This window comes from Equus quagga, chromosome 3, assembly GCF_021613505.1.
Source record: "Equus quagga isolate Etosha38 chromosome 3, UCLA_HA_Equagga_1.0, whole genome shotgun sequence".
NCBI classification, from domain to species: domain Eukaryota; kingdom Metazoa; phylum Chordata; class Mammalia; order Perissodactyla; family Equidae; genus Equus; species Equus quagga.
The window spans coordinates 148,006,754-148,078,842 of NC_060269.1; the positions used below are offsets into that span (position 1 = coordinate 148,006,754).

The 72,089-nt window shown below is 42.3% G+C and overlaps 1 long non-coding RNA gene across 1 annotated transcript; it reads right to left on the reverse strand.

The window, feature by feature from the left end:
* Window positions 1-5,958: 5,958 nt before the first annotated feature.
* On the reverse strand, window positions 5,959-22,635 carry LOC124237632 (uncharacterized). The gene is made up of 3 exons (XR_006888050.1): window positions 22,503-22,635; window positions 20,403-20,473; window positions 5,959-6,403 (listed from the first exon to the last, which is right to left on the reverse strand). It is a non-coding gene; the product is annotated as an uncharacterized LOC124237632 (long non-coding RNA).
* Window positions 22,636-72,089: the final 49,454 nt, after the last annotated feature.

A 72,089-nucleotide genomic window follows, 5' to 3' on the forward strand; every position in this document is an offset into this window, starting at 1 on the left:
GTCAGGCCTCAAGGAGCTCAGATGAGAAGGTGAGTCTGATGATATAGCACAGTAAGAGCAACGATAGACACGGTCCCAGGTAACTCAGAAGCAGCCTTGCCCGGACCCCCCAGCCCAGGGGTCTTGGAGAGCCTTCTGAAAGAGATGTTATCTGAGCTGAACCAAAGATTGAGCAGGAGTGAGCCAAGCAAAGGGAGTAATGGGACAAACTCAGCACTGAGAAAATTCTAGACAGAGGAAATAGTGTCTAACACCTGCCAAATCTTATTGCCTTCCAGTGCCATCTACCTGCTTTTCACAAAATCTCTTTGAACTCTGTGATCTTGTGATTTATAATAAATATGTATTTGGTCTTCATCCTGTCTCCCGCACAGAGCTCCTAAAATACTTGGAATGTCCTAAGGGATGAGAGCAATCAAGGTTTTTGTTGTTTTGTTATGTTCTTAAGGTGACTTTGGACCTCACCTAAAGATGAGGGCTAGTTGCCAGTGGAATTAATCATGTGATTAGATGGTTAGAACTTTCAGTCCCACCCTTGACCTCTGGGGAAGGGAGAGCGGTTGGAGATTGAGTTCAACTGCCAATCAATCATGCCTAGGTAATGAAATCTCCATAAAAACCCAAAAGGATGGGGTTCAGAAAGCTTCCGAGTTGGTGAACACACGGAGATTTGGGGAGAGTGGTTCACCTGGAGAGAGCATGGAAGCTCCACATCCTTTCCTCAAGTCTTGCCCTAGGCATCTCCTCCATCTGCCTATTCCTGAGTTATACCTTTTTATAATAAACCAATAGTCTAGTAAGTAAAATGTTTCTCTGAGTTCTGTGAGCCATCTAGCAAATTAATTGAACCCGAGGAAGGAGTCATTGGAACCTCAAATCTATAGCTGGTCAGTCAGAAGCATGATTGACAACCTGGGCTTGCAACTGGTATGTGAGGTGGGACTTGTCTTGTAGGACTGAGCCCGTAACCTGTGGAATCTGATGCTTTCTCCGGGTAGATAGTGTCAGAATCGAGACACCCAGCTGGAGTCCGGAGACATTGTTGGTGTGGAAACAATCCCCCTCCCACCACACACACATGTTGGAATTGGGTCCAGAACCTTTAAATTCTTATGGCAACGTGCTCATGAAACAGCTAATATTAGCATCCTTATTTTTCAAATGAGACAACTGAGGTTAGAGAATATAAGTATCTTGCCCAAGTAGTAGTCAATACACACCATACAAGGATTCAAACTCAGGTCAGTATCATTCCAGAGCCTAATTTTTAATGGAGACAAACTATACTGCCTTTGCAACGTGATGAGCAAAGGCAAAGAGGTGGGTTACAGCATACTGTCCACGGGTAACTACAAAGAGTACTGTTTCTGGATGGTAACATGGGACACAGAGAACAGTTAAACATTACATGGACAATTTTATGTACCATGAGAAGTGGATGTTATCCTGGGGTAAATGATCTCAAAGGGTTTTAAGCAGAGAAATGCCGCAGTAAGATGTGATTTACATAAATACATTTTACTTGGTCCCACCACAGTAATGTGAAAAAAACAGAGAAAAAGACTAGTTAGGAAACTCTAATGGTAATCCAGAGAGAACGTGGTGGGTCTCTAAAGTAGGTGGTGGAGTGGAGATGGAGAAAAGTGGGATGATTGGAGAAATAGTGGAGAGGTAAGTACAACAGGACTGGTTGATCTAATGGCCATAATGATGATGAAGCAGGAGTAGTCAAGATGACTCCAGGTCTCGGGTTGGAATGACTGGGTGGATGTTGGTGTCTCCAACTGAAACAAGAGCACAGGGAGAAGAACTGTTTGGGAGGAGGAGCCAACATGTTGGGTCTCTATGGCTTGAGACTATGAGTCTAGTCTAATGCAATGGAATCCTAATTACATAAGCTATTTCCCATTTTTACGTAAGCTAGTTTGAATTGGTTTTGAAATGTCTCATGGTTATACCTGCTACAGCTGGATTCAGGGATTCAACCAAAGTTACAAGTAATCTTTCTTTTGGTCTCTCAGATCAAATTTCCTCTGTCAGCTCACTCTTGGGCTCATTCTTTATGGTGGTGATAATGTTGACAACTCCAGGCTGTAATGTCCACTTATCATCAGGGCTGAAGGTGCCCCTTGTTTTTTAACAACCATGTCAGCTCCTGGAAAGGAACTCTAAACAGCTCTCACTGGGGTCACATGTCTGCTCCTGGAAAATCACTGAGCGGAGGGGAGGAGAAACTTTGAACAGTGATTGGTGGATTACATGTCCTTTCCTCTGGTGGGAGGAAGTAGGGTCAGGGAAATCTCTCAAAGGAAAAGGAGTCCCATTACCAAAAGAGGAGCTTTGTCTCATGGACAGGCCGAAGCAACAGAAATCCATGCCATGGGAAAATATCCATGCCGGGGTTGGTTATGTGACTGTGGAATACGGAGGGAGAGGTCAAGGTTGGGGTAGACGTGGAAGTCATCAGCAACACATGTAGTTAAAACCCAAGGAAAGCATAGGTATTAAGACAACTATTAGGTAAAGGATGAAAGAAGCCAGGGCACATCACCCCTTAGGATAGGAAGGGGAGGAGGAGCGCAAACTAGAGATAACACAGAGGAGGGGGATTACGTGCTGAGGAACGGATGAGCATCGTCTCACTGAGTTTAATTCTCACTACAATGCTCTAAGGAAGGTAGAAGGATTTTTTCCACTTTAGGAGAGGAAGAATTTAAATCTTATCTATTTGTCTTGCCCATGGCCCAACACAAGCCTGACAAGTTGTGGAGCTGGAACTGGAAGCTTCGGTTATGAGGCTCCAAACTCTGTTCTACTAGAAGGCGTCCTGAGAGTCCCCACTGAGGACCAGGCATGTACACTGTTCCAGATGTTTTCTCCTCCCATCTGGGAGGATTAAACTTTTAAACACATGCTTTCTTCTTGGTGGTAAATAATGCCTTTGCTCCACAAACAAAAAAACAAATTAAAAACAGTTTTGACCACTCTTGCTTCAGAAGTCATACTTACACAAACATTCACAATCTGTCCTTGATTAAATGGGTCTGTTACAGACTCCAGGAAACCTAGAAATGTAGAATATGTGAGCTAAGAAGATCATTAGAGGGGCTCGCCCAGTGGCCATGTGGTTAAGTCGGCGTCTCCACTTTAGTGGCCCAGGGTGTCGCCGGTTCAGATCTTGGGCGTGGACACGGCACCGCTCATCAAGCCAAGTGAGGCAGCATCCCACACAGCACAACCAGAGGCACTCACAACCAGAATATACAGCTATGTACTGGGGGGCTTTGGGGAGAAGAAGAAGAAGAAAAAAAAGAAAAGATTGGCAACAGATGTTAGCTCAGGTGCCAATCTGGAAAAAAAAATTTTTTAAAAAAAGATCATTAGAAATTACCCTGCAAGGGAACCAGTGATGGATTCCAGTGGGATCTAGAAACACTTGGAATTGAATACAGAATTATGTTTGTACATAATGGGCTTCTCTTCTGGGAAGAGGATCGCTAACTTCCTTTGGATTTTCAAATAAGTATAAGAACCCAAATATCCTAAATTTGCAGACGTGGAAATTGGTCAAGACCCTATGAGTCTCAATGTCACACCATGAGGCTTCAGTAGAATCAGGCCTCTTGATTTCCAAAGCATGACACCTTCATGAAACCTCTGCCTGTAAGAATACTGTCAGTGTCTGAAAGAAAGGCCCTGGCCCTGACATCACCTATAGATTTTGTGGCCATCAAGGGTTTCTCTTGCAAAGTCATTCTTTGAAAAAAGAAATTTTTACTAAACTGTCATGTATAAGCACAGGGAGAGTTAGGTGTGGGCTTGACTATTTCAAGGATGGGGACTGCACAGAAAGGCCGGCACTGTTGCCTTTCCAGCTCCTACCCCTTGAGCATGAGGAGGAGGGGGTGGGGGAGGCCTTCACATGGGAAGCCATGTCAGCTGAGGCATGAAGGGGAGAATGAGTGCAGGAAGAGCCTTGGTTCATGCTATGGTCTGAATATCTGTGTCCCCTCTGAATTCCTATGTTGAAATTCTAATCCCCAAGGTGATGGTATTAAGAGGTGGGGCCTTTGGCAGGTGCTTAGGTCATGAGGGTGGAGCCCCATGATGGGATCAGTGCCCTGAGTGAAGGACCCCACAGAGCTACCTCACCTCTTCCACTACATGAGGACACAGCAAGAAGTCTGCTCTCCAGAAGAGAGCCCTCACCCGACCATGCTGCCATCCTGACCTCAGACTTCCTGCCTCCAGGGCTCTGACACATTTATGCTGTACCAGGTACCTTTGTTTTCTTTTCCTCTTTTTCCCCCATTTAGAAATGGCCCCTGAATACAGAGTTCAGAAGGAAGATTATTTTGTATTTCTCTCAGTTAACGTTTGATCCAGGACAGAAATAATTCACCGTGGCAGCACGGATATTTGGGGACTCCATTTTGACATTTGTGTAGTTAAACTTGAGCTTCTGTGCTATAGTTGAGAAGCTGAGCAATAATCATTACTTTCACAGAATGAAACCAATACCCAGTGTCATGAAATATATTACTAATAGTTCTGCTAATTTAACAGCAAACGTTTATCATGCACTTACCACGTTCCAGGAACAGATCTAAGGCAGATGTACTCACTGGCTCTTGCTATCGAACCTCTAAAGTAGGGACCAATAACACACCCACTGCACAGGTGAGGACACCGAAGCAGAGAGCAGATGAATATCTTGTACGAGAGCACATAAATAGTAAGAGATGGTGCCGGTCCTCCAATCTAGCCAGGCTGTCTCTGGAGCCTGTGCACGCTCTTAACTTCTGCACTGTACGCTTGAGTATTACAGACTGGGAGTTAGAGACCGTGACACGTGCTCCAACACCAGCTGTGCGTTTACTGTATGACTTTGAGTAGGCAAGTCTTGAGCAAATTGAAAATGTAAGTTTTCATCATTCTCTTTTGAGGATGAGAACGTTCTAGTATCTGGGCACAGACCTGTCTTTCCTGTATGAAGATGAGGCTACTGGAACACCATCGCAACAAGCCTGAATTGTTTTTTCTGTCACGTTCACTAAACCTTCCTGAAAAAGCACTCATAATGCATTCAAATCACCTCTTATATGTTTTCAGGACAATGACATCCAAACCACTTTATGTACGTCTCTTGGGGAAAATGGTCTCCTTTTTCATGTTTGACATCATTTGTTCCTTCAGATTCTTCTGATGGCAAGGGAAGGCACCTTTGGAAGTGGAATGCTTGTGACTTTCAGCCAAATTTACTAGGTTGTAAAACATATCTTGACTAGTCTAGTGAAGTTGCTGCAGTTTCCGTATACACCTAGGTCAAGTTCAGTCGAGCTTAGATTTGGGAAAGCTCTGGATAAGCATTTAACAGTTTCTGGAATAACAGCGTTAAGGGGTCCTTACGCATTCATCTGACTTGTATTCCCTTAAAGTCACTACCATAAACCTTTTACCTTAGAAGTTTGCTTACCACCCAGCACTGAATAAGCCACCTCTTTACTCTCTTGACGTTGGCAAATAGACGAGTATGGATTAGTCAAGGAGCACTGGGTGTGCTTTTCCTCACCTCAGCCTTTCAGGAATAGGACGACACTATTAGGGGTCATGCTGAGAAGTGCTGACGCTTGCTCAGGTTAGGGTCCATCACTTGGTCCCTGGGCTGTCTCAGAAGCCTGCTGTTGATACCGTTATTGTTTCAAACTGTTCCTGCCTCCAGTCTTCCTCCTCCTTCTCTGTACTGTGGTCAAAATCATCTCTCTAAAGTGCCCCTCCCACAGTCCACTGCTGGGTCCCACTGGGTCAAGTCCTGGCTCCTGAGTGTGACCCACCAGATCCTTGTGTCATGGCCTTGCATCCTCACAAAATCTCACCTTTTAGCAATTTTTTAGAGCTCTTTATTTTGATATAACTTCAAAATTGCAGAAACATTGCAGTAGTATAAAGGATTCCATATAGCTTTTACCCAGATTTACAAATTGTTTACATTTTTACTGTTTTCTCTGTAAGTATATATATTTATGTACACACATACATATATAAACACATGGGGGTACACACATACACATTTTTCCTAAACTATTGGAGAATAAGTTGGAGACATCAAAGTCCTTTAGCCCTAAGCATGCCCATATGTATTTCCTAAGAACAGGAACATTCTCTTACATAACAGTACAGTGATCAAATTCAGAAAATTTAATACTGACATTATCTAATTCATAGCCCACACTCAAAGTTCCATCAATTTTCTTCATATCTATTATAGCTCCACCCCCCATCCCAGCGCAGGATCCAATACAGGCCACATGTTGCATGTTGTCATATTTTTAATCTGGAATAGCTCCTCATCGTTCCTTTGATGTTTTTGAAGAATAATAGTCTCTTTTTCTTGGTAGAATATCTGTCAAAGTTAAAAAAAAAAAAAAAAGTTAAGTCTGTCTGAGGTTTTTTCATGGTTCAGGTTATGCAGAGCAGGAATGCCCAAAAGTGTTGTCATGTCCTCCTCAGTGCCTCTCACCAGAAGCACGTGATACTGGGAATGTTAACTCTGAGCAATTGGTTAGAAGGGGCCTGTCAGATTTTAGAGTTACTATTTTTCCTTTTGGAAGCAATAGGCAATTTGTGGGGAGGCACTTTGAGACTCTGTAAATGTCTCATCAGACTTCCATCCACTCGTGCTAGTAGCCATTGCTGATTTAACGCCATTGTTTCTTCTATATTACTTGTTATTCTATCATAAACAAGAGCTTTCCCTATTTATATATTTACTCAATATTTGTATATGTATAGATTCATGGAATCCTTTTTTAATGTTTATAATTCATTCCTGTTATCATTTATCTTGCCATTCACATTTTCCCAGAGTTGGCTAGACAGAACTTCTTCTTTAAGCTGGCCTATGTATCCTTTTGATATGTCCCTATCATTCTTTGAGCACTTTGTTACTTTCTGGCACAAGATGTTCCAGGTTCATCATGTACTTTCCTTGTCCTGATCCTTAAATCAGCCTTTTCTCCAAGACAACTTTTAGTTGAGAATGATATATATAGGCACTAGGTGTACTCAGTGCTACCCGTGGGTCATTAGTTGTAGGCCCTCGGAGCAGATAGAGCAAATACACACACACACACATATAGATACATACACAAAGAGAACCATTGTCCTAGAACAGAGGGAGCAAACTTCTTAAAGGGCCAGCTTGGTGGCCATAAGTTCTCCGCCATTGTGGCACAAAGCAACGATGGACAATACATAAACAATCATAACTAAGTTCAAATAAAACTTTAGAAAAACAGGCCACAGGTCATAATTTGCTGACCCTTGCTCTAGAACCATAATATATCCCAGCCATGTGGCCTGTGTGGCCACTGTGGCAGCAGCTTAATCTGCTGCAGATTGCTTTCTTGTTCTTGGCCCCACTCAAAACTGGTAGCCTGGAGTCAACCCAGTAGTGGGTTGGAGCAATATTCCCAAGCATGGTGTATGGTCTTTTCAAATCCAGAAGACCTACCTAGCACTGGCCCTTTTGATTCATGGAAGAAAGTGTGTACAAGATGCAATAACCCCTATGACTCTAAAAACTTCACCAATATAGTGGGGATTTCTCTCACTCACTGGTGCAAATATGCCTTAGCAGGGCTTCCACGGGGCTGGCCGTTTTCTCCTTTCCAGGTCAGATTACCACAATGTCATCAATATAGTGGATTGGCATGCTTTATTATTCCCTTCCTTCTACTAACATTGGGCTTAGTCTGTTCTTTTTCAGTTCCCTGAGGTGTAAACCGGTTTGAGATCTTTCACTTTCCTTAATGTAGACATTTATCATGTAAACTTCCCTCTTAGAACTGCTTTTGCTGCATCCCATAAGTTTTGGTATGTTGTTTCTATTTTCACTTGTCACTAGATACTTTTTAAAAATTTGGCTCATTGGTTATTCAGGAGTGTGTTGTTTAATTTCCACATGTTTGTGAATTTTCCAATTTTCCTTCTGTTATTGATTTCTAGTTTCATACCATGTGGTTAGAAAAGATACTTGGTATAGTTCAATTTTCTTAAATTTGATAAGACTTGTTTCATAGCCCAACATATGATTTATCCTGGGGAATGTTCCATGTGTGCTTAAGTATATCTATTCCGCTGTTGGATGGAATACTCTGTATATGTCTGTTGTGTGGATTTGATCTAGAGCGTTATTTAAGTCTGCTGTTTCCTTATTGATTTTTTGTCTGGATGACCTATCCATTGTTGAAAGTGGGCTATTGAAATCCCCTGGTATTGTATTTTATTGTCTATTTCTCCTTCAGTTCTGTTAATATTGGCTTAATATATTTAGGTACTCCACTATTGGGTGCATAAATATTCACAATTATTAAATCCTCTTGAATTGACCCCTTTACCTTTATATAATGACCTTCTTTATCTCTTGTCTAAGTACAGCCATCCCTGCTCTCTTTTGGTTACCATTTGCATGGAAAATCTTTTTCTATCCCCTCACTTTCAGCTTGTATGTGTCCTTAAGGTGAATCTTTTATAGACAGCATATTGTTGGATCCTGTTTAATCCGTTTTTTAAGCCACTCATTGTGTTGGAGAATTTAATCCATTTACATTGATAGTAATTATTGATAGGTAAGGACTTAGTATTGCCATTTTGTTGTTTTCTTACTGTTCTGTAATTCCTTTCTTCCTCTGTGATTTCTTGAATTTTTTTGCCATGATGTGCTTTGACCCCTTTTTCTTAATCTTTTGTATATTTATTAGATGTTTCCATTTAATCTTTATATCAACTCCATAAGGTGGGAACTATTAGTATTCCCATGTTATATATGAAGAAATAGGCATAGAAGCTAAGTATGTTCAAGTTTACAAGGCTAACGAATGACAGAACTAGAATATAAATCCGTGGGATCTTGCCCCAGGTTTTAAGTGCTACATAAACTACTGGAAACTAAACCTACCTGGTGGGGAGAGGTAGCTATTACTATAATTACTGAGTCCTCTCCATGTTAAATTCTATGCAAATGTGGAGGAATCTAGCAACACAGTCGCTTGTTATCTTTGGCTTCTTTGCCTCAAAACTGTGTCTTCATGGAATATGCACCTTAGGATTCCTAGATTTAGCAAATAAAAATTAAAATGCCCAGTTAAACTTGAATTTCAGGTAAACAATGACTACTTTTTTGGTATAAATATATCCCATACCCTATTTCGAACATATGCTACAAAAAAATAGTTGTTCATCTGAAATTCAAATTTAACCGGACATCCTGTATTTTATCTGGCAACCCTACCTTAGCTCTACCCAGTAGGTATACCACAAAAGGTTACTTGATGGTTTTCCTACTGAACATAACCATATATCTGATAAGGAGTGAATACTCAAAATATATAAGGAACTCATACAATTCAACATCAAAAAAAACACCCAATCTAATTAAAAATGGACAGAGAAACTAAATAGAAATTTTTCCAAGGAAGACATCACTAGTCATCAGGGAAACGCAAATCAAAGCCACAATGAGTTATCACTCATACCTGTTGGAATGGCTATCATCAAAAAGACAAGAAATGTCGGCAAGGATGTGGAGAAAAGGAAACTCCTGTGCACTGTCGGGGGGAATGTAAATTGGTACAGCCACTATGGAAAACAGTAGGGAGGTTCCTCAAAAAATTAAAAATACAACTATCATATCATCCAGCAATCCTACATTTGGGAATAAATACAAGGGAAATAAAATCAGTAACTTGAAGAGATATCTGCATCCCCATGTTCATCGCAGCGCCATTTACAATAGTCAAGATAAAGAAACAACCTAAGTATATATCGAGATGAATGGATAAATAAAATGTAGTGCATATATGTACATTTGAATATTACTTAGCCATAAAAAGGAAGTCCTGCTGTTTGCAACAACATGGATGAACCTGGAGAACATTATGTTACGTGAAATAAGACTGAGTAGCATACACCATATAATACTATATTCTTGAAACTTGCTAAGAAAGTATATCTTAAGAGTTCTCATCACAAACAGAAAAGGTAACTGTGAGGTAATGTGTTAATTCACTTGATCACAGTAATCATTTCACAATATACAGGTCTATTACATCATGTCGTTTACCTTAAAAAACCCATTACATTGTACAACCTAAATATATAGAATTTTTATTTGTCAATCATACCTCAATAAAGCCGGGGAATTTTTTAAATATGGAATGAGTTAATACATGTGACACATGTAGATCGATGCCTGGTGCATAGTAAAGTCTCAAAAAATGGTAGCTATTACTATTATTACTGTGGTTCTCACTGTGTTTACACTCTTTCACTTGACTTATTTCACTTCCTTGCCTCAAGTCTCTCTGGGAGAATGGGACTAATGTGGAGTTCATTCTAAAGGTGCTGGTGAGTTTTTAATTAACTTCTTTTATTTCTCCCCAGTCTGAACTGTAAAAGTACAACAGCTAATATTTGCTAAATGCTTACTGTGACAGGTGCTGTGCTAAAAACAGTCCATGAGTTGTTGGATTAGTGAAATAACCTAAAAGGTTAGTACCTTTATTATCCCAACCTTATACATGAGGGACCCCAGACTCAGCACACGGCTGGGGAGTGGCCAAGCTCAGGAGCAACCCCAGCCCAGTCTTTCCCCCAAGGTTGAGCCGCTAACTACTGTCCTGCTTTCCCAGGGCTTCTCATTGCTTCTCCTCGCGTCATCCCTCCCTTTCACCTTAAAGTCTATTCAAATCCTACCTGCCCTCTACCGTTTACTTCTACCCTTTCAAATAAGTCTTAGCGGCCTATGCAAAGCTATTTTGACCTCTTCTTTGATATCCTGAGAAATGAGGTTAGAGAGACAAGAAATGAAGAAAACTGTTTTGTTATTTTAAAGGACTTTCCTTCCTGGAATTCAATCCCTGCTATTTCCTGCACTTACACACCAGATGGCAGTGTTCAATTAGTAAAAGAAAAATCCTTGGCTACAGACCTGTCGTAAGGGATAAAGGCATTAAACTAATTCTCATTTGCTCTTGGAGCCCTCAGAGCTTGCTGGAGGGACTTTGTAAACTATCAACATTTGTAAGTCGTGCTGCTGCTATATGGTGATAGCAATTCTGAGAGCTAGTGGAAATGTGGACCAATGCTCCATTAGTGACAAGGAAACACATCCAGGGCAAGTACAGATGGAAAGTCATGGAGTCTACAAGTGGCTGGCCCAGGTCTTCTGCCTCACTCTTCATCATTCATAGCATTGTATTTTTGTGAACTGAAAGAATATTAAAGAATTTTTTCTTTCCAATCTTCCTCTCAGACAAGAAACCTTTCTTGCCCATTGACCCACATTCCTGGCTCAGCCTCCCCCACTCCCACTATCTGTTGTGTTGTTATAGTGTCTCAAAATAACTGTTCTGAAGGCTGTCTGATGACCATAGGTAGACTCAAGGAGAAGGGACAAACCAAGCAAAACTAGACAGAAGTCAAGTCCTATGATACTAGTTTTTTTTCAAGAGTTATTTTTGAGAGTCTGATGGCTTCCTTTATGCAATGGGTTCTATTTTATCTATTGGCCTGTTAGCTGTTTTTTTGCAGTTTTAAATTGTTGCTCCAGGAGTTACAATATTCACCCTTGATTTTTCACACTCTACTTAGATTTGATATTGTGCCACTTCACAAAATGTGTAAAAATCTTGTAAACGTGTATGTCCGTTTATCCAGCATCATCCTTTTTGCTACATTTGTATGTACTACCATCAACATATATCTAAGACGAAGGTGTAATTTTTGCCTTAAACAGTCCTATGTAATTTAAGGCAATTAAGAAGAAAAATAGTCTTGAATGTTTACCCAAGTATTTACCATTTCCGGTGATACTCATCATTCCTTCCTGAAGATTCCAGTTTTCCTCTGGCTTTGTCTTCAACTTGAAGAATTTACTTTAGCATTCTTGTACTGTGTGAATACTGACAAATTCTCTTAATTTTCTTTTACCCAACAATGTCTTTATTTCATTTTCATCCTTGAAGGACAATTTTGCTTGATACGGCATTTTAGGGGGATAGTTGTTTCTTTCAAGTATCTAACAAGTCGGTTGATAGCTAGACTTTTGGAGAGCAGTGAAAGCTTTCCCCTGTCTCTTGGTCTCTATAGTTTCTGATGAGAAGTTGGTGATAATTTGAATCATTGTTCCTATATGTATTGAACATTTTTCTCTGTATGCTTGTAAAGTTCTTTTTATCTTTGGGGTTCAGTAGTCTGAGAAGCTCATCATGGTTTTCACGTGTTTATCCTACTGAGGGTTTGATCTTCTTAGAGCTGTACTTTCATGTCTTTCCTCAAATTTGAAGATTTTTTTAAAGATTGGCACCTGAGATAACAACTGTTACCAATATTGGGTTTTTTTTCTGCTTTTTCTCCCCGAATCCCCCCAGTACATAGTTGTATATTTTAGTTGTGGGTCCTTCTAGTTGTAGCATGCAGGATGCTGCCTCAGAATGGCCTGACGAGCAGTGCCATGTCCACGCCCAGGATCCAAACCAGCAAAACCCTGGGCCACCGAAGCAGAGTGCGCAAACTTAACCACTCAGCCATGGGGCCGGCCCCTAAATTTGAAGAGTTTTTGACCATTATTTCTTCAAATATTTTTCTGCCAAGTTCTCTCTTCTTTGCTTCTAGGATTACAGTTACCTGTATGTTGTCTCTTTTGATATTGTCCCACAAGTTCCTAAGGCTCTTCATTTTCTCCAATATTTTTTTCCCTGTTTTTCAAACTGCGTAACTTCTATTGCTCTTTCTTAGAACCTAAGTTATCAACTCTTGTTGTTTATACTGAGTTGTCTTTTCTCTGGAAGCTTTACAATGGATTTGGTCCAAAGTTAAAAACCGTGACCCCCTGACCCTAGGCCATTATTCCGCTGACGATAGCCGTTTCCACAGACCTCAGTGACTAATCTCAGAAGAAAACTGAAACAAACAAAAAAAACCCAAACAAAATCAATACATGCCAGCAGCTATTCACAAACTTACAGATGCATTCTCAAGGAGACCACAATCTACAGCAGATTCCAAATTACTGATTCTCTCAAGTGTTCCCTTCTCCACTGAGCAGTGAAGGGGGAAATTTGGATTCAATAAAATCTAGTATACTAACCCTCAATTTCAATTGTCTCTTTCCCTAACTCACTTTCTGCTTTCATAACGCAGGTGAAAACTCTCTTTTAAAGTTTGTCCTCTTCCTGCAACTCTACAAAAGAGAATTAGAAGTATAGACTAAGTTCCATGAAGACCCGGTGATGGAGGTGAGAGAGACAAGATCTTTGTACTCCACAGTATCTTTGGCTTCTCTGTTAACATCAGAGTGGTGGGTCTGGACTGCTCCCTGGACTGATGACCTCAGAGGAGCGACTGGTTGTATTAGTCAGGGTTCTCCAGAGAAACAGAACCAATAGGATATATGTAGATACATATGAGAGGAGACTTTTATTATAGGAATTGGCTCACATGGTTATAGAGGCCAAGAGGTGCCACTATCTGCCATCTGTATGCTGGAGAATCAGGAAAGCGGGTGGAGTAATTCAGCCCGAGTCTGAAAGCCTGAGAACTAGGAGAGCTGAGAGTGTAAGTCCCAGGCTGAGTCAAAAGGCCCCCAAACCAAGGGTGCTGGTGTCCAAGGACAGGAGAAGATGGATGTCCCAGCTCATGCAAAAAGCAAATTAGCCCTTCCTCCACCTTTTTGTTCTATTCAGGCCTTCCATGGATTGGGTGACGCCCACCCATGTTAGCGAGGGTGCTCTTCTTTACTCAGTCTGCTAATTCAAATGCGAATCTCTTTCAGAGACACCTTCACAGACAAACCCAGGAATAATGTTTGACTAGCCTCAGCCCAGTCAAGATGACACATAAAATTAACCATCACATTGGTCCTTTCTGGATTTTTGGAAGTTTTGTTTCTAGAATGTATGGTTCCAGAAATCTTCCTTTTGTTTGAAAGCCCCTCTTACTAGGGATGCTCTACTTCTTATCAAGCCTCAATCAGTCTGCTTTCCCTTCCAGAATGTCTGTACCCCATTATAGCAGCTCACAGTCATGGAAAGAGAGCATTTTCTAAGGTCATCAATTTGCTGCCTCTATCTAGCCATCATTCAAAATTATATTCGAATTGGCTGCATGAGGTGTTTCTTCCAGGGTTTATAGCCTTTTCTAGATCTCTCATGAAAGTGAGTCACTTCCAATAATGCTACTTCTACGTCCCTGATCAACCCAGATCAGTGACCCTACCCTGCCTGTGAGTCCACGCATAGCTTTACTTCAGGCCACTTCTCTCTTTCAAGTCATTGACCAGGTACACAACCTAAATCTCTGCCCACTGTCCTGCAGGGGCCACCTCTGAGTGAGGCTGCAGTGCAGCAACGGTCCATTTTCCATTTGCACCCACATACCATACCAACCTTTCTAAACCTGAACTTTTCTTCCTCCATTAGCTAGTCATAGGGAACTCCCCTAAATCAGGCAATAGGTCTAAACTGAGGGAGCTTACTTGTACCCTCTGGACCTGTTTGAGACCAATTCCATGTGTGTCACTTTATTTGCTGTTGGATAGGCCTGCCCAATCTTTTGACTTAGTGAGTCTGATGGTGCCCATTATGGTCAATTTGGACCATGTGGTTGGGACTAACAAGACTCTTGCCCTTTCTGCATGAGCATTTGGTTAAATCTCTAGCTTGATAAGGTTAATACTCTGCTAAAGTGATATATCAATGATGTTACTAGGCAACATTGCTTATGGTAAAAATAACCCGATTGGTAAATCAAATCTGGACTTTGAGATACGATAAATTCCTGATGGAGACACCATATTTTGGGTTTCCCTGCCTACAGGGGCTCTTGTAACTGCATGTCCTTTGTGGGAACTCTGGAAACTCTACCAGTGGTGTTATTACAAAAGATCTGGGCTCCTGCGTAGAATAAGGCTTTTTCAATGCTTATTCAATCTGGATCCAGCTCCTTGAACCTGATTTGTTCCAGGAGGCTACATGGGCGGCTCTGCAGACTATTAGAAGGAATTATACTGGAAATGGAACTCCTGATGCTGCCCTACTGGCAAGCTGTGATTTCTGTCCCATAGCCTTCTGGGTCAATGCGAGTCTTATGAGTCTGAACATTTGGTCAAATCAGACCCCCTGGTGGATGTGGCAAGTCATATGGTCACTTCACCCTCTGATCTATATAATTGGAAGAATAACACTGTCTTACCAAGATGATCCTAAAAAGATGGAAAATCTTTTCACCTCTGTTTTTGCTACTCATCATCCTAACTGGGCTGACATACAGGCCCTTATGAATACCTTCCTCACTGTGGAGGAACATAGGCTGGTATTAGCGAAGGCCCGCCAAGAAGCCAAAAGTCTCCATGAATTATAACCAAACAATCCAATTGGGACCCTAGCAGCACAGGCCATCCTTGGAACAGAACCAGGATGGGTTCCCAATGACCCGAGACCTGCAAAGTTAAAGCATTACAAAGAATGTTTAATAATGGGACTTCACAAAGGGATCCCAAAGCTGAAAAGTTTAAATAAGATCCAGGGAGTATAGCAAGGACCAAAAGAAATCCATCTACTTTCCTTGAAAGGATTTTTGAGGCCTTCAGACAATATCCTGATATTGATCTGGAACACCCAGATAACACGAGATTGGTCAATATGACCTTTATTACTCAGAGTGCCCCAGATATAAGAAAAAAAAGCTACAAAGATTGGAAGGGGGACTGGGGATTCCAGTGTCTCACTTGGTCAGGATTGCCTTTAAAGTGTTCAACAGCCCGGATCAAATTCAGGAAAAGCAGAAGCAACAGGTCATGAGGTAATAAGCTTCTCTGCTCACCACAGGCTCAGCTATGACCAGTCAAGACCCAACAAGATGTCTGCAGGAAAAAACAAACGACCGTGGGTAAGACCCCCAGGATGCCCACAACCCAGACGAAAAGGCCATCCATCTGTTGGGCCACAACAATGTGCCTTTTATAGACGGGAAGGACACTAGAAATGGGAGTGCCCTAACCTTCCTCAGCAAGGAAGAAAAGGGACTTACCTCAAAGCCTCCGCCAGATGCCGCAACTCACTGCTAGCGACCATTAGCTCCATTGACATTTCCCGCAAGGAACCCTGGGTAATAGTAACGCTGGGGAAAAATGTAGACTTCCTAATTAACACCGGAGATACTTACTCTGTACACCAGGCAGGATCCCCTCTCCCCCAAGACCACATTCATTACTGGCGTATCTGGGGAAGGCTCTCATAAACATTTTCTACACCCGCTTGAATGTCACAGAAGAAAAACAAGTTTAAAGCACCACTTTCTGTATATGGCTAAGGGCCCTATTCCCTTGTTGGGGTGAGATCTACTAACAAAGTTAAATGCCTGAGAGACTTTCTCAGCAGAAAAAGGAGACATTGAAGTCCTCCCAGATCAAACCTGCGCCCTCCAAGCTGTGCTATTACAACTGGGAGACAAACCTCAACCAGAAGTCCCTAAAGAAGTTCTACGAAAGGTAAGAGCGGATCTTGGGGCTGACCAGAGGCCAGGAAGAGCCAAGGTGGCTGACCAGTAACAGTAAAACTTCGTCCAGATGCCAAACTCCCAATTTAAGGCAATATCCTTTAAAGAGACATATAAAGGTAGGAATAAAGCCTCTGATAACCACTTTTCTTAAACACGAATTAATCCGACCTTGTCAGTCTCCACATAACACTCCCATCCTGCAGGTACAAAAACCCAGGACTGGAGAGTATCATTTTGTACAAGACTGGAGAGTCATCGACCAAATTGTAGAGGATATACATTCGGTGGTGCCAAATCCTTACACTTTGCTTACAACTCTATCTGGAGACTTCTGCTGGTTTACAGTTCTGGGCTTAAAAGATGACTTTTACTACATACTCCTAAGTCCAGAGTCTCGAAACTGTTTGCCTTCGAATGGCACATTCCAGAGACTAACATAAGACAACAATATTGCTGAATGATACTTCCACGAGGATTGAAGAATGCCGCTACCACCTTCAGGGAAGCCTTAGCCAAGGACTTCAGGGACCTCCAATTAAATAAGGGAGTTTCCCTCCAATATGTGGATGGCATACTAATTACTAATAAAAGTAAGGAACCTTCAGACCAAAATACCAGCCTCACTTTAAACTTTCTGGCAGACTGGGAATATAAAGTCTCCAAGAAAAAGGCACAAATTTCCCACCCAACCGCAAAATATCTAGAATTTGAGTTATCAAAAGGACAAGGAAACTTATCGCCAGATGGAAGGAAAACATTAGCTAGGGTTCACCTGAAGACAATCGCCAAAATATATCACAAAACCAACTTAACTTGGGATAAGGTCTTGCCAGCTGCCCTGCTTAGGGTGAGAGTAGCCCCTAGAAGCAGGCTCCAATTGAGCCCTTATGAAACATTACACGGGAGACCCTTCCTTAAGACTAAGTATTATTACAGTCTTAATAATGATCATATTGTAAGAAGAAATTTGACACTATAAAACGTGCGCAGTCTCTAGGTGTTACTCTGTCTACTGTACATAAATACGCTCTAGTCAGTTAATGCTTCCCACAGATGTTCCCCTCACTGCATAAGCCCAGGAGGCTGGGTCCTCCCCAAAACTAAGAAAAATCAACACCTGAGGATCGACTGCACCTAAGAGGAATAGACCCTCTCAAGTCCTTCTGGTTACTCATTCTTCAGTTCAGCTAAGGGAGGTAAACCTTGGAGACACCACTCACGAGTAAAGATAGTACCCATTTCTAGCCAGGACTCCCCTTGTCCTCTTTATAATCCCCAAACAGGTCACGCCCTTCACAGACAAGAAACAGAGGGATCAAATTGTCCAAACACTAGGTGGTTATGGAGGACCATGGCTGACTTCTCCACCCAAACATATTCTTGTGAACCTCTGATTGATCTTAAGTTACTTTTCAGAAAAAGCAAAAAACTGAAAAGGCTCCGGGTTCTCCAGATGAATGAAAAACTGTTCCTGTCTCTAAGACCAGCCTCTGCTGATCAGACTGGGAGGCCAGAAGCAGAGGACAACCAAAGGAGACAGCTTATCTGAGATAGCGGACCAGGCCTGTATTGACGCCACCTAATCTTTGCCTTGTTCTGCATTACTTAATTAACCATGCCTGCCTCCTTGATTCAATCCCAGAAGAGATTATTCAGGAACTTTGGCTCCTTTCTTGGGTATGATTCCTTAATGACTCGTTCCCTCACTGGGGGGACCCCTCTCACTGACACGTCGATGCCTGACTCCTTTTGGGACATTGTCTCCCATCTTCTCCTCCCTGCAATTGCTCTAACTTCTTATTCCTACAAGTCAGTTGCCTCCTCCCAAAAGGACAGAGCCTGTTAGTTCGAGTCCAGACTACAAGATGTTCCCTGTTTTTCTTTGCTGTGTTCTTTTGTTTGCCCTACGTTGCAGAGATAATTCCTTAATAAGAATTTCAAAGGATCTTTCAAAACAAGGAAACTTAACTGACCATTGGATTTGCCACCCAATGCCCTACTAGGCACATGATCTAGTGACCCGTTAGCACATCCAGTGACAATTTTCTCAGACGTTCCTTTCTGCTCATATAATAAAACCAAAAAACAAGAAATAGGATACTGGGTCCAGCTAACACACACTGATGCTAGAGTTCCTTGTTTTAACTTAACCTATACGGTCAAGTTTAACAGGACTATATCAGAAGTACTTCACAAGGTCACAGAGGAAGGGGCATTCTAGCTTCCTTCAGAAGCTCAAAGGAGAAAAAAGGACCCCACTTGGACTTAAGTGATGACAGTTTATCTGACCCCTGGCTAAATGACAGCAGACAACTAATTGTCAGCAATACTTATAACAACACGTGTGCCTGTGCTGGCTTTGGTTTGCTTGTGGAGGAGATCCATGGGCATGTGGTTGTTCACACAGATGGCTTATGGACAGACAATGTTTGCTAGCTTACCTAGTCACCCCTGTCTCGATCCAAAAGTCCACTGACACTCAACACTGGACTAGTTTCGCAAAGCTTTTCTCCAGGACTACAAAGTCCATATTAGATAGTGATTCAGTCTGGAGAGTTCTAGACAAGTATTTGCCCAGCAGACTACCAGACTCCACCAGGTATTTCTGTGGATGAACCTTTATACCTTGGTGTGGAGTTGTTGCCCGTGAACGCACGATTAGAAGTCTCTTACCTTAAGAATGAGAGTGAGGCAGGTCAAGCCGTAGCTGCCCATCAGATAGCACTAGATTCTTTAGCCAAAGTAAGTAGTGTTAGACAACAGAATTGCTCTAGACTACATTCTAGCTGAAGAAAGAGGTGTTTGTAGCTAACATATCACATGGTGTCTACATTAACACTTCCTTAGAAGTAGAGACTCATCTAGATAGAATTAGACAACAGGCAACTTGGCTTTAACAAGTGTCACCACAAGAATTTGGGTTCAATCTCTTAATATTTTCTCATGGATCCCATTGGGAATAAGGTTCATATCTGAGGGACTAGTTAAACTAGGTATCATTTTGTGCTTATGATTTATATTCCTTTTTGTCAAACTCTGTTTTTGCTGTATGTCTCGTATTCTTAAACCCACACCCCCAACGAATATGATGACCATTCAACATAAAGGCCCAGACCCCGGGACGCTGAATATTTGCAATTAAATGCAGAACAATTTCATTCCGCAAACCCAGATCTGCACCCCTAATCAGCAGGAAGCAGTTAGAGCAGTTGTCACCATATTCCCCTCAAGACTGAGGGATATACAACACAAATGGGGGGGATTTGTAACTGCAGGAGACCAGTTTAACCTGGCCCTACTTGGGCATAACAGGATGTCTAGCTGTTTTGCAGATACAGCAGAACCACAGTTACAGGTCATGTCACCTGGGCCTGCATAGAGAAAGAAAACCTTAACTTAACCTCAAGTAGTCAGGACCAACGTTCCCTCCCCATGGAACCAGGAAGACCGGAACGTGACCAGAACCTGAACGGCAGAGGCTTTTCAGAAGTGAGGGGTCCATCGTCCAGGAAGATCCAGCGCTGAACTCCATCTTTCCATATCTTACCGTAAATGGCCAAGTTTAAAGCCCTCCAATCAAAACCTGCTCCACCAGCATTTCTGCATACCAGCCTGTACCCCCTGACCCTGGAAATTTCATGTCAAATCTTGGATCAGGGAGACAGATTTGAGCCTTGCTGCCTGTCTCCCTGCTGGTTGACCTCACAATAGCGCTTTTTCTTTTCTCAAAAGCCGGTACTATGGTATTGGCTTCTATGCAACAGGGCCATATTTGCAATTCTGTTCTGTTATTTTAAAAAAGAGAGGGAGGCATGGTTTGGGAAACAGAGGTGCTATAGTACCTGAGGGGCTGTTAACCATTTCCTTTTCCAGCGATGAAGAGAGTCTTCCAGAGGCTTAGGGGTCCGTCCACCTGTGGGAAAAGCACAGTGCTTAGACACGAGTGGAAATTCTCATTAAAATTTTTTAAGACTGTTTCAAAATACAGAAATATAGAGGAAGTTAATATAACAGACTACCATGCACTCATCACTCATTTAATAATTGGATATTTTGCTATCTTTAAATTTTTGTAAGCTATAAGATATATTTGTAAGGTATTCCCTTCCCTTATCTGTGTGCCCCACCCCAGTCAGGGTTAAACACTATTGTGAAGTTATGTTAAGAATAAAATTTACGGGGCTGGCCCCGTGGCCGAGTGGTTAAGTTCGCGCGCTCCGCTGCAGGCGGCCCAGTGTTTCGACGGTTCGAATCCTGGGCGCGGACATGGCACTGCTCGTCAAACCACGCTGAGGCAGCGTCCCACATGCCACAACTAGAGGAACCCACAACGAAGAATACACAACTATGTACTGGGGGGCTTTGGGGAGAAAAAGGAAAAAATAAAATCTTTAAAAAAAAAAAAAAAATTTACGCGACCGCTGTTCCATTTCATAATACTACTTTAAATTTCAAGCTTCTCAGATCCCTTTTTGCCCTCTTGGTGTGAGTTAATGGAATTATTTAGAAATTCCCTAAACCCCTTCTCTTTCTGAAGTTTCTGTGTGAGAAAAAGGAAGATCTAATCTAGGCTTACCCTCCTTAGCTCCCCTGCTGAGCTACCAAATAAAGAACAAAGATATGCAAACGGTCATTAGACCCAGTGTTAGTGATCCTGAAAGACTTGTAAGGAACTCTTCTACTCATGATTTAGAGACTTTTAAGATTTAGAGGCAAAAGGAATCAAAATAACATTTTAATTCAAGTTCACATAACATAGAACCCATTAAAACCATTTGATCATTGAAATTGTTCTGCAAATTTGGGGTTTGACAGCTTTCTCCTGATTCTATCACAGTGTGAAATGACAAACATTGTGTTTGAATTTCGATTTTATTCCACATAAAACTTTGAGTTTTTTTAAACAAAAGACTACTACACTAAGTGGAATGCTTATAAATCTTAATACTTGCTTCATAAGTCAGGTAATTATTACTTCTATTAACATTTTAAATTATAGAGATGTTCAATTTAGTGTAATTAACTAGTATAAACATACTATAGAACATACAGCAAGGAAAGTTCATACTATATTGCAAACTGATGCGGGCTCGGTGAGCCGAGGAGTTACTCCAAGTCTGGCAGTAGTGCTCCTTTATTCAGAGAATAGCATACAGTAGCATGGTGACAGGACCCCTGGGCAGTGAAGAGCTGCAAACGTGGGCTGAGGCTAGGGCTAAATTTAAGGTATAGGTATGAGTTCTCTCTTTACAAGACAAAGGAAAGATTTTGTAAAAAAAAAAAAAAGTCATTAAAATGGTATCAGTGCGCGTGGGGTCTGGTTATTGGGTGGTCCTATAACTTTGGATAGGAATCAGATCGAATCAGGTCAGGACGTCCTGTGCTTCCTGGAGGATATCAGTATGTAGGGCAGGACACCTTGGGCTTCTCTCCCTGGGGCAGCCTTGATCCGCATAACAAACTATATTCCATGTATCTCAAAACTTTGATAGGATAGTGTTATACTTCCCTGACAAATTCTTGACATGAACGGAGATATTAACATTTACTAAAATGCCTAATTGACTTTGGTAATGCAGACTACTACAATACTCGAGTTATTAAATTTGTTTTCTGGAGTTTTCTAAAGACATAATTCAGAGAAAGAGGAAATAATGTTCATAGCCACTGTACTATTTTCATGTGCTTTTGCGTATCTTATCCACATATCTGTTCATGACACAAGATGATTAAAATCAGTGTATTATAAACACTGACTTACGACTACATGCACGCATGTGTGTGTGTTCACATTACATCAAGGTACGTTAAAGTTAACAGTTAAGGAAAATGGTCCTCTCCAATGGAGAGCACAGGGCTGGTAAATCAGAGAAGAGCAATTAGGCTTGGTAAATATCCTCCCCTGGAACAGTGGAGGCTTTGGCATTCTCTCTCACACATACCGAGTTTTTCTTTTGGAGGCTAAATCACGAACTAAGAAACCAACGGGGTACCAAGAGGAAAGGCAGCACTCAGATTCAGCAAGCAGTGCCTGATTTACCTGCATCGGAGAAGGAAAGGAATTCAGTTGAGCTGGTAGCAAACCCATCCCTGAGAGGAGCGGAGGGGTGGGAGTGAGCCTTCAGCCACATGTACCACCACTATAGGGAAGATGTGGTGGAAACAGATGCTGCCCAAAGCCTGGAACCGTCAGAGGCAGAATTAACACACACGACTGTGTGACAAAAATATCGCAGGATCTGGTAGAACTCGGGGGAGGGAGACTTATGGGCCATAGAAGCCCAGAGAAAATGAGGGGGTAGGATCCTGCTTGCCCGATCTACTCCTGTTAAAGGAGCATGTAGCAAACACCCAAAGTATAAGAACCCAAGCAAAACCTACTCTAGGATAATGTGGAAGAAAGCTTTAAAAAAATTTTATCCAACGGGGCCTGGGATGGAAGCAGCGTCACGGCGGAGCTGGCTGTGGCTGCTCGTGATCTGGGTGTGTACATCTCTTTGTACTCAGCATTCAGCGATATCACGTGGGTAGCTTTAAATCAGCCAGAGGGGGAGAACTCACACCATGGAAACTGGCAAATGCTACAAATCAGAACTTTTCTTCCCTGGACAACTGCATTTATCAGCACACCAGTGGGTGAAAAGTCTTGGGATTTTTATAAATTTCTGATATAAGCCAGAATTTTTCTTAGGAAGCAAAGTGCTCTATCAATTTGATAACTTGACAATTTAAAAAAAAGAATATTTTCATGAAAGTAGGATTACATAAATTATTTAATTTGGGGGGGGGGGGGGGGGCTCCAAAACCTGGGAGTAAATGATTTTTAAAGAGATCCAATAAAAGAGAATCAGATAATACAGATATTTGGCAGTGTAACATCATGAATATTGAGTACAGGATTATGACTTTCTATGGGCCCAATGTTGGGACTGGAATCTCTCAATTAGTATCTTTAAGTCAATGACACTAAGATGACTTCTGTCAAAGACCCATTTACTAGAATGCTGTCACTGTGTTCTAACAAATTGCCCCTAGCCATGACCCACTGAAGCGGACTTTTCATGAACAATTGTTTAAACCTGCACATCTGCTGTCTACAGCAACCTATGAGATTGTATATATGCAAGAGCCAAGCCTCTCCATTTCCTTCTGCTTTAGATGACCCAGTGCAGAGTGACTGACAGCATCTTGGAAAAGACGTGACTTCCTTAATGGTCAGTGTTGAGAAGGCAATGCCCCTGGACTTGTTTGCCTTGCTGTTTTCTCACTAATTGTCATGCATCACTTAACAGGGCTACATTCTGATCAGGTGCTTTTGTCATTGTGCAAACATCGTAAAAAGTGTACCTTCACAAACCTAGATGGTATAGCCTATTGCCGCCAGCCTACAAACCTGTACAGCATACTGTACTGAATACTGCAGGCAACTGTGACAATGCTATTTGCGTGTCTAAGCATATCTAAACACAGAAAAGCTACAGTAGAAACATGGGCTATGTCGACAAAAATAATCCATATCCAATCTATAAATGAAAATTTGGGTGAGTTTATTCTGAGCTTAAATCTGAGGATTATAACCCCGGAGAGTCTTTCCACAAAGGAACAGAGCACTCCAAAGAGGTGGGGGGGTGGGGTATACAGGGTCGTTATATACCCTCAAAGAGGATGTCTCACATATGATTGGAATGTCCCTTTTACAATAGTCGCGAGACTACTCTGTCGGCACAGTGATTGATGGAAATAGCAGGTAGGTCTTCTGTCTCGGTGAACACAGCAGGGTGGCAGTCTGTTGTCTCCAGCTGAGTGGTCACAGGTGAGCTGGGAGGTGAGTGCAGCAATCAGTTCCTAGCCTAAGGAAAAATGCTAATGTCGGGGGGAAGTTGCATCTTTAGCTCAAGGGCCTTTGTTCTGGCCACAGGAAATGTCTAAGCAGATATACAATGCGTGCTCAATAGCCAGTCAGGCCCTTTTGGAGGAAAAAAAAGAAGTCAGGCCGAATTAGGTTTATACCAAATGGCTTCCTCATATACTCCAATATATCCTATTGCTTGCCATTTTTATTTGTCAGGCTAAGAGGTAAAAAGTGGAACACCTGTATAGGGCACCTACCCTGAATGGAGCTCGCAGAACTGGAAGTTGCCCTGGGTAGGGAGTGAGTGAGTGGTGACTGAAGGCCTGGGACATTATTGTACAATACTGTGGGCTTTATACTACCTTAGGCTTTAGAACACTGGACAATTAGGCTACACTAAATTGATCAAAAATATTTAATAAATCTACAGCTTACCATAACTTTATAAATTTAACTTTTGGACTCTTGTAATAACACAGCTTAAAACACAGACACGTTGTACAGTTGTACAAATACACTTTATATCCTTATTTCATAAGCTTTCTGGTTTTAAGATTCTTCTTACTTTTTAAACTTTTTTTGTTAAAAACTAAGACACGAACATACACATTAGCCTACACATGGCCAGGATCATCAGTTTCACTGTCTTCTACCTCCATATTTGTCCCACTGGAAGGTCTTCAGGGGCAATCACATGCATGGAGCTGTCACATCCTGTGACAACGCCTTCTTCTAGAATACCTCCTGAGGGACTTCCCCGAGGCTCTTCTTGAGGAGGTGTCACTCTTTTCAGAAATATGTCCGTGGTGGTTTTCTTGGTTTCTTTTTTTCACCATAGATTTGCTTATCAGCAGATAAAGGAGATTTTAAAGTCTACAAAAGCTACTGCTAGACCCTTCACTGTGAATTTTCTTAGGCCTTCTTTTTCCTTTTCCTGCAGCTTCCTTTTCTCTTGCCTCTTCAGCTATGCGTTCTTGTTCCAGTTCCAATAACTCTTCATTAGTCAGATCCTCAGGAACCACCTGTAGGGGCTCCTCAGTGTTATCCTCATCCACACCCGGGTTAAAGCTGTTTGCCATCTCAACCACAGCCTTTTTTGCACCCTCCTCATCCTTGGCAAATCCTTTGAGAATCTCTTGAGTGTCTTATTCCAGATGCATTCAGGCACTCCTTGGTGACATCACCTCAAGCCCAAGCAAGGTTCTTGATGCAGTCATAGCTGTGGTAATCCTTCCAGAACTGCATCAGTGTCTTCTCAGTGTTTTCCTCAGTTTCAGCAATAGACTGGGCAAAGGTCCTCCTGAGGTCGTAGGCCTTAAAAGCCGCTATAACTCCTTGATCCAGGCATTGGGTCAAAAGGTGGTATTTGGAGGGAGAAACATCACTTTGATATTGGGATGAAGATCACCAATAAAAGGATGTCTTGGAGCTTTATCAGCAATAAGCAAAATCTTGAAACGTATGTTACTCTCCAAACAGTACTTTTCCATTCCCCTGGCGTAGCAATTCAGAAGGTCATCTTGTAAGAAGAGCTGAGTCATCCATGACTTCTTAACTGCTCCTATAGTCCACTGGCAGTGTATGCTTGCTGATATGCTTGAAGGCCTTGGGGTTCTCACTGTGCCAAATTACAAAGGGTTCCAAATTGTAGCCTGCAACATTGCCCTCAAGCAAAACCATTATCCTGTCCTTAAAAGGCTTGAAACATGGCGTTGACTTGGCCTCCTTATGGATGAAAGTCCTTTGAGTCATCCGTTTCCAGAACAGGGAGGTTTTATTCATACTGAATATTTGCTCTGGCAAGTAATTTTCCTCCATAATCAGCTTTTGTAGAGTTTCCAAAAATTCTTCAGCTGCCTTCACATCAGCACTCGCAGACTCACCACTCACTTTCACATTAGGTAATGAATAACGATTTTTGAATTATTTAAATGATGACAGCCAGCAGTAAATTCAACATCACAGTTGGGTCCAGCCTTTTCTTTTAACAGCACAAACTTTGTGCTTTGCCATGACTGTCATGGTGCTGAGGGACATTTTTCTGTGTCTGGTCTTCAATCCAGATCATTAGAATTTTCTCCATGTCTGATATAGGCCCTTCTTGAATTTATTAGTCTCGTTGCCTTCAATGAAGCAGATCCCTTGACAGCTTCTGTCACTTTGTTCCTGTTCTTCAAGATTGTAGCTATGGTGGAATGGGACATGCCTGACAGGCAAACAACAACCATCACTGATTTTCCACCTTCATAGTCCTTAATCACTTTTAATTTCATTTCCTGGTCAGTCACTGGATGTGGCCTCTTACTTGCAATGTTGGCAGTGAATTTTGTATGCTTAGGGGCTATGAAGAACTAAACAAGATTAACTCAAGCACAGGAGAAAATGATACCAGTAAGAGATGCAGTAAACATGAGCTGTATGAGGCTGCTGCCGGCGTTAACACAGCATATTGTTTAAAACACTCTAAAACAATAATAAATACTATAGTACATCAAACACATAAGTCAGTAAAAGTCCTTTATTATCATTATCAAGTGTTATGTACTCTACATAATTGTATGTGATGTACTTTAATACAACTGGAAGTGCAGTAGGCTTGTTCACACCAGCAGCACCAGAAACATGTGAGTAATGCATTGTGCTACGACGTTGCTATGGCTATGATGTCATTAGGTAATAGAAATTGTTCAGCTCCATAATAATCTGATGGGACCACCACCATATATGTGGTTTGTTGTTGACCAAAGCATTGTTACGTGGCACGGGATTGTACCTAAGTCAGGCCAAACTAGGATAATCTCCCTATTGGTTTAAACTCACCTGATATGGGAACTTAAATACATTTGAAAAATCCATCACCTTTGCTAAACAAGGTAATCTAATTATGATCATGACATCAGGGAGCAGAGATCCTGGGGCCGTCTTAGAATTTTGCATACAACACCAACTGTTCCCTGACAATATCATCTTTACTTAGCCATGACAGTGGTGAATATCACACCTCGTGCTACCTAGGGGAAAAAGAACTGGGGCAATATATGGGGTATAAGAAGATGGTAAATAAGAAGGCCACCTGAGACAGTACATTGAGGCAGACAGAGACTTGGAAATGACCCGACTGATTGAACCACCACACTCCCAAAGAAATCCTGTCAGCAGAGCCAAAGTGTGCCATCTGCACTGCACATCTTTAGGTCCTGGAATTTTTGATGCTTATGACCCCAATATGCCCAAGTCTTCTGGTATCTGGAGGGGCTGATGCCTCTATTTGGAATTCATCGATTCTCCACCTCACGATGGCCAGCAAACTGGGGATCTCTGGACCTTGCTGGGTTCTCCATTTTCTGAGACATAGATAGGTTCGTGCAACCCTACACCTTCCCCAGGAAAGATAATCCCAGCATCCTAGGGAGGATCTCTTCCCCAGTGCACACCTGAGAGGAGCAAGCACTAATCTTCAGTATGGCTTCTGATCCAGCTCTGCAAATCCCGACAATGTCTGTGATTAACAGAATGACATACCCAAACAACTTTAATGGGTAGATTTTAATGTAAACAGACTAGAGCCCGGGGATTTATCTTTTCTTATTAGAAAAAAAGTTTTCCCTTCTTTATTCAATGCCCGCATTTTGCCTTCTCTTAGAATGCCTCTACACACTAATTTCTCTATCAGACAACCATCAGGTGATTTGGGATCAACTGCAGAAACCAGACATTTTTCCCTGGCTCCCACCTTGCCTTCAGGCTGAGCTTAGGTCAATAAAAGCACCAGAACCAAAGTCAATACAACTTAAGATTTCCTGTTTCCCATGTTTCTCTTTCAATACTCATGCAGATTATCTACTGTGACATTTCTGTGGGTTCCTAGCCTCTAGATGGCCCTAAGTATCATGAGAACGTCATCAAGCAGAGAATTTTCCTGCTTCACACTCCCTTATTTCTCCTTTACCCACTTACCTGAACAAGCAGAGTCAGGGCTGGTTCCATTCAAGGAGACACACCTGTATCAATATCTTGAGATAATCATATTAGTAGCTTAACATAAGACCCTCAGGGCAGGGGGGAGAATGCGTTCTTTGTCAAAGGTAGGATCTACCAGTGGGTCAGTCCATATCACATGGACATCCTGGGTCCTGAATCTTAGCTCTTTACCATCCCAAAGAGATCCCATGGCAGAGAAGGCTTAACACCTGTGACCCAGTAGCCATGGGTGTGCATGTCTTGGGAAGAAGATCTATTTGACCCAGACCCACAAAAATACTGCCCACGTAATCAACATTCACTGAGAATTGTCTACGTTGGAGCATGCATCTCTTCCAGGGTAGCTGTGTAAGTAAGACAACTCTCCTGGACCATCCCAAACATGCAGAGAAGGATGGACTCCACTTTTGAAATGTATGAACAAGAATATTAGGTAGACAAAAGATCAAAATTTTATCCAGCAAGTGCTCAGGTGGTGAGCATCTATCCCTACTTCCCACCCCCCACCACCACCCACACACACACACACAGACCTGTGGACAGAAGTCAAAGCTTTAGAAGGACACCTCTTTGAACATCAGCGCAGGGTTAGTCAGGCCATGCCCCTAGGTCAGGCTCTGCCAAGATTTGCAAATAAGTAGTGGAAAAACATCTCAGTCTCCCTTCTGAGGCAAACATGGGACTTTCAAAAGGGAAAACAAGATGATGTCATTTCATATAATGGGAGCTGAAGGCGAAGGTGGAATGTCAGAGAACAGATTATGATATTTTGAAAAGATTGTAAATTGTTCAAAGACAATGTTTTCCAGCAAGCAAATAGGCAATGCAACCTCCATTCCCTGTATGGGCAAGACAAAAGTCTCTCCCAGATACAGCTGTTTCTTTCCTAACCCTGAGCTGCCTTCAATTCCAGCTTACAACTGGTGTCTGAAAGCCACACAATTGGAATACGTGATCACGAGTAGGTGTTTTGGAAGGACCAACATGGACATAATACGGTACATGTTTTTCCACTCTGTAGGTTACAAACACCCTACTCCACACCTCCAGGACCATTCTCTCCCATCAAATGTAGCTCAGGGCTGTGAATAGGACGCACCTCTTTGCTACGATGGCCCAGCCCAGTGGACACCTCTTAGAAGATGCACCAGCAAGAACCCTCAAGGACAATCTTCCGCTTTTGCTCTGCCCATTCCTACAGGGGTTGAGTCTCATCTTCAGTGAGTAATAGGGATAATGGGGCAGGATGGGAGGCCACTTCCTTTAAAAGGGCATGATCCCAGTTGACTCATGAAGAACTCAGGTGCTCCAGTAAGATACGTTACAGGAATACAAGCTCCTCTGTGGCCCCTCCATCAGAGCAGCTATGATACTTCCATGAAAGTAAGTTGGTGGGAGGGGAGGTGTCAAAAATCTATAGACAAGGGAGAACTCTAGGGACAAACAACTTTCAGCAAGCAAGGACAATCTAAAGTCTTAGAATTCCCCAGGTCCTATTCAGTGGAAATTCCTAACCAGAGAGGAGAAACATTGCAAAGGACCTTGCATAACAAAGAACAGGAAGGATGCAAAAATAAAGAGCAGGAGAGGTGAGGAAGGGCAGCTACATCAAAACAACAAGGATAAATTCGGGGAGCGCTAGTGCCAACTGCTCCTTGTATGAGCAGTTCAGGGTGAGATGGGTCTTCCTGCAACTGTCCAATGAGGGAAAGAGGAAACTCTCACTGCCTGAAAGATGGTGCTTTGAATTGTTGGTAAGTAGAAAACACAAGGACATCCTATGTCACACTCCACACAAGAAGAAAACCTCTATCTGATGGCACATCCCACGTAGTCTAAGGGGATAAAATCCTGAGGGCCAACGGATGGGCCCAGGGGTTTCTCCAGCACAAGTGATATCATCTCACTGCTCCAACAGACACACTCCCCCTGGGCACATGGTCCCCAGATGCTCAGTTCTGGAGAAACAGTCAACACCAGCCCTGTCTTCTCAATAGCTAACAGGAAGGGGCTCCCCAACACTGAACTCCCCCCCGGATCATGATGATCAGGACTGTGTGCTGTGCAGAGATGACTCAAAACTGCTCTTATCTATGTTAAGTTTTATCATCTTTAAATGATGCAGCCATTTCTTCTATTTCTTCTGGGTGGTTCCCATGGTCATTCACAGACTTCTTTGTGTCAGGTCATAGAGCCTCAGTTGCCCAGCAGAAGCATTTCAGGAGACCATCCCTAGGGATGTGGCTTCATGATGACTCGAGGGTCTGGAAGTGAGCCCCTGCTCTTACCTTCCTGCTGTCACCTGCAGCCTCCATGCCAGCTTTGCACAGAGGAGTAGGACTCCTGTCTTCCACTGCCAGAGATTTCAGAGACACAAAGGTGATTATGCATTGTATTAATTTTGACTCTACCACCTCCTTCAGCCTATGCAAAGGAAGAATCAACTTCCGTTCTGACAGTGCACTGGTCTAAACATCACAGTGACCAGTCACCAGCAACAGAATCCAGGAACTAGGGATTAGTCATGAGGAAGATGAACTAGCCTGAGTAAACCTAGACTTGACAAGCATCCATCCTTGGACATTGAAGTTTGAGATGCAAGGAAAGGTCAGCAAATAAATGACAAAAACATCACCTGGAACCAGTTGATGGCAATGATAGGAGCATACCCAGATGAGACATTATCATAAAAGCCCCTAAGAAAAAAGACACTCTTTATTAAATTCTATACTCTCAGGAAGGAAGAGAAATTCAGAACAGATATGAGGAGCCAATTTTAAATCCAGATATTTTCATGGTGCAAGTCAAATACCCCCAGAGGAGCCCTGTCCAGGACAAAAAAAAAAAAAAAACCCTCTTCAGGTGTGGTCTGGACACAGAGTTCCCCAGGCTCACATAAGTCTCATCCCTGAGGACCAAGTGGACTTTTAAATACACTGGGGGCTCCTCAAACTTTACTGCCAGAGATGTGATGGGAGTGATTCTGCTCAGAGACAGCCAGTGAAAGCATGCTTCACACTAGCTTGTGGGTCAGCAGAGCGGCCCAGAGAAATGGAACCCTTGTCACCATGCACCATCAAAGCAAGTCTGCCTGACAGTCTGAAAATTATCTATTTCCTCCCATGGCACCCATCCTCCAGGAACTCAGAAGCATATCACCAAGCACAACCAGGCGGGAAGGCACAAGCATAGCACAAATGCCAACCCTACGCAAAGGAAGAATCAATTTCCATTCTGACAGTGCACTGGTATAACGTGACACTCACTTTTACTTCACAGAGGGTGGCACCATGGTGACTGGAACAGTTATAGAATTCTGCTCCGTGTTTCCAGACTGAGCCCTGGCTGCCTAGAGCAGAAAGTGCTGCTGCTGACCAAGATCAGCACTGCCTTCACAATGCCTGAGTCAATCACGTTGCTGACGGTGCCAAAGGCATCAAGAAAAACTTAGGGGTGTCTGGCTGCAGCCTTCCTGCATTCGACCTGCACTTCCTGTGTGTACTGTCCAGCAGGCACACACGACACATTGCAGACAGCATTCCATCCACTTAGCATATTGATTTACATTCTATTAATAGATTAATTAAAGGAACAATTAATAGAATAGATCTCCATTCTATGGGTGGACCACACTTCAACAGGGTGGAGATCTGATACATGTTTGGGGATAATCTTGTCCCCCCAAAATATATTTTTGGATAGAATAACCAAAACCAATGGAAACAAGCCCACAGATGAGAGAAGGCTGTCACCCTGAAGGTACCACCACATTAAGATACTGAAACCATGGCCCACGAAGGCATTGGGGGATGATCTCCTGGGCAGTGTGAAGGGCCAGAGATCTGAGAGTTCAAGGTGTGCAAACCTTGGGGGAAGACCTGAGTGACCCAAGCTGCAGTAAGGAAAATCTGGCATATGAGGTACATCTAATTTATGTCCTGAAATGATCCATTCTCATCTGGGTTTTTTTGGCATAAAATAACAATTTTCAGAGAGGCAAATCATCCTTTAAATACAACGAAGTTAATGATTGTTATCTTTGCCACCCAAAACGTATACAGGCAGGCTTTGCAGAAGGCAGAGGTAGGGATAAGTCTGGATGGGATCTAGGGGCTGCGTAAAGACACGCTTCCCAGGAGAGGGAAAAAGTCTCCATCACAGGAAGATGCATGCGGCTGCACTACTTCAGCAGGAAGTGAACCTGTCCCTCTTCTGCTAAAAGGGGAATCCAGGAGGTTCGCCTTCCTTCTGGAAAGACAGGCTGCTTTACGCCACACCCTCACCTTCCTGGCCCCCTTGTTCCACAGGGGTTCCTTTGAGGACAGAGGTAACTATAAACAACGTGGCAGACAGTGGATAAATGACCAGACTCTTGTCACTCAGCAGAGTGAATTCTGAGATACATTCCACATGGATCCTCAGAGGGTCCCCAGGGGGACTGAGCCCCATCACCTCTATAGGTGACCAGCTCAACAATACCCAATTCAGTGGGGCTGTTCCCAACACCTCATCTCTGGTTCACCACTCCCTTCCCTGAGCTCCCTGGGATCACTGCCAAATCAAGTACCAAAAAAATAGACAGTTAAAGGGACCAGGGAAGTAGTTCATGTCCAAATCCTCAGACTCTTGAACATGTCTTGTTAAATGGCAAGAGGGAATTAAGGTGGATGGAATTAAGGTTGCTAATCAGCTGACCTTAAATTAAGGAGATTATCTACGTAGGCACCATGTAGTAACAAGGGTGATTAAAGTGACAAAGTAGAAGAGGGATTCAGAAGTGGAGGTGAGAGTCAAAGAGATTTCAGGATGCAAGGTCACCGTTGAAAGGATAAAGAATTCCTGACTCTGAAGACCAAGAAAAAGCCCAAGACAGGGAATGCAGGAGGCCTCCAGAAGGTGGATAGGGCAGGAAAGCTGTCTTCTAGAAAACCAGAAGGAACAACTCTGTAAACACCTGATTTTATCCAAGTGACACCCATTTCAAACTCTGCCCCCCAAAACTGAAAGCTAAAATAAATTCTGATTTAAGCAGAAACTTGGTGGTCATCTGCTACAGCAGCAGTAAGAAATACATACAGTATTCACGGGCATCCATACTAACTCACTGAGGTTTTATATTTCAAAACATAAGATTCATAAGTATTCTTTCCCTGGCAGCAATGATCAAGAACATAGTGACAAAAAGAATATGTCTTCTTAGTATCTCAACCTGTCATATTGAAAGAATATTATAACCAGTGTTCATTTAATTTAAACTTCAAAGGTAGAGCCGTAAATGACTCCGAACACTTATATTACTAAAACTACCCCAGAAACAATAGAAGTTATCTAGATTTCCTATGAAAGGAACTAAATATATATTTGTAATCTTCCCACAAAGTATTCTCTGGGCTCAAGACTTCCTTCGTGGATTCTACCATGGGTTCAGAGAAATGTACTAACCATACACAAATTATTCCCTTGAAATGAAAATGCCTGAAAATTTTCCAAAAGGGTGCTCTCCCTTGATGACCAAGGGGAGTGACTAAGATGCTGGTCACGTTCTCAACTTCTCCAGCAAGTCTTCTGAGAACCAGCTCTGCACCTTGTCTGTCATCCCCCAGGACAGCCATTCTAAAGGCTCCCTGGATCACTGCCCCCAAAACATCAGCAAATACAAACCCGAAGGGACTAAGCCCAGGAAAGCAAGACCAGCAGTTGTTTGCACATCGCAGAAGGTAGCGCTGCCTCACACTTTGTCCCATAAGCCTGGCAGGCCCAGGATTTCGACTCCCAGGTGATGAGATTGACTTAGAATCCCACTCCTTGGGTGGAAGAAACTGAGCCCTTCCTGCCCAGAGGAGAAGTGGTGGTGTTGATCACGGTCAGCACTGGTGTTGATACAATTGACACTGATGACACATCAGCTCCCAGGAACCAGAGAGGATGCCTTCTCCTCTCTGGAGTCTACAAGGTAGAAAGAGAAAACATTTCTTAGGTTCTCAAACTTGGATCCTGCACATAAGGGTTGGAGTCTCATACCAGCCCCTCTAAACCTGACAAGGCAGCTGTTCTCTGTCTAACCATAAGAGAAGGGTTTGGTTTTAGGTCTCGCTACATATAGGTTCCCCAGTCCTGAGGGAAGTGAATGTCAGAGGCGGGTTGGGGAATGGCATCACAGTGCCTGTCAGGAGTGGCCTTCAGTTCACCATGGACTCACGTCTGCCACTGGGCTGCTGAGAAGTTTGTGGCTCCAGGCTGTGGAATTCTCCCGCATGCTGGGGCAACTAGAATGAATGATAATGTTAATGTGAAACTTGAAGCGCCTCTCAGGACAGAGCTGCTCTGTGGAAGCTGAGCGGTGACCAGCTCAAGATCCCACAGGATGCTCCATCAGCCACGTGGCTGCAAGGAGTCACCTGGCTCTTATGAGATTCAACCTGTGTTACCAGTTACAAAAGAAACAGGGTATTTTAGTCCATATTACTGAAGTATCTTTTATATCTACAATGATGTATCTGATTCTGTTGGGAATTCCTCAATATATCGGATCATATTTACTGGCCTGTTTTCAGGACCTGGACAATAGGCCCTCAGCCCAACTGGACAGTCACAAACCAAAGACATCACACAGTGGGCTACTGTCCAGGCAGACTCACTGCTTATGCAGATGTACAGCCACAGCAACCAGAATCACAGCTGAAAGTGCCCATCCCTCTGGGGACATAACTTTATGCCCTGAATGCAGTACATATGGGAGAAACTCGGATCTGGCTACATATATCCTCTGGAGTGAGGGAGACCCCAGTGGGCTTGGCTCCATGACAGTCTTGACTCAGCCAATCTAGGAGGAACCCTGAGTCTGAAATGAGGCCCCCAGCCCTTGAACATCAGAGGAAAAGAATGCCTATATTCCACGTTATTAAGAACAGTTTTAATAATCTCTTATGTTTCCACACTCTGTGTAATTACAGGGGAAAAAATAGAGGGTAGTAAGGAAAAGGAACAGAATATTTTCAATTCAGTCCCTCAGACACCCCTTTCTCAGTGTCCCCACCCCACCCCGCCAGAGCATAGAGGAGGAGATAGACTTTGAGGCTTTGGGGTTCAGGTTTCCTCCATGGTTCTTGACTAGTGTTCAAACACCTATGGACCTACATTCTCAGAGTACCACCCCCAGTGGAAAAAGGATCCCACGTGTCAAAGAGGCCATCACTTGAAGCTTCCACCCCTTTAAGATACTGAACTTAGAAGCATGAAAGTGAACACTGGAGGCGGGATTGCATGGCAGTGCAATGAAGCCCAGAGATCTGAGACCCCAGTGTGCCAGCCTTGGGGGCAAGCCCAGAGTGGCCCATCCCCCAGTACACACTGCCTATGTAATCAACACCCTGTGTCTGGGGATAATTGAGAACTAAAATCTTGTTCACAGTGTTCAGAAGTTGAGAAACCTCACACGAATCATGTCAAATGACATGGAGGGAAGGACCCCAGTCCTGACACACAAGAAAAAAGTATCAGGCACACAATTAAAGGACATCTTAGGCTGTGACACGGGGGGATTGGCAGGAGAAGTTCACACAAAACCTTCGTAGACACCAGTGGGAAAGTCCAAGCCAAGTAAGCTTGGGAGGGTTTGACTTGGTCCATCAGCACAGCCTCAAAACCACTGTGACCAGGGGTTCAACATCGAAATGCTTGTCCTTCTGACTTCACTGCATATACACTTCACTCTTGCTTCTGATTCAGTCCTGGAGTTTCAGAGGAGAAGGCAGCATTTCGCAGGCCCTCAGGCCAGGCTTCATTAGAAATCATGGGACTAAATAAAGATAAATGGCAGAGGATGAAATTTAAATTCTTCCCTCCACAGAAAGAGCATAAATTGATCATATTCAAGAGAGAAGGAGATAGTCCTTAGAATCTTAAGAACTGAAAAGGATCACTTACCAAACTAAAAGGTAATAAGAGAGTATTTGTCAGATCACGTTCTTCCCTAAGTGACAGGAATATAATGAATCGTGTACCATTCAAATGCAGTAACTGACGTTAAATTATTCATAAAGGAATGGAGATCTAAAGCCTCAGTGTCTGTTCCGTTGCAACGTAGGAAAGGAACATTGCAGATTTCTCCCACAGAATCTTTCTTCAAAACTCATTACATTCATGTCAGATTGAATTTTAGATAACACAACACAGTGTTATATTCTTGATAGAAAGAATTATATTTGGAAAGACAAAGTAAAACCACTCAGATTCCAAGGAAAGCAAATTCATCTCCAGTAATCAGAATTCTAAGGAATGATTCCGGCAGACATTACTGAGAGGCAGTGATGGGACAAGGCACTAAATGGGATTAGGGGCCTATAAATTTTTCTTGAGAGGAAAAAGACACCATCACAAGAAGATGAATGTCAGAGACACAAACTATGGAATAGTTACAACCCTGCTGCAGTGGGACTGGTCTGACCCTTTCCTGCTGAATGGTACCCAGGCAGTTTGGCATTTTTCTGGAATGAGTGGCAAGTGTGGTAGAGGCTGGTGTGCTCCATGACACATCCTCTGGCTTCTTGTTTCAGCACAAAACAGCAGTGAGGGTATTTTAGTTGAAAGGAGACAGTAAAACTTAATCACAGGAAAGAAACAAGACAAATCTCTCTTGCCTTTCTTGGCAAGCATGGAGTCCTCACTCCTGGATGTGTCAGGCAAACTCTGAGCCACTTCCCATTCCACCTGCATGGGTAGTGTCTGAAGACCACACATTCTAGGTGATAGCAGAATGGGTGCTCTGTAGGGACAGACACATTCAATGATAAGTGCCCGAGCTGCATGTTAAAGACAATCTTCTACCTCTGAGACCATCTGCTCCCTTCAAATGCAGCTCAGGGCCATGAATGGGAGAGCAGATGTTTGCTGGGATGTCTCAGTCAAGTGGACACCTCACAGAAATGCACCAGCAAGAGCACTCGGGAGCCACTCCTCTGCGTTTGTGCTGCCATTCATAGAAGGGGTCACTGTCGTCAGTAAGGAGGACACTGGAAGAGGGAGGAGAGACCACCTCTTTTTAAAGGGAACAGTCTTGAAGATCAGGTACCACTTTGCTCAGCTCCATGATCAGTCCTTATTTACCTGACCTCAGCTAACTGAGGACAGCAGGGACTTCATACACATTGTCTCGTGAGGAACCCACGTGACCCTGTAAGTTATAGGACTCATCGTCCTTACCATGTGGATCTCCATAAGTCAGCTAGATGTACACTCATTCGCTCCATCAGGCAGCAGAGGGAAGCTTAGAAAAAGGAAGCTCAAGCAGAAATCCACTACACCCCTCTCATCCCTCCTTGCAGAGGTTTGTTGTTGTTTTTAAATAAAGATTTCACTCTAAACCAGTCCGCTAGGACTTCAGGGTAAGGAATACATCCCTCGTGTCCAGTTTGGTAGGGATTGCTGGATACATATGTGAGAGGAAACAGGCCTCTTCACCAGTACTGTCTTCTGCAGAGATACAATTTACTCTGTCCTATCTACGTTTTTTTCCTTCTGAGTGGGTGGTGATCATAAGCTCTCTCTTATGAGGAAGAATTCTAGAAACAGCTCTTCATGGTCCACAACCTAGACACACAAAATTCTCCATATCCTACTTGAGGGAACCTCACAAGACAGCAGTAACAATGCCAAGGTGATATCAATAATAGAGAACAGCCACATCAAAATGGAAAGGAAAATAAATGTTTGTCATTAGTGCCAACCTCTTATCGTATGAGTCATTGAGGTCAGCGTGATGTACATCTTAAAGAGAAAAAAATACTCAAGACCAATTAGAGAGTAATGCTCTGAAAATGGTTGTAGCAGAAACTAACCCATCATGAGTAATTTTTTAAACTATGAGGGTCACTTGTAATTGAGGAAACGTAGCAGAAGATGGACAAGATTAAAATCCCGAGATCTCATATGTGGGCCCAGAGGATTATCCAGGACCAGGAGATGTCATCTTGCTTACCTAAGCCAAGGGAGGATTAGCTTTCCATCTTGTGTTTCAAAATATAAAGTTGCTCAGTCTTCTGTCTCAACTGGTAGAGTCAAGGAGCAAGGTCATGAAGGTCACATCACTTACCGTTATGCCTCAGAACCCCAGAGTAGGAAGAATGTAGTTATGGACCTAGCTAAGGGGGAAAGCAGGGAAATCAACTTCATGCAGTTGACTCTGAGGACTCACAGGCCCGTGTCAGGGAAGTCATGGGCATACGGGCCCGTCTGCAGGGCCCTTCTCAAGTCAGCTACCCCACAGCCTTCTCCTGGACCAGGCAGCACAGGGCAGATAACTTAACTACAGGAGGCCAAAGCAGAAGTCCACGGGGAACAAAAGACCACGTACTTGTCAGATGCCGGGGCAAGGCATAGAACCTGAATTTCTTGTTCACTGTGTGACATTATGCTTACGTAGAGCAGGAAATGGGCCTCCTCACAGACGTCTTTTTGAAGGGTCTTTTTTGACTTCTCATCTACCTTATATTCATCAGGGTGGGGGAAGTGGAGGCAGAATGGTCATCATATCCTCTTCTCTCCAACAAAGGAGAGATCCAAGAATTAATCACCAACCAGGAACTAAAAGCGTATATTTCTCCATTTCCTATTTTGAGGAGACAACAGTGATGTCACCAAGGTACTTTCAAGAATGAAGAGCAGATAAATGGAAAGACGACAAGGAAGAGCAGGTCTATGAACTTGACAAGGAAAAACTATGTAGCGGTTGAGGCCCAGTCAAGGGCACCCGGTGCAGTTCTGCTCAGACACGGGAGGGCAGCTCCACCCAGCTGACTCGGCACGGCGTCAACAGCTCAGGAAACCCTGGAGGAGGTGAGGCTGAGAAAGGCTTTAGCGAAGGTGTTTTGTCTGTAGCTGTATAACAGGATTGCCACCAATGTAGTGGCTAAAACCAATGCCCCTTTACTATACCAAAGTTTCTGTAGCTCAGATATCTGGGCACAGCTTAACCGGGATCTCCTCTGGGTCTCACAAGAGGCAAACGAAGGTGATACCTGAGCTACATTCCATCTAGAGGATGAACTAGCCAAGATATCACTTCCAAGTTTGCTCAGTTGGTAGAACTCATTTCCTTGTGACAGTCACCTCAGTCTAAGCCAGAAAAGGAGAGCGAGTCTCAGTAGATATTGGAGTCTCTTCGGTCAGGAGGACCTAAAATCTCTTTAAAGGACTTCTAAATTAAACCAGGACCACCCAGGATAATCTCCCTTTTGAATACAAACTCACCTGATTTAAGATCTCAATTACATCTGGAAAACCCCTCACCCTTGCCATACAAGGTAATTTAATTGTGGTCCTAACAGCCCAGAATGGAAACCCTGGTGTCATCTTAGAATTCTGCATGCAATACCAAGATTGCCCTGTTAATACTATCTTTACTTTGCCATGATAATGGTGAAAACCACACTTTCTGCTATCTAAGGGAGACCAGCTGAGGCAAGATGTGGGGTATAGAAAGGTGGTGACTTCAAAGGACATCTGACAAAGTAAATTGAGGCAGAAAAACTTAGAGGTGACCCAGGTGATTGAACTATTGCATTCTCAAAAAAAGGTGTGTGTCAGCAGGCCAAAGTGTGCCCATCTGGGCTGCACAGTCTTACAGCTGTAGAGCACTGAAAGATGTATTCAGCCAGCCCATAGACCCAGGTCGGGCTGCCTGGAGAAACTGGCATTAACTCTCAACCTTGACAGGCCGGTAATTCAAGCATTACTGCATCAAATGGAGAAAGCAGTGGCAAAAAATTGAGCAACGGCCATCGTCAAAAGGACCAACCAGATCAATTCAGTGGTGGAGGAGGAAGTTCCCTTATATAGAACTGCTTCCAACATTCACCACTGAGTCCTGGAATTTCCAATGCCTATGATCCTGCTATGCCCACATCATCTGGTATCTGCCCAGGCTGATGCCTCTAATTTGGAAATCATCATGGGATTCTCCACCTCAGGATGACCAGCAGATGTTTCTGGGGTTCTCTGGATCTTGTAGGGTCTTCATTTTCTGAGACAGATCACTTTGTGAAACCTTACTTTCCCCAGGGAAGATGGCCCAAGCATCCCAGGTAGGATCTCTTCCCCAGTATCCCACCTGATAGGAGCAGGCACCAATCTTCAGTATGTATTCTGATACAGCTCTGCAAATCTTGATGAAGCACTGTCATCAAAAGAATGACAATTCTGAACATCTTCAATGTGTACTTCTTAAGTCTAAACAGAACAGAGCTCAGGGAATTACGTTTTACTATAAGAAAAACTTTTCCCACCTCACCGCCTACTCCACACACAGACTTCTGGACAGAAGTCAAAACAATGCCATTTTGGAAAGACTCCCCTTAGAGCATCAGCACAGGGGCCAGTCAGACCATACCACTAGGTTAGGCTCTGCCAAGATTCGTGTATAGAGAAAGTGTCAGTCTCTCCCCTGACTTGACCATGGAGTTTCAAATGAAAGAACAGGATGGCCTCATTAGAAACAATGGGAGCCGAAAAACAAGGTAGCATGTCAGAGGACAAACTACAACCTTTCCTTTCAAAATAACACAGATTATTCAAATACGAATTAGTTTCAGCAAGACAACAAGGCAATGCAACCTCCATTCCCTGTATGGGCAAGCTGAAACCCTCTCTCCCTGATCAGGCTGTCTTTCCTCCTAACACTAAGCTGCCTTCAATATCGTCTTGTATGCTTTTCAGATACCAATTCCCATCTCAAGACACATGAAAATGAGTGTTTGGAGGGACCAAGATGGACAACTACTGTATGTTTCCCTGATCTGGAGGTTACAAGCACCCTTCTCCACCTCCAGGAACATCTCCCATCAAATGTAGCTGAGGGCCATGAATAGGAAGCCTCTTTGCTGGGGTGTCCTAGCCCAGTGGACGTCTCTTAGAAAATGCACCTGAAACAATGCTCAAGGAACATTTCTCTGTTTTTGCTCTGCCATTCCTAGGGGGTTGGCGCTTAGCCTCACAGACAGCTACAAGGATAATGGAAAGAAGAGAGGAAGCCACCTCTTTTAAAAGCTCATAATCGCAAAGGTCAGATGTCATTTCTTCTCTCACCAAATGGTCAGTAGTATGTAGCTATGTGACAGGAGTTAATTGAAGTAAACCAGGTAAATCGTCTTACTCAAGTTGCCTCATGAGACAAGTTACAGGAACACAAGCTCCTTCTCTGTGGACCCTCCTCAGGGCAGCTACCTGTAAGAACTTCTCCTGAATCAGGCAGCACACAGATTAGCAAAAAAGGCTTTCAAAGCAGAAATCAAAATGAGAAAAAGCCACATACCACCATCTCATCTTCCAGACATGCCTAACATTTGTCCTGTCAAAGATAGTCTCCTAAGATTTAGGAGAAGGGGTGTAAGGCCCAAGCCCCCATCAGTGGAGGAGAGTAGAGCTTGAGGGAAGGAGAAAGCAAGTCTCTCTACCAGCACTACCTCCCCAAAAGGCACTTTCCTCCTCCTAAACTATGACACTGCCATGAAAGTTAGTGGGTGTGAGGGGAGGTGTCAAAATATCCACAGACAAGGGAGAATTCTAGGAACAAACAACAACTTTCAAGTAAATAAGGAATATCCAAAGGCTTAAAATTCCCCAGGTCCTATTCAGTGGAAGTTCCTAACCAGAGAGGAGAAAGATATGCTAAGGACCTTGCATAACAAAGAGGAGGAAGGATGCAAAATCCATCAAAACAACAAGGATAAATACGGTGAGCACTAGTGCCAACTGCTCCTTGTACGAGCAGTTCGGGGTGAGATGGGTCTTCCTGCAACTGTCCAATGAGGGAAAGAGGAAACTCTCACTGCCTGAAAGATGGTGCTTTGAATTGTTGGTAAGTAGAAAACACAAGGACATCCTATGTCACACTCCACACAAGAAGAAAACCTCTATCTGATGGCACATCCCACGTAGTCTAAGGGGATAAAATCCTGAGGGCCAACGGATGGGCCCAGGGGTTTCTCCAGCACAAGTGATATCATCTCACTGCTCCAACAGACACACTCCCCCTGGGCACATGGTCCCCAGATGCTCAGTTCTGGAGAAACAGTCAACACCAGCCCTGTCTTCTCAACAGCTAACAGGAAGGGGTGCCCCAACACTGAACTTCCCCCCTCCCCCAGTCGTGATGATCAGGACTGTTTGCTGTGCAGAGACGCCTCAGAACTGCTCTTATCTATTAAAGCTTTTTCATCTTTGAATGATGTAGCCATTTCTTCTATTTCTTCTGGGTGGTTCCCACGGTCATTCACAGACTTCTTTGTGTCAGGTCATAGAGCCTCAGTCGCCCAGCAGAAGCATTTCAGGAGACCATCCCTAGGGATGTGAGTTCATGATGACTCGAGGGTCTGGAAGTGAGCCCCTGCTCTTACCTTCCTGCTGTCACCTGCAGCCTCCATGCCAGCTTTGCACAGAGGAGTAGGACTCCTGTCTTCCACTGCCAGAGATTTCAGAGACACAAAGGTGATTATGCACTGCATTAATTTTGACTCTACCACTTCCTTCAGCCTATACGAAGGAAGAATCAATTTCCGTTCTGACAGTGCACTGGTCTAAATATCATGGTGACCAGTCACCAGCAATAGAAATCAAAACAAGGGACCAGTAATGATAGCCTAAATAAGCCTAGGCTTCAGAGCTTTCAAACTTGGACATTTGATTTTGAGATACAAGGACAGATCGCTAAATAAGTGACAAAAAAGTCACTTTGACCCAGCTAACGGCACTGATAAGAGCTACAACCAGATGAGACGTTATCATAAAAGCCCCTGATGAAAACTGGAACCACCATTAAGTTCTACACTCAGGTAGGGTGACAAATTCAGAGTAGACGTGAGAGGCATCCAGGTCCCACCTTCTAGCATTTAGGTCTCTGCTTCCTCTGGGGAAAAATCGAAGGAACAGCAACTAAGACATCACATGTGAGGACATCCAGGTACTGTACACTTTGACATTCAATGCAGGTGGACATCACCTCAGACAACCAGAATATTTCTCAATCAAGCCTCTCCATCAATATATACATTCAGGTAGGAGAGTCACCAACGAGAATTCACAGGACAAAGAAAGTCACCGAAAGGTACTGCCTTTAAGAAAACTAAACCTATACTCGATAAAGGGAATTACTAAACTAAGATCAAGAAAATAATATAGGTATGGTTTATATCCTCAAAGACATAGGAGCTGATATTAGCCAAAGTGAGAATACAGTCATAAAACAAAAACATTCAGTATAAAACATAGTACAGTAAAAACATAGGATAAATAATGCAATCAATATGTCTGAAGCTCAGATGGAAGAACTCTTATAGAAGCTTCAGGAAATTACAAAGTCTAAATGTGGAGGACAAAGGGCCATAACTTATTCATTTCAGTCACCCAAACATCCCCCACCTTAGGGGCCTCTCCCATTGCGCTATAGAGGGATGTACCAGATTCCAGGCACTTGGCTTCAGGGTCCCCTCCATGGCCCTAAACGTGTGGTTCAAATACCTATGGACTCTGCTATGCTTGGATAGATTATCCCAATGACTGGGTTAATGAAAATGTTCTCAGGAATAGCAGTAGGTAACAGAACAATTTTTTTCTATATCATATATACAGAAAATATATTGAAGGAAATAGATTATCTGTATTAATTAGATGGCAGATTTTTATCCAGATTCAATTGAGAACTCAACATATCAAAATAATTGGCATTCAGTAGGACTGGAAAAAGAGACCTGGAATGTCCACTGTTGAATTCCTGATCCATTCATTCCTGAAGTATGCTGGATCACTCACAGGATCAGCAATCCCTAAAATCGAGCTTATTTTCTCTTCCTGGCAAAACTTTGATCCAGGACTGTGAGATTAAGACTTTCAGATGGGGCCATTTCAACATGGAACCCATCTACTTTTACAGGAGGCAGCACAATGGAAAACTGTCCAGTCAGGAAAGATAATGAGAAGGACACCTGCCATAAGCACCTACCATGTAATTTGTCAGGAGGCCAGGAGACTAGAGACTCTGATAATGGTTCCCAGGAGAGGGCCAAGCAACGAATTTTCCTAGTCAGACAAATCACTCAATCACCTTCAGCCAACTCATCCCAGCAAGGAAATTCAGGGCTGGTTCCATAAAGAAGGCACACCTATGTCAAGACCTCCAGCCTACCATATCTGAAGATCTTATGTTCTCAACATAAGACCAGGGAAGAGGGGAAAGTGCTCTACCAATGGCTCAGCCCTGCACATAGCAGACATCCTGGCCGTGAAATACAGCCTTCACCATCCCAAAGGGAGCTCAAGGCACTGAAGGTTGAACACATGTGTCTGAGAACTACAGACATAGAAGTATGGAGAAGACAAGAGTGACCCAGCCCACAATAAATATAACCAACATCCCGTGGAACTTCCATGGGGGTATAATGTAATGAATCTCTCCCAGAGAAGCTAGGACCTCACCAGGACTATCCCGAATACTCTGGCTTGGGAAGGACCCCCATATGGATAAATAAGGAGAAAGAACAACAGCAGGGAAACAAGGGTCAGAGGATGACAAGGCTATATGGAACATGAGCTAGGATGATGGGGATCAACATCTGGCACAGTTGTGGACAATGTCAAAGCCAAACACACCTGGCAGAACATTCCATTAGAGGTCAGCACAGCATCTGCTCGATCCTGGGTTAGGCCTTCCAGCAATTGCAAGCAGAAAGGTTTCAGACACAAATCCCCTTTACTCTTCATTCTATCAGTTTTAAATGGATGGGCAGGTGAACTGGCTTGGCTTCTTAGAATTCGTGGAAGCTAAAGAAAGGGGAATATCAGAGGAGAGAATTCTCCTTACCAAAACAAAACAAAACAAGACAAGTATCAATTGTTCAAATTCAAGTGACATGTAGGCAGTTCTAGGAGCTCAAAGAATGGAGAAAAAGATACAACAACTAAAAGTTAAGATTTTAGACCATACTTGCCCCTAAGCTATATAGAGAGGTATGTAGTAATTAAATGCAAAAAGTGAAATATAACACAATATCCACGCAGTGTGGAAAACTAAACCCCTAACCTCCATTAGATTTTAATGAGGAATGAGAGCTATAGGTTTCTTCTTAAATATTTATCTACAGCTCATGAAAAGGGAGATCTGATATACGAGGTAGATCTAACTGTAGATCCTTGAATATCTCATTCTCGTCTATTTTTTTGAAGTAGAAAGCATGAGATTTAAAAAAACAAATCATCCTTTGAATATACAGAGGTATTTATTCTCTAGTTTTTACATTTCGGGGATTTAGTTTAGGCAGGCGTTGTGGGAGGCTGAGATGGCAACAAGGCTGCATGGGATCTAGGGGTATATAAAGAATCTCTTCTCAGGAGAGGGAAAAAGTTCTCATCCCAGGAAGACGGAATAGGGAGTGCCTTGCTGCATTAGGCACTGAGCCCATTCCTCTTCTGCTGAAAAGGAAGCCCAGGAGGTTGGCATTTTCCTAGAATGATTGGGTAGCCATGTCACATCCTCACCCTCTTAGTCTACTTATTTCCATGCAGAGCCACATCTCAGCCACTCGGGGGAATTTATGACTCATAGGAGGTGTACGAACAGATAGAGTTGATGGACAAATGAGCAGACTCTTGACCCAATGGAACGATATCCTGCAATACAGTCTACCTATTCCTCAGAGGGTCCCAGTGGGACTAGCCACATACAGCCTAGAGGTGAACAGCTCAATGCTGTGCCTGTCACTGGCTATTCATCCTGTCCTGTCTCATATGCACCATTCTCTCCTCTATTCCAAATACAGTCCAGGCCCTAAGTCCAAGTCTCAGATTCTGGTTTCAGGGATTCATAGTAGGGTCCTCAGGTTTCACTTCCATTTTGGCATTGGCAAGACTGAGCAAAAAATTAAAAATGCAAAATTAGTTATGTCAGGATATAAAACTGGGATCTATCTTTTTAAGGTCTGTATGTTAGGAAGATAAGGGAATATTAAGGAGCTTTGTTAAGTTTAAATTTCAAAGTTATTTTCATAAATGCCTGAGAGACACAACTTCCAAATCTTACACAAGTTGGTATAGGATATACAACTTGTCTATGAAAAAAAAATCCATAATTTCAAATCTCCCACCAAAACCCCTCTAGGTTCAATGTCTCCTCACTACCTTCTTTATACTGAAGAACTTCAACCCAGGAACACATACTAATTCTATACAAATTCTTCTGGACAATAAAAAAGATAGAATCATTGAGTGATGTCAGCATCATGGTGGAGTGAGCTCTCCTGGTAATCTTTCTGTGCCATAATACAATGAAAAAGACATTCGTACTCCAACAGAGGACACCCACACAATACAAAAGACATCTGAGAGACCCATGCAGTCATACGTTGGAGGGTAGAGAGGCTGGAGCCCCTGTCAGAGGAGGTGGAACAGGGTAAGAGAAAACTTCTCTCACACCCCAAAAGACTGTGATCTGGGGACTGCACGTGGCCCCCAAGAGGCAGGGAAGGGGGAAGTGGTGCCCCTTCACGGGAAGGTCAAAGATCCCTGAGGTCCCTCTCAGCCTAGGGGAAAGCCCCCTACTGAGGTGAAAGCTAGCGTGAGGGTGACTTCATCAAGCCAACACCCTAGGGGAGCAGGTAGCAAGAGCAGAGCAAGTAAGGCCATGAGAGCACAGAAATGAAAGCACTCCTCCCCCCAACTGCCCAGCACCTGGGATCCCAGTGGAATGCAGAGGGCTCAGAATATGCAGCTCTTGACCTCTACCCAGTGGCGATAGGTAGTAACGGTGATCAATAATACCAGGATGTGGAAAAATAGAGCAATACCCTCTAGTGGTATCAAAATTTATATTAAATCTCCAGACCACAGAGAAAATGACGAGTACTCAGAAGTCAGTCCTGAAGACACAGAAATATGTAATCTGAATGATAGAAAATTCAAAATACCTATCAAAAAACTCAACGAGTTAAAAGAGAAGGTAGAAAAACAATTCAACAAGTTCAGGAGCTACTTCACAAAAAAGATTGAAACTATAAAGAACCACCAATCAAAGTACTGGAGATGAAAGACACAGTGGATGAGATAAAACAAAATATAGATGCCCTGAATGCTCGAGCAGACATCACAGAGGAGCATATCAGCATAATCAAGGAGAGACATATTGAAATGCTCCAGATAGAGGAGAGAGAACTAAGACTTAAAAGAAATGAAGAAAGTCTCTGAGAAATATCTGACTGAATTAGGAAATGCAACATAAGAATTATAGGTATTAAAGAGGTAGAAGAAAAGGAGAATGGAGCAGAAAGCTTGTTCAAAGAAATAATAGTAGAGAACTTCCCAAACCTATGGAAGAAGATGGAAATCCATGTGAAAGAGGCTACCAGATCTCCTAAATATATCAGTGTAAAAAGACCTACTGCAAAGTATATAGTAGTGAAACTGGCAAAAGTAGGTGACAAAGAAAAAATACTAAGGGCAGCAAGGCAGACGAACGCAACCTACAAAGGATCCCCTATCAGCCTTTCAGCAGATTTCTCAGCAGAAATCTTACAGGCTAGGAGAGAATGGAATGATATCAAATCTTTGAAGGGCAAAAACTTTCAGCCAAGAATACTCTATCCAGTGAAAACATCCTTCAGATATGATGGAGAAATAAAAACTTTCCCAAATAAACAAAAGCTAAGGGAGTTCATAGCCACAAGACCCCCTCCCCCATAAAAAAATCCTCAAGAAGGCCCTCATACCTGGAAAAAAAAAAAAAACAGGGCAAAAGGGGTTACAAAGTCTGGAGTAAGGAGGTAGGTAGACAACATCAGAAAATTGTAGCTATACATCAGAACAGGTTAGCAAATACTCAAGTATAACATTAAAGATAAAGAGAAGGAAAAGACCAAAACCAAAGATAATCTTGTCATTTTAACCTCAAATTCACAAGATGGAATAAGATGTGACAAAAACAACATAGGAAGGGAAGAGGAACATGACTGAATCACTTCAGTCTAAGGAAATAAGAGGCCATTAGAAAATGGACTGTCTTATTCGAAATTTTGCATACAAACCTCATGGTAACCACTAAACAAAAGAGAACAGAGAGACAAATATTAAATAAGGAGAAAACTAAGAAATCCAACATAAAAAACTACATAACTCAGTTGGTAGACAGAAATACATGGAACAAGAAACAAAGGAAATGCAGGAGAACCAGAAAACGATTGATAAAATGGCAGCATTAAACCCTCATATCGGTAATCATCCTAAATGTAAATGGATTGAATTCTCCAATAAAAAGACACAGAGTGCCGAGATGGATTAAAGAACAAGACCCAACAATATGCTGCCCCCAGGAAACACATCTCAGCTCTAACAAGAACCACAGGCTCAGAATGAAGGGATGGAAGATAATCCTCCAAGCTAACGGCAAGCAAAAGAAAGCAGGTGTCACAATACTTATATCAGACAAAGTAGACTTCAAGGTAAGACAGGTAAAGGAGAGACAAAGAGGGGCAATATATATTAACCAAAGGGACACTCCACCAAGAAGACATAACTCTTATAAATATCTATGCACCCAACACAGGAGCAAAGTATGCAAAGCAACTATTAGCAAACCTAAAAGGAGATATTAACAACACAATAATAGTAGGGGACTGCAACACTCCACTCACATCAATGGATAGATTATCCAGACAGAAAATCAAGGAAACAGTGGAATTAAATGAAAAGCTAGATGAGTTGGATTTAATAGACATATATAGAACACTCTATCCAAAAACAGCAGAACACACATTCTTCTCAAGTGTGCATGGAACAGACCATATGTTGGGAAATGAGGCAAGCCTCAATAAATTTAAGATTAAATAATAAGCATCTTTTCTGATCACAATGCTATGAAGCTATAAATTCAAGAAAAAAGCTGAAAAAAGGACAAATATGTGGAGACTAAACAACATGCTATTGAACAACCAATGGATCATTGAAGAAATTAAAGGAGAAATCAAAAAATAACTGGAGACGAGGGGACCGGCCCGGTGGTGCAGCGGTTAAGTTCGCACGTTCTGCTTCTCGGCGGCCCGGGGTTCGCTGGTTCGGATCCCAGGTGCGGACATGGCACTGCTTGGCAGCCATGCTGTGGTAGGCGTCCCACGTATAAACTAGAGGAAGATGGGCACGGATGTTAGCTCAGAGCCAGGCTTCCTCAGCAAAAAGAGGACTGGCAGCAGATGTTAGCTCAGGGCTAATCTTCCTAAAAAGTAAATAAATAAATAACTGGAGACGAATGAAAATGAAAACATACCATACCAACTCATATGGGGTACAGCAACAGTGGTACTAAGAGGAAAAATTCATCACAATACAAGCTCACCTTAACAAACAAGAAAAATCCCAAATAAGCAATCTCAAACTACACCTAACTGAATTAGAAAAAGAAAAACAAAGCCCAAAGTCAGCAGAAGGAGAAGAATAATAAAAGAGCAGAAATAAATGCAATTGAAACAAAAAAGGCAGTAGAAAGGATCAATGAGACAAAGACCTGGTTCTTTAAGATAAACAAAATCGACAAACAGAAAAAGAGAAACCTCAGATAAATAAAATTAGAAATGAAAGAGGAGAAATAACAGATACCACAGAAATACAAAGGACTATAATACTAAAAACAAAAAAAGCTATATGCTAGCAAAATGAACAATCTAGAAGAAATGGATAAATTCTTAGACTCTTACCAACTTCCCAAAACTAAATCAAGAAGAAACAGAGTCTGAATAGACCAATCATAAATAAAGAGATTGAAACAGTAATCAAAAGCATCCCAAAGAATAAAAGCCCAGGACCAGACGGCTTCCCAGGAAAATTCTACTACATTTTCAGAGAGGATTTAATACCTATCCTTTTCAAGCTACTCCAAAAACTTAGAGAAGATGGAACACTTCCTAACATATTCTATGAGGCCAACATCACTGATAGCCTGACAAGGATAACACAAAACAGGAAAACTACAGGCCAATATCACTAATGAACACAGATGACAAAATTCTCAACAAAATATCAGCAACCAAAATACAGCAACACGCAAAAAAGATCATACACCACTATCAAGTGAGGTTTATACCAGGGACACAGGGATGGTTCAAACTCCACAAAATCAATGTGATACACCACATTAACGAAATGAGGAATAAAAACCACATAATTATCTCAATAGATTCAGAGAAAACATTTGACAAGATCCAACAGCCATTTATGATAAAAACTCTTAACAAAATGTGGATAGAAGGAAATTACCTCAACATAATAAAGGCCATATATGACAAACCTACAGCCAACATGATCCTCAATGGGGAAAACTGAACACCATCCCTCTGCGAACAGGAATAAGACAAGGATGCCCACTATCACCACTCTTATTCAACATTGTACTGGAGATTTTGGCCAGAGCAACTAGGCAAGAGAAAAGAATAAGAGGAATCCAAACAGGGAGTGAAGAAGTGAAACTCTTGCTGTTTGCAGATGACGTGATCTTATATGCAGAAAAACCTAAAGAATCCATCAGAAAACTATTAGAACTAACTAATTAACAACTACAGTAAAGTTGTAGGGTACAAAAATCAACTTACAAATAACTGTTGCATTTCTATACTCTAATAATGAACTCACAGAAAGAGAACTCAAGGACACAATTTCATTTACAATCACAAGAATAAAATATCTAGGAATAAATTTAACCAAGGAGGAAGAGGACTTACACAATGAAAACTATAAGACGTTATTGAAAGAAATAGATGATGACACAAAAAAAATGGAAAGAGATTCCATGCACATAGATCAGAAGAATAAACATAGTTAAAATGTCCATACTACCCAAAGCAATCTACAGATTCAGGGCAATCCCAATAAGAATCCCAATGACATTCTTCACAGAAATAGAACAAAGAATCCTAAAATTCATATGGGGCAACCAAAGACCCCAAATTGCTAAACAATCCTAAGAAAAAAGAACAAAGCTGGAGGCAAAATCCCTGACTTCAAAATGTACAAAGCCATAGTAATCAAAACAGCATGGTACTGGTACAAAATCAGGCACACAGATCAATGGAACAGAACTGAAAGCCCAGAAATAAAACCACACATCTACGGACAACTAATCTTTGACAAAGGTGCCAAGAACATACAATGGAGAAAAGGTAGTCTCTTCAATCAATGGTGCTGGGAAACGTGGACAACAACTTATACAAGAATGAAAGTAGACCATTATCTCACACCGTACACAAAAATAAACTTGAAGTGGATCAAAGACTTGAACATACGTCCTGAAACCATAATACTCCTGAAAGATAATACAGGTAGTACACTCTTTGACATTGAACTTAAAAGGATGTTTTTGAATACCATGTCTTCTCAGAAAAGGGAAACAAAAGGAAAAAATAAACAAGTGGGACTTCAGACTAAAGAGCTTCTGCAAGGCAAAAGAAACTAGGATCAAAACAAAGACAACCCACCAACTGGGAGGAAATATTTGCACATCATATATCCGACAAGGGATTAATCCCCATAAAGTATAAGGAACTCACACAACTGAACAAAAAAACAGCCCGATCAAAAAATGGGAAGAGGATATGAACATTTTCCCAAAGAAGATATACAGATGGCCAATAAACACATGAAAAGATGTTCAATATCACTAATCATCAGGGAAACGCAAATCAAAACTACACTAAGATATCAACTTACACCTGTTAAAATGGCTATAATAGCTAAGAGTAAAAATAACAAACATTGTAGAGGGTGTGGAGAAAAGGGAATCCTCATACACTGCTGGTAGGAAAGCAAACTAGTGCAGCCACTATGGAAAACAGTACTGAGATTCCTCAAAAAACCCAAAATAGAAATACCATATGACCCAGCTATCCCACCACTGGGTATCTACCAAAACAATTTGAAATCAACAATCCAAAGCAACACATGTACCCCTATGTTCATTGCAGCACTATTCACAATAACCAAGACATGGAAGCGATCCAAGTGCCCACTGACTGATGAGTGGATAAAGAAGATGTGATACACACACACACACACACACACACACACACACACTGGAATACTACTCAGCCATAAAAAAGACAAAATCATCCCATTTGCAACATGGATGGACCTGGAGGATATTATGTTAAGGAAATAAGCCAGACTGAGAAAGACAAACACCAGATGATTTCACTTATATGTGGAATATAAACAAACACATGGACAAGGAAAATAGTTCAGTGATTACCAGGGGAAGGGGGCTGGGGGATGGGCACGGGGGTAAAAGGGAGCATTTGTGGTGACAGGCAAGACATAATGTACAACTGAAATTTCATGATGAAGTAAACTATTATGAACTCAACAAAAAATAATTTTAAAAAAAATGGAGCCTTGTCCATTGGAACATTCTCAGGTTTGAAGCATAGCTCAGGACAATATGCAAAAGCAGCTTCACCCTCAGGCCCTTTTGAAGTTCCCACTTACCCCAACTTGAAGCTCAGCACATTAAAGAACAGCGAGATGACATACCTAATCTACATTGGCCATACCCACCATCCACACTCTACCTCTCTAGAGGAGGCAACTCTTACACATGTGCTCATGCTTTCAAAGAGATGAAAGTTTTCTTGGTCAAGCTATTCCAGGTCTCACACCTGGGCAGTGAAGAACATACATATAACAAAACCTAGATCTTCCCACTCATCCCATCCTTTCCTAGATAAATGTGGTGATTGTGATCTCAGTAGATCTCTAGACATGGTGTGTGGGGGTTGTCATACAGGTAAAACCACCTCAGAGAGAAGACACAAACCTGAAAGAGACTCTGCAGGTAAAAGCAAGACTTCCACTGAAGGCCAGAGGCCTCCAAGGCAATGCCCAGGTAACAGTCCTCAGGTCACTGTCCCTTACCAGAGGTTGAAATTGTGAACATCAATCAAGAATTGCTCTTTCCTTGGAGACAACTTGCCCTGCTTTCTAGAGATTATGTTCAAGGTCAAGAGCCTCATGATCTTGGAGTACATCATATATTCAGACTTGGAAAGTTTTGAAGATAATTTTTTAATAATCAATGCTCACTCTCAGAATACAAGGAACAATGACACCAATAATGACAAAAATAGCAGAGGTGACTCTAAATAGAATATGCCTCCACCTTTTAATATTAGATTTTGAGGTCCAGTAAGGTCATAAAACAGAAAAAAATCACATTTACCCAGCTGATTGCACTGACAGGAGCTATAATCACCTGGAATACTGTCATTACAGTCCACATGGAAGACTCAGTCTTACACCTCTGATCTCTGAGGGAGAGAGACATGGAAGAGAAACAAGGAGACATTCCTATTCAGAAATCGACTCCCATGCATCTAGTAACAATTCAAATTTTCCCAAAGGAAAAATTCCAGGATGAAAGGATAGCACACCTTCTCCAGGCATCGTCTGGACAAAAAGTGCCCTGGGCTCAACCTTGAGGGCAAAGCAGACTCATATCACCAGGCATCCATACTGGTTTTACCACAATTAGGCAAAGAGAAAAAGCAGACTTGATGGGAATGCTTCTGCTCAAAGCTGGCCAGTGAGGTCACTGCTTCACGCCAGTGTGATGGTCAGCAGAGCTGTCTGGAGAGCTGGAACCCCTTGTCACTGCGGACCAGAAACATCAGGTTCTGTCTGAAGCAGAGACTGTGTATTATCTTTTTTCATCTTCTGACATTGATCCTCCAAGACCCCTGAAACATGCTTTTCAGAAAACTATCATAAAATATGACCCAGAAAGGAGTTAAAGCTTGGAAAACATGACCAACAGTAGCCTCCTCCACACAGAATCCCCTGGCTCATGCTCATTGTATCGAGTCAGTTAAGCCCAGCAGGGTGACACCGTGGTGACTGGAACGGATTCAGAATTCCATTCCATGGCTACAAGTAGAGTTGCACCTGCCCAGAGCAGAAAGTGCTGCTGGTGACCACGATGAGCACTGTCCTCAGCCTGCCTGAGACAATCATGCTGCTGGTGGTGCCAAAAGCATCATGAAGTTACTTGGTATCTGGCTGGAACCTTCCTACATTCAACCTGCACTTTCTATGTGCACTTTACAGCAGGCATATCTGACACAGTGTAAGAGGATCAATCAACTTAGCAAATAGATTTACATCCAACCCAGGTGGATCATCCTTCAACAGGACAGAGATCTGATATATTTTCTAGGTTGATCACTTCCCCAAAACTACATTTTCAGAGAAACCAAAACAAATGGAATCCACAGATCAAAGACGACTAACACCTGAAGGTACCACCACATTAAGATACTGACCCCAATAACCATGGAGACAATGGAAGATGATCCCTTGATGGTACGTTCAAGATCCAGAGATCTGAGAGCCCAGATGTACAATCCTTGGAGAGAAGACCCAAGTGGTCCCACCTTACAGTAAACACTGTCCGTATAATCAACATCTCATGGACACTTCCCAGGATAAATTTGAGCTAAAATCTCTTCCAAGCTATCAGAAAAGTGACAAACCTCACTGGACCACCTGAAATCCTCTTCAAGAATGGCCCACAACGTCATTTGACACGTAAGCAACAAGAGAATCACTCAGATGAGGTAAATAAAGTCCCGGACTGTGGCCATCAGGGGCTGGCAGGATGAGGATCATACATCCCACAGACTCCTGTGGGAAAAGTCAAAGCAAAATAGCCTGGAAGTCTTTCCCTTGGTCAGTCAGTGCAGTGTCTAGTCCAAACCTGTACTTCAGGTTAGACTTCACAGGGCATGGAGCTAGCTTCCCTCCAATTCACTCCTGGGAAGTTCTAACAGGAAGGCAGCCTCCCCAGGACAGATTTTACCAGAATTTATGCAGCTGAAGGAGGTGATGGAATGTCTGAGAACAGACTTAAACATTTTCTTCCACAAAAAGAACTTAAATTGCAAACACTCAAGTGAGAATTCAACAGATCTAAAGCTCAAAAAACAAAAGTATAGCTTACAAAAACCAAGTAAGATAATGTAAAGTTATCTCTCTCTAAATATAGTGAAATGTGCATTATTTAAAATATCCACAGGAATGGAAACCTAATAACTCAACATTCATTCCACTCTAATGTACAAAGGATATCATGAATTTATTCTGATATTTTTCTGGAGGTGACATCAGCATCATGGCAAGTGAGTTGTCTCAGTCTCCCCTCAAAATTACAACTAAATGGACATTCATTAACCAATAGAGGATTCCCCACAAAGCACATTTGGATGTCAGAGATCCACGCAGCCATATCTGAAGGTGGGGGTACTAGATCCCCAGGAAGCATTGGAAGGAGGTGAGCTTATCCCTCCTCCTCCCCAGAAGCAGTGATTTCGGTCGCAAGTCCTCACAAAGAAGCCAGCATCCAACTGTAAGAGGAACCAGGCGGGTAGGGAGGCCTATGCCTGAATACTTCCAAGTTGCAGCCTGGCTCGTAGGAGTGCCCACCACGTGGCAGCAGCCCTGCCCATGGTAACACACCACACCAAGTGGCGAGGCTCAGGCCTCATGAAGGAGCCCCTCACCAAGCACAGCAGCTCAGGCAAACTGCCTGTGAAGACAGAGCATGCCACATGCATGGAAAAAAGCAGTGGAAAGTGCCATTCCCCACCCCAACCCCCAGTGCACCAGTTTGGCCAGTCCCCTGCCAAGGCAGCAGTCCCACACCAAAGCATCTGCATGTGTGACCCACCAAGCAGCTGTGGCCAGCGGGCAAATGCAGCCGAGCCCTGCTGGCACAGCTTCCACAGATGCAGCAGGTTCAGAAAAGACCTCCTGTTTCCCCACAGAGGGGGCAGGCGGAATCTGTGACCTGATACTACTATACAAAACCCTTGGCAAAGGATTAGTTCATCGAACACCATGAAAAACTATGGTAACACTTCAGAGGAGAAGGGAAACAACAAGTCTCCAGAAACCAATCCTGAATCACAGAAATTTACAATCTAAATGGCAGAATTCAAAATAGTTGTCATAAACTCAAGGAGTTACAAGAAAACTCAGCAAGACAGTTCAATGAGCTCAGGAATAAAATTAATGAGCAGAAAGAATACTCCAAAGAGACTGAAACTATATTCTGATATTTTTCCTTGATATTTCCTATCATTTTCATGCAAACTTAAATATAGAAATTCAGGCATCCTTTATTTTATTGCACTTCACTTTATTGTGCTTTGCAGACATTGCATGTACAAACTGAAGGTTTGTGGCAACCCTGCATTGAGTGAGTGCATAGGCACCATTTTTCCAATAGCATTTGCTCACTTCATGTCTCTCACATTTTGGTAATTCTCACAATATTTCAAGCCTCATTATTATATTTATTACAGTGATCTGTGATCAGTGATCTTTGATGTTACTATTATAATTGTTTTGGGGCACAACAAACTACACCCATAAGATGGCAAACTTAATCTAAGAATGTTGTCTGTGTTCTGATGGCTATAACAACTGGCTGTTCCCCCTAACCCCTCCTGGGCCTCCCTATTCCCTGAGGCACAATATTGAAATTAAGCCAACTAATAACACTACAATGGCCTCTAAGTATTCAATTGAAAGGAAGAGTTGCATGTCTCCTGCTTTAAATCAAAAGCTAGAAATGATTACGCTTTGTAAGGAAGACATGTCAAAAGCCAAGATTGGCACAAGAGGCCTAGCTCTCAGCCTAACAATTAGCCAAGCAGTGAATGCAAAAGGAAAAGCTTTTGAAGGAAATTAAAAGTGCTACCCCAGTGAACTCGTGAATGATAAGGAAGTAAAACTGCCTTATTACAGATATGGAGAAAGTTTTAGTGGTCTGGATAGAAGATCAAGCCAGCCACGACATTCCCTTAAGCCAAAGCTTAATCAACAGCAAGGCCCTAACTCTCTTCATTTCTATGAAAGCTGAGGTGAGGAAGGTACAGAAGAAAAGCTTGAAGCCAGCAGAGTTTGGTTCATGAGTTTGAAGGAAAGAAACCATCTCCATAACATAAAACTGTAAGGTGAAGCAGCAAGTGCTGATGTAGAAGCTGCAGCAAGTTATCCAGATCTAGCTAAGATAATTAATGGAAGTGGCTAAACTGAGCAGATTTTCAATGTAGACAAAACAGTCTTATATTGGAAGAAGATGTCATCTAGAATTTTCGTAGCTAGAGCAATCCCTGGCTTCAAAGCTTCAAAGCTTGTTAGGGGCTAACACAGCTGGTGACTAAGTTAAAGCCAATGCTCATTTACCAATCTGAAAATCTCAGGGCCCTGAAGAATGATGCTAAATCTACTCTGCATGTGCTCTATAAATGGAACAACAAAGCCTGGATGACAGCACATATATTTAAAGCATGGTTTACTGAATATTTTTGGCCCACTGGTGAGACCTACTGCTCAGGAAAAAAGATTCCTTTCAAAATCTGACTGCTTGTTGACAATGCTCTTTGTCACCCAAGAGCTCTAATGGAGACATATAATTAGATTAAGGTTTCCATGCCTGCTAACACAACATTCATTCTGCAGCCCACGGATCAAGGAGTAATTTCTGCTTTCAAGTCTTATTTAAGAAATACATTTCAGAGAGAGGGGTCAAGATGGTGGCATAGGTGGACGCTGAACTCACCTCCTCCCACAGACACAACCAAGTTACAACTACTCTAGTAAGGATTACCCCTGAAAGAGAACTGAAAACTGGATAAAAATAACCCCCACAATAAGGGACAGTCCTAACTGAGGTGGAAGAGGCAGAAACCCCTTTCTGGAGAGGAACAAAAAATCCACCTACACAAGCCGTGATGCTTTGTGGCTGTCTGGGAGCAATCCTAAAGTACGCAGCATTCACTGGAGGAGTAGGGGACCTGAGTAGGGGATAATTACCACTATGAGCATCCTCTGGACTCAGCACAACTGAGACAAGTCTCATAATATCTGGCTAATAACAATAGGGAATAGCCCCAGGAAAGCTATCAGACATAAGGGGGAAATAAGTCAGCTCTTAAAGGGCCCACACACAAATTCATCCATTTCAGAAAGCAACCTAAAATCACCAGAAAGAAAGGTGCAGAGTCCTTTGGCGAAAAGAGGCTCACCTGATGTGCTCTGGGTGCACGTCTGTGAGAGGTGAGACTTTCCCAGGGACTGAGACATTGGCAGCAACCATTATTGTGACCTAGTACAGGTGTGGTGACATAGATTCTGGCAGAAGCCATTGGAGTTCTTCCCCTGGCCTGTTAGCCTAGGGCCTGCCCTACCCACTAGAGCATCAATTTAATCCAGTTCAGCCAGGGCAGACAGGCTGCCCTAGGGACTGGCCCCACCCAACAGTAAGGCCTTGGGTAACTTGTGTGCCTGCATAGGCTGGGTTCCTGGATCCTCTGCTGCTGGGCAAGTGAGTCTGCCTCTGTGGGGCAGGGTGTGTGCAAGGAGTGGGTGGAGTGTGTGGGGTCTCTGAAGTGGGGCAACTGGGTCTGCCTCAGGGGATCTGGACACATGCACAGAGAAGGACTATGTTGACAGTGTGTGTGGCCCTGTGGGTGGTAGGACTTGTCAACTGCAGAAGACTTGTGCTTCTCAAACAGCCACATAGGGGATTGCCCCCACCTTCCAAGGCCTGAAACAATTGGCTGCTTCCATGTGTGGGACCAGCCCCACACAGTAGCAGTCCTGAGAGAGCTGACTACAACCTTGCAGGCTGGAGGCCTACAGCAATTGTAAGCCCCTCAGCCTAGCAACAAGCCATGCTGGGGGCCTACTCGCTTAACAGAAAAACTGCAACAGGAATGTGCTATTAGACCTTGCAGCCAACTGTGCCCAATAAAGTGACCAAAGGGTCCATAGCAGCCACATGCAGCTGAGAATTACAAGTAGCCTGCCAGGGGGACAGCATAGCCTCCCTGGGCACTTGCAGCAAGAGCAACCCTGCCACAACAGAAGGACACACAAAGCCCACACAGGGGTCACTCTTGGAACATTCGGAACTGGTGATGAGAAAGAAGCACACTGCTGGGCTTCATAAGGCATCTCTTACATAAGGCCACCTCTCCAAGATCAGAAGATGTAGCACCACCACCTAATACATAGACACAAGTACAGAGAAAGAAGCAAAGTGAGGAGGCAAAGGAATACTTTCCAAGTAAGGGAACAGGACAGAACCACAGAAAAAGAACTAAATGAAACAAATAATCTACCTGACAAAGAGTTCAAACAAAGTCATAAGGATGCTCACTGATCTTGGGAGAAGAATGGATGAACTCAGTGAGAATGTCAACAAAGAATTGGAAAATATAAAAAAGAACCAATCAGAACTGAAGAATATTGGAAATGAAAAATTCACTAGAGGGACTCAATAGCAAAGTAGAAGATACAAAGAACAGATCATAGAGCTGGATGAAAGACTAGAGGAAACCCTTCAAGCTGAGCAGATAAACAACTAAAAAGAATGAGAACAGTCTAAGGGACCTCTGGGACAACATCAAGTACACTAACACTTATTATAAGTGTTCCAGAAGGAAAAGAGAGAGACAAAGAGGCAGAGAACCTATCTGAAGAAATAATAGCTGAAAACTTTCCTAATCTAAAGAAGGAAAAAGTCACCCAGGTACAGGAAGCACAGGGAGCACCAAACAAGGTAAACCCAAAGGGCCCCACACCAAGACACATTATAATTAAAATGTCAAAAATTAAAGAGAGAACCCTAAAAGCTGCAAGAGAAAGGCAACAAGTTACACATAAAGGAAACCCCATAAGGCTATCAGCTGACTCTTCAGCAGAAATCTTACAGGCTAGAAGGAAGCAAGATGATACATTCAAAGTGCTGAAAGGAAAAAACCTACAACCAAGAATACTCTATATGGCAAGGTTATCATTCAGAATGGAAAGAGTGAGAAAGAGTTTCCCAGACAAGCAAAAATTAAAGGAGTTTATCATCAAGAAACCAGTTTTACAAGAAATGTTAAAAAGACTTATTTAAGTAGGAAAAAGATGACCACAAATAGGAATAAGAAAATTATCAAAAAGAAAAAAGGCAATGATATCACTGGTAAAGGCAAAAATACACTAAAGGTAGCAGATCAACCACCTATGAAAATAATATGAAGGTCAAAAGACAAAAGTGCTAAAATTACCTATTTCAATGATAAGAGGGTAACAGATACACACAAAAAGGTTAGATAGGATATCAAAAACATAAAACATGGGAGGAGAGTAGTAAAAGAGTAGAGCTTTTAGAAAGAGGTCAAAGAGACCACCAACTTAACATAGATTGCTATATACATAGGTTGTTATATAAGAACCTCATGGTAATCACAAACCAGAAACCTATAATAAATACACCAAATATTAAGAGAAAGGAACCAAAACATAATATCAAAACCATCAAACCACAAGGGAAGAGATTTATGGGATACAGGAAAAGCACTTCTAAGAGGGAAGTTTATAGCAATACAGGCCTACCTCAGCAAACCAGAAAAATCTCAAACGAACAACTTAACGGTCTACCTTAAGGAACTAGAAAAATAACCAACAAAGCCCAAAATCAGTAGAAGGAAGGAAATAATAAAAACCAGAACAGAAAGATGAAATAGAGACTAAGAAAAACAAATGAAAAAAATGACTATAAAAAAAATCAATGAAACCAAGACTGGTTCTTTGAAAAGATAAACAAAATTGATTAACGTTGAGTTACACCAAGAAAAAAAGAGAGAAGGTTCAAATAAAATGAAAGAGGGGAAATTACAACAGAGACCTCAGAAATACAAAAGATTACAAGAGAATACTATAAAAAGCTATACACCAACAAATTGAATAATCTAGAAGAAATGGATAAATTCTTACACTCATAAAACCTTCCAAAACTGGATCAAGAAGAAACGGAATTTAAGTAGACCAATCACCAGTAAGAAGATTGAAACAGTAATCAAAAACCTCCCACAAAATAGAAGTCCGGGAACAGACAGCTCCCCTGGGGAATTCTTCCAAACATTCAAAGATGACTTAATACGCATCCTTCTCAAACTCTTCCAAAAAAATTGAAGAGGAGGGGAAGCTTCCTAACTCATTCTATGAAGCCAACATTATCCTGATACCAAAAGCAGGCAAGGACAACACAAAAAAAGAAAATTACAAGCCAATACCACTGATGAACATTGATGCAAAAATCCTCAACAAAATGCTAGCAAATCGAATACAATGATACATTCAAAAGATCATACACCATGATCAAGAGGGATTTACTCCAGGGATGCAGAGATGGTTCAACATCTGCAAATCAAAGTGATGCACCACATAAACAAAATGAATAAAAAAATTCACGTGATCATCTCAATACATGCAGAGAAAACATTTGAGAAGATACAGCATCCATTTATGATAAAAACTCTGAATAAAATGAGTATAGAAGAAAAGTACCTCAACATAATAAAGGCCATATATGACAAACCCACACTTAATATCATTCTCAATGGAGAAAAACTGAAAGCTGTCCCTCCAAGAACAGGAACCAGACAAAGATGCCCACTGTCACCACTCTTATTTAACATAATATTAGAGGTCCCAGCCAAAGCAATCCGGGAAGAAAAAGAAAAGGGATCCAAATTGGAAAGGAAGAAGTGAAATTGTCACTATTTGCAGATGCCATGATTTTATATATAGAAAACCCTAGAGAATCCACCAAAATCTTTTAGAAATAAATTAAGACAGTAAAGTGGCAGATACAAAATCAACATACAAAAATCAGTTGTGTTTCTATAGACTAACAACAAAGTATCAGAAAGAGAAATTAAGACTACAATCCAATTTACAATTGCAACAAAAAGAATAAAATACATAGGAAGAAACTTAACCAAAGAGGTGAAAGATCTTTACACTGAAAACTATGAAACATTGTTGAAAGAAATTGAAGACACAAAGAAATGGAAGGATATTCTGTGCTCTTTGATTGGAAGAATTAACATAGTTAAAATGTTGATACTTCCTAAAGCAATCTACCAATTCAATGCAATTTCTATCAAAGTTCCAACAACACTTCACAGAAATAGAACAAAGAATCCTAAAATTTATAGGGAACAACAAAAGACCCCAAATAGCTAAAGGAACCCTGAGAAAAAAGAACAAAGCTGGAGGTATCACACTTCCTGATTTCAAAATATACTACAAAGCTATAGTAACCAAAACACCACAGTACTGGAACAAAAACAGATGCACAGATCAATGGAACAGAATCAAGAGCCCAGAAGTAAGCCCACACATATATGGGCAGCTAATTTTTGACAAGGGAGCCAAGAACATACAATGGAGAAAGGAAAGCGTCTTCAATAAATGGTGTTATGGAAACCTGGACAGCCACATGCAAAAGAATGAAAGTAAACCATTTTCTTACACCACACACAAAAATTAAAATGGATTAAAGATTTGAATCTAAGACCTGAAACCATGAAACTTCTACAAGAAAACAAAGGCCGTACACTCTTCAACATCGGTCTTAGCAGCATATTTTCAAGTACCATGTCTGACTGGGCAAGGGAAACTAGAAAAAGTAAACAAACAGGACTACCTCAAACTAGGAAGCTTCTGCACAGCAAAGGACATCATCAACAAAACTAAAAGACAACCTACAATTGGGAGAAGATATTTGCAAACCATATATCTGATAAGGGGTTAATATCCAAAATATACAAAGATCTCACACATCAAGAAAAAAACTAACAACCCAATTAAAAACTGGGCAAAAGATCTGAACAGACATTTCTCCAAAGACGACATACATATGGGCAACAAGCATGTGAAAAGATGTTCAACACCACTAACTATCAGGGAAATACAAATCAAAATTATGAGATATTACCTCACTCCTGTCAGAATGGCCATAATTAACAAGACAGGAAGTAAGTGCTGGAGAGGATGCGGAGAGAAGGCAACTCTCATACACTGCTGGTGGGAGTGCAAACTGTGGAAAACATTATGGAGATTCCTCAAAAAATTAATAATACCACTGTATGATCCAGCTATTCCACTGCTGGGTATTTATCCAAAGAACATGAAAACATGAATGTGTAAAGATACATGCAGCTCTATGTTCATCACAGCATTACTGACAATAGCCAGAACTTGGGAGCAACCTAGGTGCCAATCAAGGGATGAATGGATAAAAATGATGTGGTATATATACACAGTGGAGTACTACTCAGCCATAAGAAATGACGACATCCGGCCATTTGTGACAACATGGATGGAACTTGAGGGTATTATTCTAAGCCAAACAAGTCAGAGGGAGAAAGTCAAATACCATACGATCTCACTCATACGTAGAAGATAAAAACAACATCAATCAATCACAGAGATTGGATTAGTGGTTACCAGAGGGAAAGAGGAGTGAGACGAGGGAGAAATGGGTGATTAGGCACATGTGTATGGTAATGGACTGGAATTAGTTTTTGGGTGGTGAACATGGTGTAATCTACACAGGAATAGAAATATAATGATGTGCACCTGAAATTTGTTATAAACCAATGTTACTTCAATAAAAAAAATAATCATCTGCAAAAAGAAAAAAAGTAATATATTTCACAACTATTCTGTTATCATTCTGATGGATCTGGGCAAAGTAATTTGAAAACCTTCTGGAAAGGATTCATCATTCTAGATGCCATTAAGAACATCTGTGATTCATGGGAAGAGGTCAAAGTATCAACATTAACAAGAGTTTGGAAAAAGTTGACTCCAACCCTCATGGATGACTTTGAGGAATTCAATACTTCAGTGGAGGAATTAACTGCAGATGTGGTAGAAATCGCAAGAGAACTAGAATTAGATGTGGAGACTCAAGATGTAATTGAATTACTGTAATCTCATGTTAAAACTTTAACAGATGTGGAGTTGCTTCTTATGGATGAGCAAAGAAAGTGGTTTCTTGAGATGGAACCTACTCCTGGTGAAGATTGTTGAAATGACAACACGGGATTTAGAATATTACATCAACTTAGTCAATAAAGCAGTGGCAGGGTTTGAGAGGATTGATTCCAATTTTGAAAGAAATTCTACTGTGGGTGAAACACTATCAAAGAGCATCGCATGACAGAGAAATCATTTGTGAAAGGAAAAGTCAATCAATGCAGCAAACTTCCTTGTTGTTTTATATTAAGAAAGTTGGGTGCCACAGTCACCCAAACCTTCAGCAACCACTACCCTGATCAGTCAGCAGCCATCAATGTTGAGGCAAGACCCTCCACCAGCAAAAAGATTACAACTCCCTGAAGGCTCAGATGGTTTAGCAATAAAGTATTTCTTAATTAAGGTATGTACATTTTAGACATATGTTATTGTACACTTAGACTACCGTATAATGCAAACATAACTTTTATATTCACTGGGAAACCAAAAAATTCATGTAACTCATTTTATTACGATATTCACTTTATTGCTGTGGTCTGGAACCAAACCCACAATATCTCTGAGGTATGCCTGTAAATGTTCCTGAAAGTATTATCTTAGGTGAAAGGACCTTGTTCTCTTGTTTTCTTTCCTGTGATTCTCAAGTTTTAGTCACAAACATCCCCTGTGTAGGCAAGCCACGAGCCCTCTCTCCAGGATGGGGCTATTCTCAGGCAACCTCTGAGACACCTGCCATTCTACGTTTGGCTGATATCTGAAGACCATACAACCGGGGTGCATGAAAACGGGTGCTCTGGAGGGACCAAAATGGACATACCCACTGACTAGTCCCTGATCTAGGGGTTATAGAGACCCTTTCCACTTTCAGGTCAATCTTCTTTCCTCAATTGTGGGTCACGGTCATGAATGGGGTAACTACTCTTTGCTGGAAGGTCCTAGATCACTGAACACCTCTTAGAAGATGCACTAGCTAGGAAGCTCAAGAAACACCCCTCTCCTTTGACCTGCCATTCCTAGAGGGTGTCATTCTTGGCCTCAGTCAATGAGGACAATGGAAGAGGGAGGGGAGCCCACCTCCTTTTAAAGAGCATGATCCTGAAAGTTCAGACACCATTTCTGCTTCTACTCTATTGCTCAGAATGAACTGACATGACCAAAGCTAAGTGAAATAGAGCAGACAAACATCTTGATTCAAGTTGACCGATGAGAAACTAAGGAGAACATGTTAAGTAGATGAATACCATCTCTTTATCTGCAGCTCCCCGCCCCTCCACCCCTTAAATCCAGCTACATGTATAGTGATGTTCTGGATCATGCAGCACAGGGCAGATTAGCAAAGAGGCAGACCAAGCAAAAACCCACTGGAGAACAAGACACCACACCCCCTTCACCCTTTCTTACAGACTTCCCAATATTTGGATGCCTTATTCAAAGCTAGTCTGCAACAGTTTGGGGATAAGGAATGTAGTGCTCATTTCTGCTTCAGTAGGGGATTGATGTGCTTATGTAAAAGACTGTTCTCTTCACAAAACCTCCTTCTTCAAAAATACAATTACTTTATCCTAATCCACTTTAAAACTATTTAAGTTAGAGAAGGGGCATCATCAGAAGCCATCTCTAACCAAGAATTCTGGAAACATACAGTTCCTATGGCCACCAACCTAGATCTAAACACAAAATTCTCCCCCGTCTATCTAGTGGAGGTTCCTCATGAGATAGAGGTAAAGATGCCAACATCCCTTCAAAATTGAAGAGAAGGTCAAGTGCGATCTTGGGTGGGAGAAGGCGGATACAAGAAAATGACAAGGGAAAAACACGGTTATCACAAATTCAAATTTGTCATCACGTGAGTGATAGAGATAGGGATGGGGCTCTCCTTGAACAATAGAAGATGATAGAAATTCCTAATCCTGTGAGAGAAAATGCTGTGAAAACTGTTGTAGTGGAAATTTACCACATCATGTATAATTCCCAAACTTGAGGATGACCTCCACCTGATAACACATTCCATGAAATGTACAAGGTTTACATTCTGAGATGCCACATGTGGGTCCACAGGATTAACCAGCCCCAGTTGATATCTTACTGTTCCACATAGAACCAAGTCTCCTGGGCACCTGTGTCTGAGGTGCTCAGTGACCGGAAAAAGTCAAGTCTAGTCCTGTTCTCTCAGCAGTTGACAGGGGAAGCTCCCACACTCAAGACTTCTCTGATGATGGCTATGTGTGTTGGGGATTATTACTCAGACAGGGTCCCGTCTGTCACTTACACGCAGAAAATGTGAGACATACAGCCTTTGAGTGTCTTCTAAACCTGGATTTTCCCCACAATAACTAATAAACCTCCATATGGTCAGGTACTGAACATCAGTTGTGATAGCAGAAGCATTTCAGGGATCCTCCCAGGGATGTGGGTTAGTGATGACCCATAGGGACTGGGAATGAGCTTCCTGCTCCATCCTCTTCCTTCTGAAGGACCCACAGCCTTTCACAGCCATCTCAGCCTTGGGCAGAGACACAGGAGCTCTTATCTTCCACTGACACAGAAATTTCAGACAGCAAGTATGGGTGGTTACAGCCTTCCAGTTAATTTTGACTCGAAGGTTTTCTTCACCTTAAACAGGGAGGACTAACTTTCCATCCTGAATGTGACACATTAAGGACAACAGTCACCAGCAGTAGGATCAAGGAATGAGACAAGTGATGACAAAGATGAACAGTTGGAGTGGAAGAAGTCTGAACAGGCTCCATTCTTGGATGAATAATGTTTAGCTGCCAGCAAAGATCAGTACACAAAAGAAAACTGAAGCACCTTCCTAGAACCAAGGTGGAGTCCATTGAATGGAGCTATAGCATGCCAAGACTTCATCACAACAGCCCACCACTGAAGACGACAAACAGATTTATAGCTCTGCTAAGCTGTGAGGAAGAATTCCAAATATACACCAGGAGGCAATTACAAGCTCAGAAATCTGTTCCTAAGGGATTGATAAGCAACTTGAACTTCCCTTTGGCAAAACTGTCGAGACTGAATTGATCTGGCCCCTTCTGTAGGGGGAGTCAATGCATAGGGCCCTCCAGACCTAGTTATCTCATCCTTGAGGGCCAAGTAGACTATCTCAGTCTGCTGGCTGAATTCTTACCAGCTTTACTGCCAAAGGAACTAAAATGCATGAGTGCTCAGACTCACAGGTTTCTGGTGAGGTCCCTGCTTCACACATGCTTGTTTGGTCAGCAGGGCTGCCAAAAGAAACAAAAAAGTTCCTTAGGGAAAACGGCCCTTTATCAAATACAGCCCTAGTACTATTTATTTTCCTCTCACTACATCATCCCCCAGGACCTCAGCCATTCTCCATAGGAAAGCGTCACCAAGAATAAACTAGAAATGAGCTAGTGTCCAGAAGGCATGACCAACAGCTGCCTCTCCCACCCAGAAAGTGTCTCTGGCTCAGTGTGACACTTTGGGACTGTAATGGTCCCAGAGTTCTCATCCAATGTCTCCCACTCGGGCCCCATCCTCCAACAGAGCAGAGATAATGATGCCACGATGAGCCCTGCCCCACTCCTGTCAGTACATTCCTTTTACTATTGGTGCCAAAGGTATTCAGAGAATAACAGAGGGCATCCAGCCCCAACCTTATAGCATTTAGTTCTTTGCTTCCTCTAGAAAAATTCAATGCACAGAACCTGAGACATCACATTTTCAGAGGACATCCAGGTATCACATTCAACACCCAGGTACAACATTCTTCACATTCAACCCAGAGGGACATCACTTTAGTCAGATACCAGACGAAGTAGTTCCTAATAGATCCTCTCTGCTGAGATGTATGCTCAAGCAGAGGAGTCAGGATAAGTGCTCACAGGACAAAGTAGCAGTTACCTAAAGGGCACCGATCGATCTAAGCAAGCTGAACCTATACTCTTCCATGAAGAAATTAAGATCAAGAAATTGAGATAGAGTCATCATCCTCAAAGATAAATCAGCAGATATTAGCTAAAGAATATGAAGTCATAAAACAGATGGAAATATTCAGCACCAAATAAAGTACTCTGTAAAAATATATAGGGTCAATGATAGAATGAATGTGGCTGCAGATCAGTTGAAGGAACTCTCCCAGAGGCATCAGAAAAAGGAAAGGCTGGAGTGTGGAAGGCAGACAGAACGTTTTCATTTCAATCACTCAAACACCTCCTCTCACAGCAGGTCCCAGAGTGCAAGGGAGAGGAGGGACATTCAGGCATTTGGGTTCAAAGTCGCAACCATGGTAGACAACAGGTTAATTCACCCCTGCTCTCAGACAACTCATCTAAGTTATAGAAAACATTAGGAGTAAGAGAACATAGTGGACAGTTTTTCTCTATATCATATGTTTAGAAAGTCATCTGTTTCCAGCAGTATAAAATATCATTCTTATTAATGGGAATGCAGATTTTGATCTTGATTCCATTTAGAAGTCAGGACTGAGTCTAGGACTTTAGCACATTCAAAATAGCTTTTGCGGGAACTAAAAAAGTAACCTGGAATATCCACGTTGAATTCCTGATCTAGTCAATCCTGATTCATGCCGGCCCACTCAAAATCAGGAAAACATGAAAACTAGATTTTCTCTTCTGAAACACACCAATAATCTAGAAGGACCACAGGACTGGGCTTACAGATGGAACAATTTCTGATGGAAACCATCCACACTTAGAGAAGGCAGTACAAGGGAAAACTGCCCAATCACAAGAAATGAGCAGTGTTCTGCAGGCCCTGCAGTAGGCAGGCACCTGCACATGACTTGTCTGGAGGCCACGAGGCTATAGACTTTGTTCCTGCATCACAGCAAAGCATCAGACAAGGAGTTTTCCTAATTGGACAGATCCTTCAACTCATCTTCAACCAACTCACCTCAAAGAAAGCAAGGATTGGTTCCATTAAGAGGACACATCTCTGTCAAGACCTCCAGGAAACCCTGTTGGGAACTCAACCTAAGGTCATCAGGGCAGAGGGAGAGACGCTGTCTCGTCAGAGATAAGATCTGCCAGCGACTCAGCGCTGCACAGAGCATGGACACCACCAGGCCCTAAACCTCAGTCCTTTACCACCCCAAAGGGAGCCCAAGGCACAGGCGATTCAAAACTGAGATTTGGATCCATAGGTGTGGTAGATGGGGAGAGATCACCTGAATGACCCAGGCCCAGAAAAAAATCCTGCCCACGTCATCAACATCCGTGGGGGTAAAATGAAATGACTCTCCCCAAGAGCAGATAAGGTAGTAAGAAACCCCACCTGGCCCATCCCAAATATGCTGGCTTGGAAATGACTCCTGTATGGGCACTAAAGAATAGGCGCTTCAGGCAGACACAAGTCAGAGGAGGACCTAGGCTTTGTCCCGCAGGGGCTGAGATGATGGGCATCAAACACCACACACAGCAGTCAGCAAAGCCAGAGCCAAATACACTTGGCAGCAGCTTCCCCTAGAAGCCAGCACAGAGTCTGGTGAATCCAGGCACACAGCCTGGGCCTGCCAGGGACTGCAAGCAGGAAAAGGGGTCCAACACATCTTTTTCCTTCTCAATCTTAGGAGTTGTATCTGGGGGCTGGGAGGCAGCATTACCAGAGTAGGTTCACTAGAAATAATGGGAGCTGAGGAAGGTAGAATGTCAGAGAATTCTCACTAAAAAACAGCATCAACTATTCAAATTCAGACAAGATGTAGACATTTCTTAGAAACGCAAAGAATGGAGAAAAGGATACCTTAAGAAAACTAAAAGTTAATGAAGCGAAGATTTAAAGATTTTAGATATTTTTCCCTAAAGAATATACATAACAATGAAATGCAGTAGTTGAAGTCTATTACAGTATTTACAGTATTCACATGAGTGGAAATCTAAACCTGCTGATCTCCATTATATGCCAATGAAGAAGTCAGAGCTGTAGAATTCTTTTGCAATATTTATCTTAGAATAACTCATGACTTGTAAGGGAGATCCGAGATGAGGTCGATTTAGTTTTGCGTCCTTAAGCAGTACATTCTCATCTATGTTTTGTGTTAGAGAGTGAGTCACAAAAAGACAAATCACCCTTTGAATACAATGAAAGTTAATTTTGATAATTTTGGGCACCCTAAGATATTTAATACAGGCAGGAATTGCAGGAGGCCACCATGCGGACAAGGCTGAATGGGATCTAGGGGTGTGTAAAGAATCTCTTCCTAGAAGAGGAGGAGCGTCTCCATCACAGGAAGATACAATAGGGCACACTTTGCTGCGGTAGACACTAAACCTGTCTTTCTGCTAAAAGGGAAATCCAGGAGGTTGGCATTCTCCTGGAAGGATTAGGTTACCCCGTGCCACACCCTCACCCTCTTGGTCTGCTTGTTTCCTTGCAGAGCCACATCTCAGCAGTGCAGGAGAACTGATGGCTCGGGGGAGGGGGTAACTGCAAAGAACATAGCAGAGAGCTGGCAGATGACCAGACTCTTGACTCCAGGAGGGACAATTATGAGATGCATTCTACACAGCACCTTGTGGGGTCCAAAGTGGGATTGAGCTCCAGTCACCTGTATAGGTGACCAGCTTATTACCACCCACTTCAGTGGCTACTCCCTTCAACTCGTCTCAGGTTCATTACTCCTCCTGTAGGCTTCCTGGGATCACTTCCAAAGAAACAACCATAAAGACAACAGATAACCACACTCCTCGAAGGTATTGACATCCTAATCTTTGGAACCTGTAAATGTGTGATGTTACATGACAAGCAGGAAGACAGAAGAGGAAATTAAGCTTGCTAATCAGCTGACCTTAACAATCAAGGAAATTATCCTGGATCAGGCACATGGGCCCAATGCATCACAAGAGTAAACTGGTGAGGTGAAAGTCAGAGACATATTGAGATGCACTGCCAACTCTGAAGCTGAAACATCCTGAAGATGAAAGAGGCAGCCACAAACCAAAGACTTCTGAGGGCTTCTAGAAGGTAGATGCAGCAAGGAAAAGAATTGCCCTCTAGCACCACCAAAAACAATGCAACTCTGCCAACACCTTGATTTTATGCAAGAGAGACCCACTTCAAACTTCTAATCCCCAGAACTCTAAAAATAAGTTTGTCTTCACTTAAGCCCCTAACTTGGTAGCCATTTGTTACACCAGCAATAGGAAGTTAATATAGTACCTGTCCAAAATTCTTATCTCAAGTTCTACATCCAAGGGAATCTATACTAACTCACTGAAGTTTATATTTCAAATAGACCTCATAACTATTCTTTCCCTGACAGCACCTATCACGAAAATAATGGCAAGAAAAATAGCAACACATTCTCCCAGCATCCCAACGTAGAGATGATGATGAAGACAGTATTTATTTAAATTTAGTCTTCAAATGTATAGATATAAATGCCTTGAAAGATTCTATTAAGACTTATACACAGTAAATATCAAACATCCAGGATTTCTGTGAAAGGAACTAAATATATAAATCAAAAACCTTTCCCAAAAGAATTCTCTGGGCTAAGTTCCTTATAGGATTCTACCACCAGTTCAGCTATAAATGCACCAATCTTGTGCAAATTATTGCAAAGAACAGAAGACGACCAATTTCTCTGAAGGGTGCTCTATCCCTGGTGACCAAGCGGATTGTCTAAGACCACTGGTCCCATTCTCAGCTTCTCTACCCCAGAAATGCTAAGACACTATAAGACGCCTCGCATCTCATAGCAAACTACGAGGTCCCTGCTTCACAAGAGCTGTGGATCAGAACAGCTTCCAGAAGAGGCAGCACATTTCTCACTATGCTTCTGACACACAGCTCTGAGCCT